At 36.6% G+C, this 72089-nt stretch overlaps 1 long non-coding RNA gene across 1 annotated transcript; it reads left to right on the top strand.

The window, feature by feature from the left end:
• Positions 1-12058: 12058 nt before the first annotated feature.
• Positions 12059-65794, top strand: LOC145669158 (uncharacterized). The gene is made up of 4 exons (XR_014128154.1): positions 12059-12382; positions 29260-29406; positions 34002-34129; positions 65627-65794. It is a non-coding gene; the product is annotated as an uncharacterized LOC145669158 (long non-coding RNA).
• Positions 65795-72089: the final 6295 nt, after the last annotated feature.

Here is a 72089-nt window from a genome sequence, read left to right as displayed (position 1 = left end):
TTCTGATCTGAGTAGTTACTTCGATGATCCTCAATTCGACATGCTGGAACCTGATTTCGACATCCCATGTCGAACTGAGATTACAAGTATCGGAGAATTATGCAACAAATATCTTTATGAAAGACTTTGAACATACTTGTACGTTTAGATATTCAGTTAAAATTATATTTGCACTACTGAGCATGAATTCGACAACCTTGTCGAAATCCGGTACACGTTACAAATAAAGGCTCGTGTTTTCGACAACCCCCCTTTAATGTTACAACACAACCTTTGTCCTCACAAAAGAACACAAAACGCACTGATTGAAACTCCTTTACAACATTAAAGTACTACTATTTGCTTGAATCAAACCTAACTTTAATAAAAATCTTAGGAAAATAACTTGCAGTCTTATGTTTTCCTTAAGATTATGTGTTTTTTCTCGAAGAGTGTGTCACACACACAACAATGTACTTCTTTTCTCCATACATATGACTCATCTACTGTAACCGTGCTTTTGACATGAGAAAAGGCACTTCCATAATGTTGCCACTTCTATGCACGATTGCAGGGATGATATCTTACGCTTATTTCACAACATTTAAGCACAGGTATGTCGAATTCGGGTACCTGTCGAATTCAGGCGCGTTTACCTTATATATATATATATATATATATATATATATATATATATATATATATATATATATATATATATATATATATATATATATATATATATATATATATATATATATATATATATATATATATATATATATGTGTGTGTGTGTGTGTGTGTGTGTGTGTATGCATTATACGACACTATAATTAGGCGTTAAGCCTGTTGTGTTGTTTTCTAAATAAATAAATAAATAGAATTTCCAACCGTGATAACAGAGAAACTAAAAGACACAGAGAAACGAAACTTTGCACGAAGCAACTAGAGAAAGGACATCTGCCCGTGTATAAACATGATCGGATTAACAGTGTTGCCAACCCAAGAGAAAGTTATGTTTTGTAAATTGAATGACCTAAATTGGATATCATCATTAAAAGTAACAATGAAAATAAAGACAAATGATAAACGTAGATCAGTGTTGCAAACTTTTCGAGTAATAACTTGAAACATGTGCTGAATGCAAGCATGCATGTGCTATATGCACAGTTAGCGCACGTTTTGTACACCTTAAATTCAATAGTAATAACAACTGTTTACGCTGACTCTAGGTCTAGAACGGTCCGCGGAACAGTATTGCCGTGAACAGAAAAGTTCAGTTTGGAAAACCTACAATAATTCGGAAAAGGCCACTAGTGCTGTATGGTTTAAAACCTATACATGTACTTTTCGTTTAAATAAAAGCATATTAAATTTCCAATTTGATGTTTTCTGCAAAGGTTATCTGATTTCCCCCTACCTACTCTATATATATGTACTGTATATGGTATATACTCTACTCCTCAGGGCCTTCTTCAGCCCCTTTATAGAATCAAAATTTTACTATGTTGCAACGTTCCAGAATAACTTGGAACATTTAGTTTTGCTCTACAAATCCGTACGAATCCGCCAAGCGGTTACATCGATTGTTACGCTTATAACTGGTGCTAGCCAACGGCTATCGACTAAGTGCCATCTAGAAAGAATCGATGTAACTATTTGATGGATTAGTATAGCTTATCTGTGGTTCTTTATCTGCGACGTTGCCACATAGTGCAATTCGCGTCTCCAGACAAGGACACGAATGGTATACAATTACATATATTTTTCACTTTATTTTGACTTGTGGAATAGTGCTCTTTAATCCGTAGGCGCCATTCTGGAACACAAGATATATATATAGCGAGAGAGAGAGAGAGAGAGAGAGACAGAGAGAGACAGAGAAATGTTCATATATAACACTGTCTTATTATGTTTCCAACTACACAATATCTAAACACGGTTTTGTTTCACAGTTTAATTTTGTAGTATTGTTTTACAATGAAATTATTAGTCTATTACAGAACAAAACTTTTTTGGGGGTGTCCCACTTTTAGTTATTGAAGTTATGGTCAGCCTAGTTGTAAGATAACATTGGAATGAATATCCGCAACCGCTAGACGAGTGACTTTCCAATCGGAAAGAAATGGTGTGAAAAATAAATTCATTTTGCAATCGTATGGATAAAATACGTGGCAGAACATTAACGCGATAATGGCAAATATAAAACTGATTACAGGAAGACAATACGTGCCTTGTGTGGCCCTCCTATGTTTTTATTGTTACTTGTTACTTTCGAACGATGATTCGAATGAACAAATTATGATGAATCGAATGATAATCGATGAATCGATGATGCTACATCGAATTTGAGATTTCAACGAATTTGCATGTTTTGGATATTTCATGAAGCTTACAAGGCGGAAAACGGATTTATTTGGGATTTTAGATTTCTGGGCTTTCGGCATCTAAGGCCATTTAGCCCGTCACGATTTAAGGGATGACGTCCCTCGGCGAGCACACTATTCGGAGAAATGAAAGGAAGAAAGGATTGGGGAAGGAAGGAAGCGGCCTGGGACCTATAAGTTAGGTACCACCCCTGCATCTGCCTGGTGTGAATGAGGAAAACACAGGAAAACCTCATTCAGGATGCGGGCCTGAAAAAGCTTTTACGCTTTTTCGACCGAGTAGCCTCACTGGGAATCAAACCCGGGACCGCTCGCATCGAAGGCGAGAGCGTTAGCGACTACGCTACGCGGGGCCACTAAAACGGATTTACGGATGTCTATCTTTCTGTTCTTTCGTGAATCTGTTTACTCTCCTACAGATCATACCACTCAAGTATCGAGACTGAATTTTAAACTAATGTTTTTGACACAAACAAACGCATCTAATACGGGAATCTCATGATATGTCAGTGAGGTACAGAAGAACCAATTAGTTCGCTAGATAACCCTCTTCATGTCAACTGTCATATCCAAAAACCTAAACTAGAAACCTAAATTGTAATTAGAGAAAACCAACGTTAAACTTCTGAAGAATAAGGTCAAAGTTTTCTTGTAAATGAACAATCAATGTTTAATGGACCACCAAAGTTGATTTGATTCCCAGGTAAACACTTCAATCAAAATCGCCTCCAAACTTCACCACCTACAACATCCATATAAAAACTATCACATGTACAGGTTGAGCCAAAAGTCAGATGACAGCCGTAATACAGGAAAGGCTTGTGAGTCGTGGTTCACATCTGGGGTAGATTCACGCGAGGGGGCCAGCGGGTCCACACTTCCCCTAAAACTCCTGTATGAACCGTACTCCAATCACGTAGCAGCACTGTTTCAAGCAGAATACAGTGCCATTCAGCGCGCTTGCCATTGACTACTGATGATTCATGTTCTTGAAAACACTAGACTGTTGCTATGTCACACCATTAAGTAGGAGCCGTACAGTTGCAACTAATCGGAGAAGTTCAGGGAGTGTGTGTTAAACTGCAACGTAGCACTAACTCCACAGCAAGCGTAAATAAGTGGGCTGGGCCAGGCTAGGAGTAACAGTAACGGGATTATGGTTCAATCATTTCTTTCTGTCGACTTTTCGGGTGAAAAATAACACCGATACAATATTACATAGAAGTAATGTATTGTAGTATTGAACCTCCTCCCAATAAAAGTTTCTGAGTGCACGCCTAGTCCATATTGACCATATTTGATGTTTGGGGAATTTGGCAACCTCAGAAACACAACGACGACTACGCCATGTTGGAGACCGCCACCTTCAATATCACTTTAAAAAAATGAAGGTCAGTGTGGGACGCATGTTTTATGTAGAGTATTTTCACAAGAGTGCAATGGCGCTGACTTTTTTTTTTAATATCATTAACGCTCACTGTGTTTCTTATGTTGATTCCCCATACTATACGCTTGAAATGGTGTATATCACACGCCTCTTCCATTTACCATGCACGACAGCTAGTATTAACTCCACATGCTTCCAGACGAGCAAGGGTAAATAAGTGAGCTGGGCCAGGTTACATAAATTCCAGATCTTCACAGTGTACACCACGGTTTTAAGGTAGATGGCCCCATAGGTAGATGTCCAGTTACGTGAGGTCCAGAAAGCGTGGTGGCCAATTCCCGATACCTGACTCCCGATTCTCCTCGTAGGAAACTGCTGATGCATGTAATTCCGCACACTATGTTTGCAATGGGGAGGGTATCCATCTTCCTAGAAGAACGTTGGGTATAAGTCATCCTCCGACAAAACTGAAGCCGTTCAGTGTGCCGTGAAAAATGGACTAATGATTCTTGTGACAAAAGTACCACACCACACCACACCTTTTTTGCCATAAGCTATCACTGATGTGAGTTTGTGTTACTCCAGTAGTAGTAGTTTTGTTCGTTTGCTTCTTCGTTCATGTAAACATACGCCTCGTCGGAGAACAACATGTTCAAGGGGGAGATAAGGGTTGATTGGTAGTTCCTCTTTCGCTTATTCGGTAAACTTCCTCCGATGATCTAGATTGTTCTCTCTCAGATGCTGATACATCTGGATTTTATATAGATGCCATTTGTTACAGGAAAGTATTCTTCGTATAGACGTTCTAGTCACTCCTCATCCTTAATATAAACAGCACATGGTACATTGGGAGCTTTTGCTGAAGAACGCGAATACAATGACAGTTGTTGCCATATCTGTAGACGATTTTTGACTACCAGAGGTTTCTCGGACTCAGATTCCATCTCTCGGGGTCTGCTGATGAGTTTGTTAACACCACTGAATAAATAGGAAATGACATCCCTATCCGGCTGAAGCACATTAAACTGTGCAGTTCGCATATGCAAGTTGCAACTTTTACATATCAGAATTATCTCCAGACGTTCCTCAGTCGTCAGTAACATTGTTGTCAGAGACACCTGCAAAAGTAAGACAAGTCATAATTAGTTAGCGATTAGTGATAGTTTGAACCGGTCAGAATCATTGTTCGGTCAATGACAGCTGCAAACAAAAACAGCATAATTAGTAAATGTTTAGCGATAGTACAAAACAGTCAGAATCATTGTTCAGTCAATGACACCTGCAAACAAAAAACAGAGTATAATTAGTAAACGGTTAGTGTTAGTGCAAAACGGTCAGAATCATTGTTCAGTCAGTGACACCTGCAAACAAAAATCAGAGCATAATTTTAAACAGTTAGCGATAGTACAAACGATCGTAATCATTGTTCAGTCAATGATACTTATAAACAACAAACAAGGCGTAATTAGTAAACGGTTACATAACACAAAACGATCAAAATCATTGTTTAGTCAGTGATAATTGCAAAATAAATAAAATGGTAATAATTAGTAAACGGTTAGTGATGGTCCAAAAGAATCAGAGTCATTGTTCAGTCAGTGACAGTTGCAAAAAAAAAAAAAAAAAAAAAATGAAATCTTTGAGTTTTACGTCCCACGGTTATGCCGGTTAGGCTAAAGGAGACGGTGATGATGAGAGATGAGTGAAATGGTGGAATGAAGAAAGTGGGAGGAAACGGGAGAACCCCGAGAAAACACACGAGCACGGTGTTTGTCCACCACAAAGTTCACTTGGCGGGGGCTGGGATCGAACCCGGGACCCCAAGCACCAGAGAGGGAAAAAAAGAAAAACAGTTATAATTAGTAAATGGTTAGCGATAGTACAAAACGATCAGAGTCATTGTTCAGTCAGTAACACCTGCAAACGAAAAAGAAAACAAGTCATAATTAGTAAAAGGGTTAGTGATAATACAAAAGAATCAGAATCAATGTTCATTGAGTAACACCTGTAAACAAAATGCAGAGCATAATTAATGTCTGGACAAAAACACTTAGAAAAATTCTGCTGAAAATACTGTACAGAACTGCTAAATTGCTACACAAAATTTAATTTATTTAGCAGTTTGCTACGCAAGGATAATTAAATCTGAGAAAAGCATATATATAAAAGTAGTCCATTTGTACTGTGGTAAAGACAATTTACAAACGATCATTAACAATCATGGCTATTGTTTTCAATTATCTGTTTAATTTCAAACCACACAAGATGTTAAGAAATGATCTTATCTTCTCTGTATAAGTAAGTGTATGTTTCTTGGTCCATTTCCTGGAGCACTTAATTGTCTGTCCATATATTTCCCTTCATCTTCTTCTGAACGTGTGTGAGTGTGTGATTTATCACCGGGTTCCCCACAGACAATATGTCCCCATGTGGTGAACTACTTAGCCGCTAGATGGTTCTCATTGTCCTTGCCCAATGCGTCACCTCCATTGTGTGACTTAATGATAATTGCTGACCCCCTCGGTTCTCCACTCTGATCCTTGGAACCTTATAAAACCTCTTTTCCCCTATGCCACCCCCTTTGGCTCGTTCCGCCTCTGAAACTTATTCTCTCTCTTTCGCTTTTCTCCCGTGGTCCGTGGCAGATTTGGTCACCACAGGGATGTTAGATACGTCACAGGCCATAAACCAAAGCAAAAGGCCAAACTAATTTCTCACTTACTTTTTTTGCTTACTCACGACTCATTTTGGGTATTATTTGCAACATATCTAAAGCAATTTACTCAGAATAAACACAATACAACATGTATGTTAGTCCTTTATATAGTACTTCGCTCCAAGTTACTTAGTAAAGCAACATAAAAAATACTCTTAATGGGGTTTCCTCCCGCGCCAAGAATGTATGGGTCACTGCAAAAGGAAGGACATAAAAAAGTATATTAATTCCACAGTGCTTTTCTTACTCAAAATGTAATTCTATCATATCTCCCCGGTACTTTATTTCAGGTCCATTAATTTTTTAAAAAGTTTAAATAGTTGTAGAGTTTTAGTGATTGCGATAAATAAAAAAAATATTCCTTTCTCCATACACTCCATTATTATTATTATCATTATTATTATTATTATTATTATTATTATTATTATTATTATTATTATTATTATTAGTAGTAGTAGTAGTAGTAGTAGTAGTAGTAGTAGTAGTAGTAGTAGTAGTAGTAGTAGTAGTATAAATGTAAACCACATAGTGCTATAAGACCAGACAATATCCCAGTTACATCATCATAAAAGGATGTAAAGATGGTTTGATACCACCACTTATCTATATATAGGAAGTCCGGTAGAGATGGACCCTCTGGGTGAGACGAACCAGGGACATAATTCGTAAATTATCCACCAGAGTGCAGCGTGAATATTGGTGGAGTGTCATGGCGGATGTTATAAAATAGAGGATCTGCCCATACAACAAAATCGTGAAGCCATACGTCACAGCTTCGCCACACCTACTCTGCCCACTCCGAGCCATTAAGATCACAATATTTCGAGCAAACAATCATGGCGGAAACGTGAGTAGCCAATCAGACGTGCCAGCTGGGACGATGCTCGGTTGTTTTTTGGCTTCATATAGTTATGATGAAGCTATGTATGAGCAGATCCTCTATTTTATAACATCCTTGATGCTAAGACACTGTGTATTTTCTTGAAGTAGAAGTTAACACATTTCTTCGGGAGACGAGATTTTTGGTTTTAGACAAATCAAAACTTTTGTTATTTTTACCACGTTCATTGAAAGTAATATTCAACATTCTTGATGTAGGTTTCTTGGGTTTTGTTTTTTACTAGCGCATTTCATCATAAAAAGAATGTGTCAATAAAAACAATAAAGTTTGCAGCGTTCAAAAACTACAAGTACTCTTCTTATCTCTCCTTCTTGAGATAGATGAGCCACTGCCACTGTGGGGGAGATGAACCACATAGGAAACATGAGAATATTTGTGATTTGTGTGACAGTTTTCAAATATACAAAACAGGATGCAGCGTAAGGTACAATGTAATTAATAGCACTCAACTTTCTTCTTAAAACATGAAACTTATTACTCATGCCATTTAAAATGTTGCTTTTCTAAATTCCATGTTAAAAAGAAAGTTCATTTTTAGATTTTCTATATTTCTATCTTAGTTTAATCAATGTTACGAGATTATATTGTAGCTCTATAATATCTACTTTATTAATATAGAGTATTTAAAGACAAAGCTGTTCCAAGTTTTTCATAATATCCATCACTCCCACAGTGCATGGTCCTTAGAAGCGGTAATCAACTTCGCTTATAAAAATAGAATGGTTGTTTATATCATGCCCGTATTTATATATTGTGTACCTCTATGCTGTAAATAAATTTACCCCCGCCCCGGAACATACTTATACCTCAAACAAGGAAACAAGGTGTGATTTTGTTTGGGGGCATTTTAAAAATAATCCGAAACGACCAATATTAGAATTGAATTCATAGTATCTGGGGTCACTGAGATGAATAGTGACAGTTATAATCCAATTCAACTTCAAGGTTATATTCCACTCACCAGAAATGGGGGCAAGATTTTAAAAGTAATCGAAAACGACATATATTAGTGTTGAGTTCATAGTTTCCGAGGTCGCTGAATTTAAGAGTATCAGTTATCATGATATTCAAGTTCATCCGCACCCTTGGGATGGGAGTGGGAGAGGATGACTTCTTAAAAACAATCAGATAAGTTAGCTAGTTAATAACTACTGTAGCGAGCGGTCCCGGATTCGATTCCCGGTGAAGGCATTTGGTCGAAAAAGTGTAAAGAGCTTTTCCAGGCCAGCCATTCTGAATAAAATTTTCCTGGGTTTTCCTCAATCACACCAGGCAAATGCCGGGGTGGTATCTCACATATAGGTCCCAGGTCGCTTCCTTCCTTCCCTCTCAGCGGATAGTGTGCTCGCCAAGAGACGTAATCCCTCATATCCGTGACGGGCTAAATGGCCTTAGATGCCGAAAGCCCAGAAATCTAAATCCTCCTCCTCCTTGATAACTATTATAATTAGAGCGAATTAAATATATTAACATATTTTGTCGCGCTTGCGCGGGACTCTGTGGGTTGTTAGTTTTAAATATTACTTTATTGTGAATCTTTAAAGAAAAATGCAAAATTTTGCCGCCCTGTGCTTGAGCACAGAATAGCACTTACCTAAATACGGACCTGGTTTATATAAATAAAACAGAACACGGGAAAATTAATTATAAGGTGACTAGATAAATGGTATAGATGGTGAAAACCTAGCGTAAAAGTTAAAAAATATAAGAGATTAAGGAATAACATTTGACCAAATCAAATAAAATAAAATGTTTGTTTGGTGAACATCATGATCATTATCGTAGGTATTCTACCATTGTTGGCAGATCACTAGCCGCAACTGAGAAGCTTCCACCTCTTCATCTTCACGTACATTTTTTGTGTTTTGATATCATCCCTCGATTGAACCCTCCTTCGCTCTCTCCCTCTCTTTCCTACCACTATACCCTCTAGCTTTAGCACATCTCTCATGATAAGGTTCCTTTTTTAGCCAATGTATCAACTAGTTTCTCTTCCTCTTTTTAATAATATCTAGAATTGTGTAAAGATGCTACGAAACTTTCAGACTTTCATTTAAATCAATAGAAAAATGTTTAAAATATTGACGTGTATATTTTGTTGTATAAGGTTGAAGTTAGACCTAAATTTAAATATACATCTGCAGTATGAAATTCCATAGCCAAAGTATACTCGAAGGGCAGGAGGGGGCAGTAAGACCGTTCCCTTTTTTATTTTTTGTTAAGCGATGCTCAAAATATTTGTGAAGTTGAAAAACAATCCTGTGGAGGATCAGGGAGCAAGTTGTCACCAACATTGGGCAGATTTGAGACTTATTCTGGGGGACATTAATTTCATCTCACTTTCCTTTGTAGCAATCGGACACAAATCATCACATTCTCCCCCCTTAAAAAAAAAAAACACATTTCAAATCGGATTATTTAGAGGGACAGTCTCCCTAGTTCCAAGATTGGAGGGGACATGTCCCCCTCATCCCCCAGGATTTGTGCCAGTGCTAGTGGCCAATAATTTTAAACCTCCACAACACTGCAAAATAAATACGTGTTAAATGACTAGACACTAGTAAAAAAAAAAATTTTTAAAAAAATAAAAAAGTTGTCCAACATATATCTGGTTCAAAATATTTTACTAAAAGTACATAGATTCAGAAGATAACAAAGAAAGACATATGTCAACAGATACACACTCAGAAATATTTGCTGGGAAGGGTCCGAAGTATTTGGGGATGCAATACGTTCATGTAATATTGAACCAGACTTATTCAGCTCCCGAGAAGACGACAACAAATATAGCTCTCTTAAGAAATTCAACAAATATTACTCGAGTTACGGAATTTTTAGTGAATCGGAACCCGTGGATCCCTCCCCACATGAGTGTGCCCTTAATTGTAATAGATCTAGGTTTAGTACGAAATTGTTGATATACAAGGTTATTATAAATGATTGAAGCGAATTTCATAAATTCACTGTAGCTCTAGTAATTGAGATATTGTAACAAAACTCAAGAGTAAGAAAAATTCAAAAAGTTTTGTTTGTTGTAGGTGTACTTCAGATTTCTCCCACGAGAGCTCAGCAGTGAGCAGTGAGGCAATATGGCGATAGGCGCCGAGAAAAGCATTTCATGTCATAACCTCCACGCTCTCCTGACCTAACACCATGCGTAGACCTTTGCTTTTTGTGTGGGGTTATGCGAGAGATTCAGTGGTCACACCTCCTCTATCAGCAAACCTGTCAGAAATGTAAATCTGCATGAACAATGCTTTTGAACTGTTTGAGAGGGACATGCTGCGCCGAGTGTGGGAAGAACTTGATTTCGGTTTGATGTCTGTCGAATCTCTAAGGGGGCACATATCGAACATTTGTAATTGTTAACAAAAAAATCCGAGTTTTTCTATGTGTATGAAAAAAATTGTCGCAATATATACAGTAATTCAGATAGAGCTGCGAAATCGCTGCAGTTATTTATGCTGTACTTACTGGTCCACTCAAGTATTAATCTTACAGTGCTTTGTAAGCAGTATGTGCGAGACTTTTAGGAGTATCTGTGTTATTGCAGAAGCATGTGTCACAACTAGGAGAACATAAACAACCACAGATACAGTCTGCTAGTTAACAGCATCTTTTTTTCATTTCTTTTATATTTTTTTCCTTTTTCTTTCTTTCTTTTTTTTATATGAACAGTGCATAAATAAGCAAAAAATAAATATTTCCTAATGAAATAAAAATTTCCAATTAATATTCGTCAGAAGCAACATACATTATAGCACCATAAAATTTCAATTTTCTCGATTTTCTCGAAAACTATACGTACAAGGTGTGATCAAAATGTACGGTGAACATAGTCGCGCAATGCCATCTATCGATGTTGTACCCATTTCAATTGGTAAGCTCGGTAGCCTAAACCTTTGGTACAGTCAGCGTCGAGTTTGAACGAGTTGTGACATGTTAGTTGGCTTCCAGAAGCAGAAGAGTGAAGACGTGTAAAGAGTGTCTGTCGCTCGCCAACATTATGTTTGTTTCAAAGCTGCAAATAAGTGCCAAAGAAGTTCACGAAATGTCAAAATCAGTGTATGGCGACGAAGTGGTGGCATTGAAGACTGTTTACAAGTGGTATGAGCGATTCAAAAGCGACAAGGAGTCGGTTGAAAAGGAGCAACGGTCGAGACGTCTTTTGACGTCAAAAACAAATGAAAGCCTGCAAAAAATGGCACAAATTATCTGTTCAAACAGGCGAATAATTATTCGAGAGCTTTTCGAAGAAATAAATATTTAGCATGAATCCGTGAAAAGCATTTTAACTGCCGATTAAATCGGCAAACAACTTCCTTCTTCACCACGAAAACGCGCGTTGCCACATCGTGCTTTTGATCCGCGAGTTTTTTGGCCGAAAACATATTCTTGTCTGTCCACATTTTCTGTGCTCTCCGTATATAGCACCATGCAACTTCTGGCTCTTCCCAAAAATTAAAATCTGTCTCTTTCAAACAATGAAAGAAGCAATAATACGTGAAATCGACATGTACCACTTCTTTGATATTACAATCGTAAATCGGTGTACCAAGTTTGGTCAGTTTCTGGTAGCAAGTATGCAAGATAAAGTTGAGTGTTTATTTAACAATGGTGGCCTCCAACAATGAAACTAACAACAATATGTGAAATCAGCATGCACCATTTCCTGGATTTTGTAACATTCATTAACCAGACTAGATCCGTTTTTGCTTACTTTTTGAATTATTTATTTTATTTTTTATTGTTTTAATTTTATTAGTTGTATATGTGAACATTGGTGACGGTACGCTATCGCTTGTGTTAGACACAAACTATTTGGACGTTAAGAAACAAAGAAAAGCGTTTTGACATCATTCATGACGTTGGGAGGGTCTTCACGACAGAGCAACCGAACGCCCTTTTAAAAGAGGCCTTCTAGAAATGCTTCCAGTCATGGATTGAATGTTGGGATAAGTGCATGGGTAGCCAACGACAGTATTTTGAAGGAGATTTAATCAAATTACATGTAAGTTTTTTATTTTGTTTCTCTTAAAATTATTCACCGTATGTTTTGATCACACCTCGTAAGAGTTTAACCTAAGTATGTCATTTTGCTCACCTTGATGTATACGCCTACAGAGAAGGATACCTCTTTCGATTCCTAGCGGGATGCTAATGTGGTTTGGACCCCACGTTAAGCTGTAGGAAATGTTGGAAGTGGGAAAAAAAGCAGAGGCGGTATGTTTTATTATAATTATGACTCAACATTCCGGCTATTTAAATATTGTCTTGATCACTGAAAAACCAGAGACGGTATGTCCTCATTACTGAAAACCCAGAGGCGGTATGGCGTACCACCGCATACCGTTTCACTTCGACTACTGGATGTAGGTCCATATATTATATGGCCTCGCTGCTGAAAGAGATGCTAGCTCCAACAAACGAATCGTATTTATTTGTTATCATCTGATATTTGAAGGTACCCTAATTTGCAGTGTTACGATCACGGGAAACTTTCTTGTATATGGAATTTTTTCATTCCATTTATTTCTAAACCCATGTCCCTACAGGCGTTTATCAAAACTACTGCATTTCTCCCTGTCAACTTTTCATTATCTCCTGTTAGATTTACATCAGCAGCATAAGCTATAAACTGATGGGAGCCATTCAGCTCTAAGGCCTGGTTGCTATTTTTTTAACTTTCCTTATAGCGCATTCTAGAACAAAACTGAATAATAATAGAGATCATTAATCTCCTTTTGTCAGGCCATTCTCGACGTGAAAGCTTGTGGACAAATATTTCCCTTCTCGGACTTTACTTTGGGATTCTTTTAAACCTGTGATCGCTAAACCGTTTACTAGTAGTTCGCGGGAACATTTTCAGTAGATCGCGTTACTCTCCGGTTCATATTTACTAGAAGTGTAAATTTATAGGCAATAAACAAAAGATGTAAAAAAATGTATGTAAGATTTACTTTTTATTTTATTATTATTATTATTATTATTATTATTATTATTATTATTATTATTATTATTATTATTATTATTATTATTATTTTCCTAGCTCACAGTAGGATTTGAAAACAGCACTGTAGCTCAGAAGATACATAGGTTTGCGACCACTGATTTAAACACATCTTAATTACTCGAACAAACTTTTCTGGTATTCTAAATTCGGTAAAAATGTTATACAATGTTTTCCTCCTAACAGAGTCGCAGGCAGGGTTGGGTAGTTACGCGTAAAAAAAGGTTTTCTACGTGACGTGTAAAATACGCGTAAAAAACGCGTAATTTACGTAAAATACGTAAAATACGTAAAAAATTACAAACAGGTCTACAAATTAAAAGAAAACGTTCTACGCGCTGAGCTTTAAAAAAATTCTTCCTAAAATTGTATGAAATCTAGCTGGATTTTGCAAAACTTAATCCGTAAGCATAAACTGGGAATTTTGTATTGGCTTTGTAAAGTAGCATTGTATAATACGGTTTGCATGCGTGACTGTTCAAAACCCATTTCATCGTGTTTCATGTTTTAAACCCTCTGTAATCGAGAAAAGTGTTATGTCAGAGAAGCCATGGAAGAAACTATTGTGCAATATAACAACAATGGTAAGCCTTCATGGTCTCCAATTGTGACGACTTTCTGCAATGTCTGAGAAAAAAGCACCACGAACAAGTAGAGGTGTTTCTGTTGGAAAACCTCGGCCCTTCAGGAATAACTAGCTACCAGCAATATCGGGGAAAATGTGGAAATTTTGAAGAACTTATGAAGAAGGGAATTACAACACCACGCACATTGTGGTATTTCTCTACTCGGCAACATAAGGAGTTGTCGGAATTTGCTATGAAGTTACTGAACATCCTAGCATCTTCAGTGCAAATTGAAAAACTTTTTCTCAAATTGGCCCTTTGTCCATAACGTCACAAGAAACCGGCTCAGCTTCGAATGTTCGAAGAAACTACTTCAAATATACTACACCCTCAAATTACAAGACCACTCAAGTTATGAATATTAGTGTGATTAAGAGTATTGTGTTCGAATTGTACTAAACTATAATGGAAATGGCAAGTATTTTTTTTTTTTTTTTAAAGAATTAAAATAATGGCTAAGTTTTAAATGAAATGATATACGCAGTTTTATTGGAACCAAGTGAAATATATTCAGTATTCGAACTAGGAAGAAAGACAAATTGTTTCTTTCCACACACACACACACACAAAAAAGAAAAAGAAAACGAAGAAACAAGTAGTTCAATATTCTGTTGAGTATTTTCATCAGTTTTGTCTATTTATTATGAGCATGAAAAATGTCTACATTAAATGTTCAAATGATAGTCAAGTGCTAAGGGAAGTAATATATTTAGTGTTGTTGGACTTGGAAGAAAAGAGCAAGATAAATGAGTTCATTCCGAAAAATTTAGTATAATGTTCTGTTGGGTGCTTTTATATATTTTCAGTTGTGTGTGTTTAAAATGAGAATCTAATAACTTTTGCATCGAAAATTCATTATGTCCCAGTGCTAAGTGAAGTGGTATATATAGTATCGTTGAGACGTGGAAGAAACACAAATCAGTTTATTCTATAATTTCATTATTTCAATATTCTGATCAGTATTTTTTGTATCAGTTATGTGTGTGTGTGTGTTAGTGTGTAATATGAAGGTGAAATGAGCCTAACAGTCAATCTCTTTTTCTTTTCTAATAGAAGTTTCAAAGTATACTGAAATGTTTCGAATTTTATATTAAAAGCTGCAAAGGTATAACAATAAATTGTTATAATCAAAAGGTTACTTGATACTTTCAAACATATCCGAACCAACACACATTTTTAATGTGTGTGCTTATATGTTGGGTGGTTGTGCTTGGGTGTGCGCTAATAGGTGGAAAGTAGTAGTGGGCCGGCGAGGGGCTATCCAAAATTATCTTTTATTACTATGATTTCGCATGAAATCATTACTTTTAAATATAATGTTTAGAAGATAATAATGTTTTAATGCTTAAATAAGAAAACTAAGCTTACAATATAACCGACTATTCAAAATGATCTAGTTTTAATGAAAGAAATATAGTTTTCTACGTCTGCGTAAAAAACTGGTTTTCTACATGACGTATATTACTAGTAAATTACGCGTAATTTGCGTAAAATACGTAACAAGTAAATTACCTTGCCAACCCTGGTCGCAGGCCTTTCTGAAATCAACAAATAATTCATGCAGCAGAGCATTGTATTCCTTTTCTTTTCGAGCATTTGTCGAATGGTAAATGTCTAGTCGATGGTTAATCGATTTCGCCTAAATCCGCACTTATAATCTCCAATATTTTCATCTGCTTATTTAGTCAATCTTACTAACAGTATGTTTTACAGGATTTTATAGACTGAAAATTTTATCAAAATTACATAACTTGTAATACATAGTTCAAATATTAAAACAAATTGTCCTATCCTATATTTACCTTATGTGTATTCAAGATGTGAAATTTTGTGATTTTCAGGAAAAGGTCGCCTCATTCTTTCACTCATTGTGAGAGAACAGTGGCTTCGAAGTGTTTTATTTATGATCAACAGTTTTTCATAAAATTAAAGAATAGTTTAGATATAAAATGAATTTTAAAAAGTTGTATGGCAATCAGCATGTAACGTCCAATCCTGTTATGGGGTAGTATTTTGTGGGGACAAATTGTAGTTAATTTATGATTGACAAGTTATTTATAATATCATTTCTGCGAAAACTCCAGTATCTGTTGCACATAATTATCAAAATTACAATAATTATCAGAATTTTTGTTCAGCCGCTATTTTGAATGCGCCATATTGGATAAATGGATCACATTCAAATCATGTAATTATCTTTTTTCTGACTCTGATCACCCCAAATAAGGATCAGAAGTCAAACTGAGGGCACCTCTACGGATGACACTGTCCTGTTTCCTAGTAATTTTAACTATCATTACATACCAACTATACATGAAACTTCACATCAGATTCCTGGAATCCTGGATCGATAAATGAAAGATAAACCTCAACAAAAACAAGCCTCATGAGATTAAACGCAAAACCAGAAACAAATACTCATCAATCTTTCACTTTGTTGAACACGTCTTTCTCTTCAACTCCAAGCTAAATACCGGTATCATTTTGGATTGACGACCCTCCTTTGCCACCTCGACTCAACGTCTGCGAGCCCTGCTTCCAATCTTCCCAGTTCACAACATTCACTAGGCCCGACGCCATGTATGCAATATGGGCATACGACCGATACTGAAGTATGTACACCCACCTGTGAGCTTGCAGCACTAGCCCACATGAGATATCTACAGGTGGTTCAAAACAAGGACACCTAAGCTATAAATGGCCCTTATATGACATAAGGATAGTGCTAGTTTATGAGGACCTGGCTGCTCACTGCTGCATGAACTACGATTATCCTCCTTTTAGGAGAATATCAGATGATCTAATCATCCACATATAGCACCGAGAGCAACCAAATTACCGCATTGCAGATTATATAGAATGCCAAAACCTACGTAGCCTACACCTCACGGCAAGTGTGGGAATCTGCGACAGTAGCAGTTCCAGAAGTAAATACGGAAAGCACTGTCTAAGGCATGGGCCTACACCCAAAACTTTACCACAAACGAAAGCCAAAACAAATCAAAGAATTTGGAACACAGTATTTGCGAGAGTGAGATTTGCTCTCTTGAGTTTCAACACCTGTTACTGAGAATGAAATACAACTAAGTGAAGATGAAAAACAACTTGCGTTGTTGAGCAATGAATTAGAAGAAACGTATTTGACATAAACAATATATATACTGAATTTATTAGGAATTCCTGAGAATACACTAAACAGGGGAATGACGTAAGAGTTATTTAACAGACTATGATGACTCCGTTCGTAAAGAAAACAAAGTTACTTCTTCATTGTTGTGTTTAAATTTGCTCTCTTCTCGGCTTTGTCTGTGTTGATCAATCTTTTAGCGTATGACAATAGGGCATGGTAGGTATTTATCGCCTGGCATATTTATAAAAAGTTACAACTATAATATTAAATGAGATGCATGTTAATTATATATCGAATATTCTACACTGAAGAAACAGTTACAGAGAGGTTTTTGTCCTAAGCGAGGTTTCGGCCCGTGAAGTTTCGGCCAAGGGGATCCAAGGGAGGTCTAAGGGGCCGGGTCCCTCTATATTTTTGCTGCCCCCCTAAAATTTTTAAGGTAGATTTGCAAATAAATTATAATATGGTGATGAACTATAATATGGTTGGATCGGGCTCCTCCTAACTTCTACCCTCCCCCTTAGCTAGCTACCGGCCTGTTTTGCACCCAAACCACTAATAAAGTGTGATACTTGCAATCTAAATTATATGAGTACATAGTATGGTCAGGCTTTGGCCTAAACATTACTTGTAAGTTGAAGTATGAAGCAACTAAGTTATGGTGGTAGAATGTTTTAATTTGATTTTTAAGTTGACCATGTTAAAAGCAAACATAATAACATAGGAATTACTTATCTGTTTATTTGTATCCATAACAAATAACGTTAACAGTGAGGAATATACCGAGACCTACAGTTTTGTACTCGACGGTCTCGCACCAGGAATCGAAGCCGGGACCTCATGCACCAAATCCACACATGTTACCCTAGCCATGAGATCAGTGTGGAGGACTGTGAACTCGTACTAAACACGCGTCTACCAAAAATCTCAGGGAACAAGGGTAATTGCTCTTTTTGTCCCATTTTTGCATGCATCCACTTTAGTAATCAAAGATTATCTCTCAATATAAATCTGCAATTTTACAAATAACTTTAAAAAAAAAAGTTTCGTTGCCTTTACAAAGTATGAAAAAAGATCTGTCGAGAAAGAGAGAGTACAAATGACAAAGCAAAGAAACATTCTCTGGTACATTACCTACGCGAAGCCTCAGCATCTGAACCTGAATGGCCAACGCGTTCCGCATGAAAGGAACAATTTTTCTTTCCTAGCTGAGTACAAAGGTTACTCTCCAATATGCGTTCCTCTTTTCACACTGAACGTTATACAACTTCTCCCTTCTGTGTTCGCTATTATCCAAAATACCTGTGACCACATTTTTCAAACTTTTTCCTTTCTTTTGATACTTTTTATTTCCATGTCGTTCTATGGTGTATGTTTTACATAGCAAAGATAAGAAATATTTGAAGTAATTTGTCACTGAGTACCACATTTACACCATACATTCTTCTTTTTCTTCTTTTTAAGCACTTCATATCCAACTGACATATTTTGTAGAATTGTCCTGATTCAATGGGTGGGAAACAGCAACAGGCTATTTCAACCGGCAGCCTACATCATTCGTCACCATTAGCTTTGTAGATAGTAACTATAGTAAAAACTTCTGCTCCCATGCACTATAATAACACATGCATTGTATATAACATAGTGACCGAAGGAAAATGGCTGACCATGGCTGATCCTTCCTTCTGCATCATTTCTTCTTCCTTTAAGAAAAACTGCTATAAGCATTGCCAATAAATAAATAGATCTAAATAAATAAATAAATACACTCAAGATTTTTCTTTGTCAACGATCTTTGTTAACAACATAAGAAGTTATAGAACCTTGGATTAAACGTAGTTGGTTGACTTACGTAAGTGATTCTGTGTAATAAACCAATACAATTACTCATAATATGGGTACGGTGATATTTGCGCACATGTTAAAATTAGTGACACTTGCGTACATGTCAAAGTGTAAATGACTAATTCAGTATCAGTTGCGTATGAACCAACATGTAATTTGGTTATGATTAGAGACCGGATGTTTAGGCATTAAAGACCTGGAAAATAGGCACCTAAAATTTCAAAATAGGCAGTAAAATAGGTACGAAAATGTAACTCGAAGCAATGAAGATAAATACCCAATACAATTAAAAACTGAATTCAAGTCATAGATAATGTTCAAAGAGTATAGAAACATACTTGTTTGTTAATATCTTATTTTACTGTATATATAAAAACGAAGCTTGACATATATTCCATATATATTTAGTTAATATATTCTATACAACACTTTATCACTCCACTTAACAGTCCAAATTTTATACACTTTATCAGTACATACAGCAGTCCAAAATTTTACAGCAATTTATCAGTGCACATAGCACTTCAAACTTTTACGGCATGTTATCACTACAAACAACACTTATATTTCTCGGAAGAGGCAGAATCCTTTCTTGAAATACTAAATTATATATTTTTCCCCAATAAAGTCTTATTTTGAAGAAAATGCATAGAATAGGCAACATTAGGCACTAAAGCAATTATTTAGGCAAGAATGTGCGAAATAGGCAAAATATAATTTAACCATAACTCCCATACGTTATTTTTCATCATATCTTTAATAATAAAGAATAGGCTTTTTGCCTAACATCCAGTTTCTAATTATGATTCTTTGGAGAATGCTAAATCTTAAATAGATACTCATGAAGTGATGGATGAAAGTCTGATGGAAACTACTATGGTAAATGTTTATCCAACTCCTATGAGCGATTTTGAAGCTTTATCCTATCTATGTTTTAATAGTCAGGTTCAAGAGGGTGGAAAATACAAAATTACTTTCGATAAAATAATTATGTAAGGTCATATGGGAAGGATAAGTAAGGTTTAATATCCTAAGGATAATATTACGAAATGACAGGAAAATTGAAGTATGTATTTTATAAGATAAAGTTTATACTTGCCAAAATAATTTTTGCTCACATGAATGAAGCAAATCTCATTAAAGCAGAACATTATTATACCTATTGATACAATTACTGGATGTATAATAATAGTGATATGGTAACGGGAGATATGGTGATACAATAAAGAAAGGTAGATTAACATGGTTGGGATAACTAGAACGTATAGAAACAAATCTACAAGGGAGCTCTTGAAGAAAGGAGAAGCATCAGGATACAGACACTCAGATGGTTAGACGATGCACTGAATGACTTAAAAAAGATAACAGCATGGAGAAGTAAACCAAAGAACAGAGAAAAATGGAAATCTATCCTGAAGGAGATCTAAGTCCTACAAGGACTGTAGCACTAATGGGTAAGGTATTACATTATACCTATTATTACAGATTTTTTTTTAGGCTACTCTGTTACAAAATAGAAAAGTGCATCCCTTAATCACACTAAAATGTCGTGGTACAGTCAGCGACAAGAGTTCTTTCCGTTAGGTAAAATTAATATTGGGAATAACAGTGGTATGTGTGGAACATACAGAAAATTACATTCTTTTTAATTTACTGAAACCTGTAGTCAAATTGTCCTTCCATTCTGAAGTTATGTACGAAACTAATTTCATCAAACGGAAAGAACTTTTGTTGCTGACTGCACAACTTTTTGCTTACCATCCAATATAAATTCATGATGGGCAATGCCTTTCCAATCAAAAAAAAAAAAAAAAACAGCTTTTTGACCAACTTATACGTTCTAATATGTCCAAAATGAAAGTGTGAATTAACCCCCACCCCGGAATATGTTTCACGAGAATTTTCGTTTAAAAAATGTTCGATTTAGGCATAATATGTCGTACTTTGAGGTATGAGCACGAGACGAGTCGAGACAGGATTTTCCTGATAAAATTCGAGTCGAGACACGGCTCTTCCAATAGAAAAATATACATTTTTCGAGTCGAGACATCACTTTTACAGTACATTTTCGAGACGAGACAGCAACAAACCTTGTCTCGTGCGCATCCCTACGTACTTTTTTTCAGGCTTCCCAATCATCCTTTCTGCAGAGAGTTAAAATCAGCAAAAAATAAAATATTGGATTTACCCTCAGCTGGTCTTTTTTTAAGAGTTCAACGATAAATTTTCTCGGGTTTCATACAGTATATCATACATTTTCTTTGACTCTTTTCCGTAATCCCAAATCTTTGGAATTAAAAATGAGTCAAGAATTAGTATGAATTCACTCCCTCTCATGTAATATGGATCCCCACAATTAAGAAAATATAATCCTCGATTATTTCCGCTGCAACTCTTCGGTTTTAGTGTATTATATCGTGCATTTTCCTTAAGCCTTTCCAATCGTTTATTCTACATGGAGCAGAAATCAGTAAAGAATAATATATACTAGAAATTTCTGAAGATTAAATTGCCAAATATCAATGTAAAATCATTTACCTATCAATTTGTAAGTTGATCTACATTTCCTTAGATTAAATTACAAAATTTGCTGGTTTCTTTTTTACAAATTTACAGTAAATTTATAAGAAAATATGATGATTTTATTGATAAAAATGTAATTTTACACTATTTCATATTACTAATTTTACTTTATAACTGTAAATTGATTTACATAGAGGTTTGGCAAACAAATTGCCACCTTTTTTTTTTTTTTTTTTTTTTTTTTTGTAAATTTACCTATGAAATATTTTACAGTGTAGTGGTATTTTCTCCTTCTCCGATGTTTAGAGTTCCACAAAAACTTAAATAAAACTCATTCAGTTTTGATACAATATTATGTATACTGTAATTTGTTTCTCCTTCCGATAATCCATTGTGCTCGTTATTAAAATCAGTTTAGAAGGAGCGGTGAATTTAGTCCCCTTACATGATATGGATTACTCCCCTCCCTCTAATTATAAAAATTCATGTCACAAAAATTTTCGTAAAAATAACCTTTGACTGAAGGAATACGATGTAAATTTTGTTTGAGCTTGAGAATGAACACTTCTGAAAAATATTTCAATCACTCTGCATAGCGTAGTTGGTAACGCTCTTGTGTTTGGTGCGAGCGGTCCCGGATTCGATTCCTGGTGGGGGCACTCGGTCGTTTTTCATGCCAGCCATCCTTAGTATGTTTTTTTCTGTTTTTTTTCTCATTCACACCAGACAAATGACGGGAGGATACCTAACATATAAGTCCCAAGCCGCTTCCGCAAACCCTTCCCTTTCCTCCGATAGTGTGATCTTCAAGGGACGTCATCCCTCATACATGATGGGCTACCATGGCCATAGATGCCGAAAGTCCAGAAATATAATCCCTAAATCGTGAACAGTATTTTTTAAAAATCAGTGAAAAATAAAGATTGTATGTAACCCTTCCCATAAAGATTGTAAAAAGAAATTACACGATAATTTTTATAAAGTTTATTTCACTCTGATACATAAACAGTTTCGCGACATAAGTAAGTTAAATTACATAGCAAGTTGCTTTGTATATAGTTCAAACATAATTTGTATTTAACATAATTTGTAACAATCTCCCTTTAGAGGACTTGGATAATTTCAGTTGTGATTATAGATAAGCAAATGAGTAATTCCCCCCCCCCCCCCGCTGTTTCTTTGGTTTTTGCGTGTTGTCAGTCTGGCAACTCTGCATGAACTGAAGTTAATCGAGTTTGAACAGCTCAAATCTTGGATTACTACAAAAAAAAAAAAAAAAAAAATCATTTTGCTGGACATCAGGAAAATAATGATGAACAACAGACATTTCAAATGCATTAAATAAAACTTGATACATATTTTTTTTAAGAATGGTGTAACAAATAAAATGAATATAATTTTGTTTCGATAATAAAAGAATTTAATTGAGTTACCCATTGAAAAAATTGAGAGATCTTCGTTGCATTTTTTGTAGTATTACTAATATAACATTTCAATAAATATTTATTCGAAACAAAATTTAAATAGGCAGGTACAAATATTTATTTTTGTTAATTCGAACTGATATATACAAGATGTAAATTAAAATGTTTTATGAATCTATAATTATTATATCGGTGGATATTGAAAAAATAAGCACACATTCGGAAATTAAGGGTTATATTACCTTCCTTTAAAAGGTGAACCATAGAAAGCAATTTATGTTTATGGAATGTCTTAAATATATTACAAAAATCAATGTAGATAAAGAACATGGGGGCACTTCATAAAATTCTTTTAAATTCATTCTAGATAGTTTTTCTCCTGGTGCAAGCGCAAATAATTGCTTCGATATATGCCTGCAGATTCATATGCCCCCGATTATAAATAAATATTTCCAGTGCAATTTTAAAAAAGAGAAAAGAAAAATAAATCAAATTTTATAGTATATGGTAGGTATTTTGTTGGAATTTACAGACATATTAATATAGTTTAGAGTTAGTGAGAATGAGGAGACGGATCGTTCATTTCAACAATCAGAGCATCATTACTAGAAGTAAGGCTTCTACCATTCGACTCGATTCGGATTTGTAGAGTTCCTCCGTGGCTAAGAGGTTAGCGTACGCGCCTTTGGCGTGGGAGACCCGGGATCGATTCCCAGCGGGAGTTTATGTGGTTCGGATTCCACGTTAATCAGTAGGTCCCGTCTCATATAGCTTCGCTGCTGAAAAGGACGTTAAACTGAAAATCAACTCAACTCGATTCGGATTTGTGTGTCTGGCCATCCATCTGTTCGACGATGACTCGTAAAACGTTCCCTGTTCCCCGTAACTTGAAATAAGCCTTCCTCCAACATGCATAAATATCCCTATTATTTGATATTGCAATTCACGAAGAATAAGCAGGCTCAAAGGGGGATAAAAATCAATCCCATGTTGTAAGTTTGAACATTTGACATAGAAACAATTTTACAAGATACACAAAAATACTATTCCTTTTCAATTTCTACAAAATGTGTTGTAGTGTTATACAAGGGGATTCCGATGGTATCGATCTACCAATAATGAAAGAGTGAATCCCTACCCCCAAGTATAAAACATACTTTCCACGAAATTTTTATTTGAGAAACAGAAAAGGTATTTGATTTCAAAACATATGCCGAATATTTTATTTGATACTGCCTGTTCATTTCCTGTGGACTGACCTAAGATCATGGGAGAGCAGAGGGTGGATTATACCCCTTCCGCTGATTTTTTAAAAAGTTCCGTTATAACTTTCGCAAAAATTATTCGATTTTGCTAGAATATATGAACTTTTTTTTATTTTCGAGGCTTTCCCACAGTCCTCACTGCTTGGGATTAAAAACTGTTAGCAGTGAGCGGAGAAATTGCCCTCCGGATGTTGGATAGAGCCCCCCTTCAAGTAAAACAATATATGTACCACGATGGCGTAAACGATATTTTAATGCAATATGGACCATATCATTTGAGGCTTCACAATAATCACCACTACTTACTTGAAATGAAATCTTCAATTTCATTATGCCTGCTAGGCCAAAGGAGATGGTGATAATGACAATTGAATGAAATGGTAGAATGAAGAGTGGGAGGGAACGGAAGAAACACCTGAAAACTAACGCACATGGTGTTTGTCTACCAGATAGATTACTTGGAGCGAGCTGGGAACGAACCAAGGACTCCATGCACCAGAAATGAACGCTCTACCACTGGGCCATCGCGCCACACTATTTACTTGGATTCAAAATCAAACGAAAGCAGGAGAGTGAACACTTCTCTACTCCACATTTTCTTCTTCCGATATCTATATTTTAAAAAATCTACGATTTCCTACGTAATAGTTATTCCAATTTTATACGAGATGGTGCAGATATTTATTGAGGCTCTCAAACAATCTGCAATGCTTGGAGTTGAAATAAATAAAAAATGACCAGTCACAGCCTCCCAATACAAACACACATAATGATTTAAAAATATAGATATATCTTATACGCGTACAATAACTTTCGTATACAACAAAATTATTCGATTTTAGTGGAATATGACGTAAATTTTTCAGAGGATTCCCAATCGTCTTTATTGATGTAGCTGAAATTGATGAAACGAGAGGACTCTCTTTTTTAAATAAAATGTGTCCGAGAGAATTTCATGACAGTACGAAGATTTTTGCAAACATAATGTGGTTTTATTTGACATTAGAAACTTACTCGTATAATTTACATAGGTGAATCCAGGAGAGCGCGAAGGGTCGTTCAGCTAGGAGAGAGATAAAACTAAGAATCAATCATCGCCCTATCCCTAACCTCCCCGAAGAGTTCGTCCTGGATTCGCCTCTTATAATTCGGGATTAAAATTAGTGAGAGGGGAAAAAGAAGATCGCTCTTTTCAACAATGCACACCATCACTATGTAGACAGTGACGCCGCTAGAGAGACAATGGGGCGGGCTTTCACCAGGTGGCATCGTCTGGCCCCCAGACATGTATTTTAAGATTGGCCAAATGATGCAAAATTCTTATTTTCGGTATACGCAAAAGTAGTTGCACGCAAAAATTTCTCTGCCACTTCACTTCCTCCCCCTCACCCCGAAGAAATGAAAGCTGATATCGTCACTGATTGTAGAATTATGATGAAGTTCGTACCTTTAGTACCTATCTCCACCACATGAATAGAGTCTTACTTATTCATGATCCCTGGTTCGATTTCATGGAATGGACCCTGGTTCGATTCCCGGCCAGTGATGATTCCAGTTCGTGGTGGACAATATCATGTCCATGGGTTTTCTCAGGGTACTCTTGTTTCTCCCCCATTCCCATTCCAGCAATTCTTTTATCATCATTCCCTTGCTTTAATCATTCATCCCCTTAGCCTAACGGGCACAATCATGGTACTCTCATGTCCAAAATTATTCTCGCATGTCTATAAATATGTTGTTCTACGAATATAATTTGCCGACGAATTCGCCTGGTATTTCTTATAATGTTAGTATAGTCGGTAGAGACATGTATGTGGCAAATTTCATGTCAAAAGAGCAGTAAATAAAAACCATAAAACGAAAACAAAACTTTCTTCTCCATTTAGCAACATTTTGTTTTACTCGTTCTAATTTTCGTATTTATAGTTCTTTTCCTATAAAATTTACCAAATATACATTTCCCGATTATACACATAGTATCAGTATTAAAAGTGTCCTGCAACATCATTATCAAATTATATTCTTACAAGAAGACAGTTATAGATATGCGACAATCATTTTGGACATGAGTGTACGTTAAACTGAAAGATTTCTGCCATATGAATATGTAATATTTCTGTATGTTGTAATTGTTAAGAATGAATTCTGTAATTGTCTTGTATAATTGGAGATTTCCCCTCCTCTCTTTCTCTCTCTTCGAGGTCAATAAATCAATACAATAAATAGAAGTATTTAGTTAAAGCATGTTGTGCCATTAATTATGCAATTGAGCGTACGGATCGTTTACATTCTAAAAACTAGTTTGCAATTCTTCATTTCACTGTTGAAATGGCAACCTCTTTGCTGTTCCAAGCGTTCAGACCAGAATAGTTGTGTATACATTCAATAGTTATACTTGTTTGACTACTGCTCAAAATAAATGGCCGGCGTCCATCTTCCTCTCTGAAATGTTTTTGACTTCTTTTCAAATTTGCGTGTTGATTTGTGTCCGTGTGCTTTGGGTATCCATATCGTTGTAACAAAAGAAAGAAGAAAAAAAGGAAAGCTACTGAGTGATCCAGGTGAAAACAGAAAGCGTCAGCCCAGGTGTTTGGAACGGATGCTCCGCCTCTGCTATTACCCCGCACAGCCCGGACAAAAGAGCCACTAATTCTCCCTAATGGCAAACGACCTTATAACCCCGGTAATCTATCACTAAACGAAAACGGTTGCCGTTTTCTGCCACCGATTTGTGTATATACATATATATACGCTACGTGCCATCACAAGTTAGTTCACCTTCTTTAGCCTGAGCGCTGCAGGTATAGAAAAAAGAGCTCTGAAAGCAAGAGAAAAGGCTGTCCGCAAAGGGAGTTGGTGATTTACGTTCGATTAATGATGGTGTCCGCCATAGAAAAAAATCGGGTAGAGAACTGGTTACAGAGCCAAACGTGCTGCTACTAAAGCTTTTTTCGGGGGTGAGAATCCAAGGAAGATCTATCTACTAGTAATGCCTTTTAGCCTTTCTTCAAGTTGGTCAACGTTCATCTTCCGTTGATTTGTAAATATGAAAGATAATCTTCTGAATTCCGCACAAATCTTTTGATTTTTGCTAAATCGTGTTCTTCCTCGAAATGAAAATCTTTCTCTCAGTTTAACGTCCCAGGATTATGCCGGTTACGCTAAGGGAGATGATTCAAGCAAATGAATATTGATTGAAGAATTGGTGGGATGAGAAAGTGGGAGAAAACGGAGTACATCGAGAAAAGTCTCGGACACGATGTTGTCCACCACAAACTTACTTGTTCGGGGATCGAACCAGGGAAGCGGCGCACCTGAGGTAAGCGCTCTATCGCTAAGCCACCATGCCTGTCTTCCTCAGAATAAGAATTAATATCTTTAAAGGTAATAATCCTTGAAGAGAAGGGATCCGAGTTGAAGTTCCTTACTGATATCGACTTGTACGTAAACTACAAGCCACGAGAAAAATATTGAACATCAACTGGAACACAGTGATAGAACGGGTCATGGGTCACCAAGTCACTTGAGTCACTCGGATGTAGGTCTCTCTTCTTAGATTCTGCCTTACCCCGGAGAGATCTGACAACCCAGGCATTTCCGATTACCCAGAAACAACCGTTAGCCATCGATGAACTGGCCATCACGTTCTCTGGATCTCTTTCAACTGGACTTCTACCTATATAGGACCATCTACCTTAAAGTCATGTTGTACATCGTCAAGATTCGGAATTTACAGCATTCGGTGCTGTGAGTGGAGGATGCATATATTGGTGTGAGTCTTGAGACATTACTAGCAGCTGTGAGTGAGGAACGCAAGAGGCGTTGTGGCAGCCATCATAGCTGCAGAGACTGATTATTTCAAGTGTATGTTATGGGGAATCAACGTAAGAGATACAATGAACTGTGATAACATAAAATGGTCAGCGACGTTACACTCCAGATATAAAACATGCGTCCCATGGCGACCTTTGTACTTTAAAAATTAAAGTGATATTCAGAATGACAGAGTCCAACATGGCGGCAGTCGTGGTACTTGTGTTTGTGATATTGCTAGATCTCCCAAAAATCAAATATGGCCAACACGGACCCCGACTCAGAAGCCTTTCCTGCGGTAGTTGCCATATGACTTTTGGCCCAGGCCTACACTGTGCAACTCATACTTTTTATGTGGATGTTGCAGGTGGTAAAGTTTCAAGGAGATTTCGTCGGAAGTGGTTTTGCCGAAAATTAACTCAATTTTGGCGGTCGATTAAGCACTGATTACTAATTTATATTTGAAGTTCAGAATTATTCACTTTAATCTCATGTCAGAAAAGTTTACGTCGATTTTCTCAATGGCTTTCTGGGTTTCGAGTTTACTTTTTGGGTTTAATAGTCATTATGATGAGGGCTACCCAATGAGTTGTTGGTTCTTAGATAACACATTGGCGTCACGTGACAGCTCTGACTGGTTACTTCTTCCCGAATGTCGACGAAAACGGGGATTTTAAGTAAGATCAATGTATGCTTAATTTGATGAATAAATAATTTGTAATATTGTAACTGTTCAAGTGAACCCTTAAATTGGAAAATGTTTGATCTAACCCAAACGTATACGGCCTTCCTAGTTATGAGCTAATGGGGCGTTTACACTTAGTCGATTTGCGTTCGATTCAGTTGAATTGACGTCACTTTCAACTTAATCGACCGTGTAAACGGGACTTCAACTTAATCGCTTGTTGATCGAAGGCGACTACTTGACTGGCAACTGAATTAAAAGACGTTCTATTTTCTGTGGTTGAAATAATTGAACACATTCATCAATCTGATTCGGCCTAGTTGCTTCGATTTAGTGGCAAATGCAGCGAGTCGATTTAGTCGTGCGACTAAATCGACTAAGTGTAAACGCCCCATAAGTCAGCTATAAATTATTTCTTCTTCTTAAGTATATTTAAATAACAATTATAATTTTATACAGTACATATCCAGTCTTATTTCCATTGTTACTAATAAATAATGATTGTCCTAGAAACAACGAAAGCTTATTTAATTAATTTATTTAACTTTATCAAGTATCTTATTATAGGAAAACCACAGTTAAATTGGAAATAATGCAAGTATAGCGTTCACATAGCATGAGATTTCATTTAAAAGAAATTGGTTTACTCGAAAGAATAAAAACCTTAAGGGAAATGCATCGTGCCGACATGAACAAAAGGATTAATTCTCTAAGGTAAGATTTTCAACTCTTAATACTCACAATACTTAAAAACACAGCGATTAGATTATAATTTATTTTGTACTAGCAGACAGGAACGGCTCTGTAATATACTCACGTGCCTTCCTAATTTATCTGAAGAAAATCATTAAACTAACAATTACGGACATTTGAGTGGCTCGAGCGAACAAAATAATAAGTGCCATTTCTGGTGAAATTGAGTCATTAGGTAAAATGGGATTTGGCAACAAACCACAGAATAGTATGTAGGTAGTTTAATTTCGGAAATACAACTGCAGATCGGAAGGGAAACTTGTTTGGTAAGTGTCATTGCATTGAATTGTATGGGAATTTTGAACCTTCTTTTACAGTTTACACAAAAGAAAAAATGTGACATACCATTATGTTCGCCCGAGCCTCATATTTATTCCTGTATACGAATGAGGAACGACCCAAAGCAAATTTTAGTTATTTTATGTTCGACCTGCAATCCTAATTGATGTCCAGTGCTGTAGTCCTAAAATTTTCAGAGGGTATACGCTGTTTTGTGATCATCTATGATTGTTATAAAAGACATAGAATGCATTTTTTAAACATGAAAACGCATGTATTAATTCAATTAAAATATAAAGGCTACGTTACTGTTTTATAGTCTAAAAGCATGTTATGCCATCTTCTTCATGACACTTCTTACTTAAATCACCACCTCCAAAGACTCCCATCAACCATTCACGGCACCATTCGAACCATTCCATTATCTTCACACCTCCGTCCCATGGCTCCCATGGTCTATGCGTCTTAAAACAACAAATCCATTTATCATAAACAGGCCATAGCAAGAATGACATCCAAAAAGAGCAGTCCACATCCGAGACTTATCTTTCTAATGCGCTCGATAGCAGGTTTTAAATACCGGGTGATCGCAGGGATGATCGGCCCAACGCGCTACAACCCCCAACCTGGAGGACCAGGCTGACTGCAGTTCTAAAGAAGTGGGAAATGGAGGCGCCACATCCCGACGCCGGGTTATCATTGGAGTCATGACCCAATTAGATAAATAAATGAAATAAAAGCTCTGTTGAAGTACATGAGAGATATTGTGATACAGTGTAAAACATAATGCTTGAAGTTACCCTCTGTTCACGTGTTCTGCCTTGGTTCTTTTTAGTGCCCGCTGCTGCTATAAAACAACCCATTAAACACCTGGTTTTATGTAGAATGTTATCACACAGTTCGCATCCCTGCATCTTTCGTTTCCCATGACCTGAAGTTTTTTTTTTTTTTTTCAGTAGGTTTTCTCACCCCAACCTGGCAGTGTTACATAGTTGTAAGTTCCATCGAGTTACTTTCCTAAGTTTCTGTATTATTATTATTATTATTATTATTATTATTATTATTATTATTATTATTATTATTATTATTATTAAAACAAATTGGGTCTATTACAATATCGTTTTAAGCGTATCTTCTTCATGCGCAAACCAGGGAGGTACGACGGCCCAGTAGCAAAATACTCACTTCTGGTCAGCTGAGTCCCTGGTTCGATCGGAACTAATATAAGTTTCAGAAGGGCAACATTGTGTCCATAGGTTCTCTCGAGGCTCCTCCGTTTCCTCCCACATTATCATTCCACCAATTATTTCACAATCATTATCATCCATCTCATTTAGTCACATGGCATAATTTGGGATATAAAACTACGAATTTCAATTCATGTTTCATTTATCTAAGCACAATACGAAACGAAGCCACCAAAGGGATTGTTCCATAGCTCCGGTTTCCAGCATTGATAATCTCACCGTACAAGGTTGGATTTTAAGTTGTTTCATGACTGCCATAGCAAGGGCTGATCCAGGGAGGGGCGATCGACCCCTCCGTCAGAAGAGGAAAATTTCTAATTTTATATATAAATAAAACCCATCCCAGAGTTTGGAGCTCTTAAAAGTAGCAGTATTACAACCCACTGCACCCCCCCCAGAAGTCCGTCCTGGATCCGCCCCCTGTGCCATAGTCTATTTCTTTCTCACTTAGAAACATATTCAGATGAATTTAAGGCAATCTTCATTGTAGCAACTTTGCTTGATCACTATATTTATTGCATTTATTATTATTTCATGTAACTGCTCGGTACTAATAATGCTGCAGCGAGTCCAACACAAGGGACCACAATCCGGTGCAACACCTCATCAATGTACCCTTGACTGTTTAAATGTCTGTTAATGCGTGGAAGACACAAATGGGCACGGAATCTAATGACACCCCACACAACATAACACCAGATGCTGGATGCAAAATGCAAGTGTCACTTAGCCTAGAGACACAGTAGCGCCAGATACGAATGTGGCCATCATGATGGTGCAGACAGAAGCGAAAGTCGTCTGAAAAAAGGATGCCCTGACATTCGTCTCTTAATGCGTGACGTTTGTGACACCATTGTATGCCCCATACTTATATTGTCCTGTCCTGGATAGGTACCAATATGCTTTTCTCGAAGTCTCTTGATAATTTTCCCGAGATGTACATTTCATAATAAGATTAAATAGCTCCTTCTTTGTTGCTATTCCGAGATTCTTAATCACTTCCATTGGTATTTGATCTATTCCTGGGGCTTTATCATGTCGCATTTTCTCCTTTTGCATTGTCAAATTCGCACTGTAAAATTGATAGGACTAATTCATTGTCTTCCTTCTCTATCTCTTCTTCGTTGACTCTGTCTCCTTTGTATAGTTCTTCAATATATTCCTTCCATCTTCTTGTTATCTGCTCCTTTTCTATTAGCGTTGTCCCGTCCTTGTTTATGATAATGTCTGTGAGTTTCTTTTTCTCACCGAACTGTTTTCTAACCTTTCTATATGCCGTTTCTGTATTGCCTTTGACTATATTTTCCTCAATTTCTACGCATAACTTGTTTATACAGTTTTCTCTGGCCTTCTTTACTTTTCTGTTGATTTGATTTCTGCACCTTCTGTATTCCTCTTCTTTGTTTGTTATCTTGAAGTGTCTTCTTTGCCCCATCATTTCCAATATTTCTGCTGTTATTCAGGGTTTATATTGGGTTCTCGTTTCTCTTCCTATGTGCTCGTCGTCAGCTTTTGTAGTCCCTGCTTTCATGGCTTCCTATTTTGAGTCGATGTCATCACCTGCTAAAGCTAGCTTAGACGTCTCTTTGTCGCATTTGCAAATTCCCTTTTCATATTTTCATCTCTTCTTAGCATGATTGTGTTTCATCTTCTGTTTGGTGCTACCACTCTTTTCTTCTTTAGTCGGAGTTCGCTCTTCATCAAACCTAAATTATGGTCTGAGTTAACGTCCGATCCTGGGTAACTCTTACTATTCTTCCAATGGTTTCTAAATGCTTGTCCGACCAGTATATACAGGTAGTCTATTTGGTATCTTTCTTTGTCTAGTGGTCTTGTCCATGTGTATCTTCCTCTTAGTGGTTGTTCGAAGAGAGTATTCGTTACAGTCAGATTATGGCTTTTGCAGAACTATTTGTGTACCTCTCGCATTCCTTTTTCCTAGGCCGAAATTCCCAGTTACATTTTCTTCTTTGCCTTCCAGTCACCCATGATGATTAAATTGTCCTGGTCTTCAATTTTCATCAATATTTCTTCTATTTGCTCATATATTTCTTCTGCTTCCCCATCTGTGTATCATGATGTAGAAACATATACTTGGATTATCGTCATATTCCTCGGTTCGGTTGCTATCTTCAACATTACTATCCCTTCATTGCATCTCCAGTTGCCTATAACTTTCTGTCCTACCTTCTTATTCAAGACAAAACCGACTCCTGCTGTACCGTTCACAGCTCCTGAGTAAATCATTCTGAAGTCCCCGATCCACAAGTCTCCTCCACCAGGCCACCTAACTTCGCTGATTCCCAAGATATCTATCTTCATGCGTTCCATTTCTTTCTTCAGGTTTTCCAGTTTTCCACTGTAACACATTCCAGGTTCCTATCCTGAAGGGGTTTCGTTTGATGACGACCGAGGAGGCTCTACTGTGTTTTTGACCACTACCAGGGACGACTCTCTGTGAGACAGTAGTGTCGTATTCCCTAATATTACATTCTCTCATTTCTCTTTCCATGTTGTTTCCTAGGGACTGAGTAAAGTGGTGGTGTCCCAGGTCCTTCCACTTCACAGTGAAACAGCCATAGAGGACATCCTGTCCCTGCCTGTTTTTGTCCACATCTGAGACTTGCCGATGTCAATCATCTTCAGCCTCAGTGTGGTAATAGTAGAGCTGCTGCCCGCTACCATAATATCTCTCTTCGTCTGGTTATTTATATAAGAAAAGAAAGAATACAAATGAATGAATTATTAAGAAAATGTGCAAATATATTTCTAATTACATTTTTTTTGTGGTGTGGGCCCGGATCCGGTGGACCCCGTACGTGGGTCCGCCCCTGGTAAGAAATCAAATTTGGTTTTCGATGTCTTAGATGCGTTGGGCCCACCTGAAAATATCTTTTCCTTCATCAGACTCCATGACATTCTTTCAGTTACTTTCTTCAGTTGTACTTAAGTCTAAATATTTATTTAATATGATATGATTTCTATGAATGAATATATAATTGTAATTTATAAATAAAATTCATTTTTCAGAATAATACTGATGATGAGATAATGCTGACAATAACAGACTTTAAAAAGCTTATGCAAACCGAGAACGAGCAAACGCCGAATGTCAGTAACATTAATGTTAGATATGGTAAATCGAAACGAAAGACAAGGTAAGAAATTTTCTTACTCACAGGCTTAGAACATTAGAAGTTACTTCAGGATTTTAGATGTAATAGTCAGCGTAAGATTGAACGGAGCCTTTAGTCTGTAGTTACAGAATTATGTCCATTAGGCTAAGAGAAGCGGATGATTAATAAAACTAATGGACAATGAATGGAGTGGAGACAGTGGAAAGAGAAGGAAGAATTCCGAGAGAAACCACGAACACAATCTTATCCATTATAAGCTAACGTCCCCTAGGTTTAAAGAAGAAACTCTTTGCTATCTTACGTACGCGCTCTACTATTGAAGTCAGTGGCTCCCAAGACAAAATATATAAATTAGTTATGTCATAACCACAATTTGTTATGTGAGAGAGTTAGCTTAGTATATCCAAATTGTACATTGTATTTGGACAATTTTATTTATTGATTGATTAGATTTAATTATTTTTTCAATTGTATTAGAAACTTAAGCATGCAGTTCGAGATTACTTTATTGATTCATGTTTAGTGTTTTTATTTATTATTTGCAACGCAATTTGTGGAATTGACATTAAATGTTCTTTAATGTAAAGTACTACTGGCAGTTGTTTCTGAAAAGCTCTTCGTACAATTTAGTTTTATAATTTCATTCTATTTCATTTCCTTCCATTGTTCCTCTTCTCTCCTCTCTTTCCTTTTCGTTCCTTTAATTTCTTTTCCTCTTTATTTTTCGTCTAAATCTTCCCTCTTTCTTCTGTTCTGTCTTCTTTCTTTGATTTCCTTTTATTTCCTTACTTTCCTCCTGCTCTTTTCTTTTCACTTTCAAGTTGATGCAATAGTCAAGCAGTTTTCACTCATCACAAGGAACGACACTTAATTTATATAAGACATGTATTCAATGTTAACAAAATAAATACGCAATTGTTAGAGATATAGTTATCCCTCATTCTCCCAATCATTTATTTGCCCACAAACACGCATAAGGAAATTCCCAGCACCTCAAAATTCCTATTTAACTTTTAATTGTATTTACAATCACTGTGTTTATAGTGACCAAACATGATTTGTAAAATTGATGGATCTGTGTGTCTAAGAGCTGGATACGATGTTGAATGTCTGTACTTATCAAAAGTGAAGCTTATTTTTCATATTCACTGGATATAGATTTATTATTTGCTTGTCCATGTCCCATAATTTTAAGAACTGATATCGTAGTGCATGTACTTACTCCAAGATTCGAAAAAATAATTTTCCAATTACCCCTACGGTTTCCTTCTCTTGCATATAAATTTGAATGCTAGGGAAGGATACCCTAAAACAGTTCCAGTAATAAACAACACCAATCTTGATCACAATGTTGGAAACAAAGTAAAGTAGGAGAAGCACGTAAATACTGATTTTTGCCAAATTGCAACCTCAAACCCATTTTGATCCTTGATGTAACATGGTGATTTCAATATATAGCGTTGAAAAAAGTGCCAAAATTCGTGGTGAAAAAGCCAAGAATCGCCAAAACCCGAGGAAGTTCGCTTTCAGAAGTCCCACATGAAGAAGTTGCTCCTCACATTCTTTGATTATATGAGTATAAATCATACAGAATTTGTTCCAAAAATATAGATGGTCAGGGGGAATTCTGTCTTGAAATCTTGAAGTACCTATGGACACAAATTTGATGGTTCTATTCACAACACCAACACGGTACATATGCCTCTTGATTGACAGTGCGCGAAGCCACCGGTTGCAGCACTTTTGATAATCTTCCCTATATATTTTCCTCATCTTTCTCCTCTCGAGTACTTACATTTCACAAAGTTGAAATTAACTTAGTTTGATTTTCTTGAGAACATTCAACGAGTTCCAACTTCAAGGAAGTTTAAAGATGTTTTGACAAGTTGTACAAGTATTACTTTCATTATGTTGAACCCTAAGAAATGTATTTTGGATAATATGCACGCAAAAGTTCCCTTTTTGCGTATGCGGTTCCAATTTTCTGGTCCTAGTCTGAAAAAGTATAGGACACACTCAATGGCATATTTAGGGGGCTATCCGGCTCAATTCACCCTCCTCCTTCCCAAGAAGTATATTTGTTAGTTTTTCGCATTCCACGTACAACAATAATCCTAATTAACATTTCTAAGGATTTAATTGACATTCCGTTTTCTTATACTCTTTGTTCAGAAATAATACTTTATTTGTCAAATTTCATTCCATGTAAGAATTGTGTTCTTTTCTTCTTTCTTTCGTCCTTTCTACTTTTGTTTCTTTTTCTTGACGATAATTTCTTTTATTTCGCCTATCATACTTTATCGACCGTTGTCAGTTGTGATTCAAGTCGGCCGTAATCAGTAACACCAAAACTAAGGAAGTATGTATCTTAATATAGGTCCTAATCACCATACTGTTCACAAGGAGCTGTTTTTAAAAATGTAAAGTTATTAAACTGTTTGTGAAAAATTATGTAAGAACAAAATGTATGTTGTTTAATAAAATATAATGTAATAAAATTAATAATCTTCTATTGTTCATAACTGTTTTATTCTTTGATTATTTCTTTCAAATTTCGCCTTTTCCTTTAAATGACTTACATTTGAAGGGGGCTCTGAATTTAATTTCAAATGATTTGTTACTTATTTCTTCTAAAATGTGCCGCCACCGAATTTCATAGCTCCCCCCGCGCATTTCCTTCTTCATAATTTAGGTATTATCTTACCTTTCAGTTATTTCTACCCACTCTCACTCAATGTTTTCATCCCTCATACCTGGAAGTGTCATTATAAAAATATTAAAGGATGAATAATGAACTTCATTAAAATTCGTCGGCACCCAAAAGGACAAATATAAGTGCTTATTCACGTGTTGCGCATATACCCCCGGAACAAAATCCTAAATACGCCACTGGATATACTATAGGGTCTATATTGATTGAATTCATTATGAATGAAATATTCGTAAACCATAAATAGTTAGATTCAATCTCCGCGGCGGAGAAGGAGTTTAATCTGATTTATTATCTTCCAAAATCTGTCCCAGGGGATAGACCAAACTCTGAAATGGGTATATCTATCTGAGGAAATCTTAGGGGTAAAAGCAGCCAGAGCTGACTATATTATCTCGTATAATATTGTAATAGTAAGTACCAAGGATCTTATAAAATAGAGGATCTGCCCATACAAGAAAATCGTCAAGCCATACGTCACAGCTTAGCCACACCTACTCTGCCCACTGCGCGCCACTAAGATCGCAGTGTTTCGAGCTAACAATCATGGCGGAAGCGAGAGTAGCCAATCAGACGTGCCAGTTTAGACGATGCTCGGTTGTTTTTTGGCTTTATTGAGTTCATATGATGAAGATACGTATGGGCAGATCCTCCCTTTTATAACATCCTTGATAAATACAGTATAATATTAAGAACATTTGGAAATCTTAGGGGTAAAAGCAGCCAGAGCTGACTATATTATCTCGTATAATATTGTAATAGTAAGTACCAAGGATCTTATAAAATAGAGAATCTGCCCATACAAGAAAATCGTGAGTTCATATGATGAAGATACGTATGGGCAGATCCTCCCTTTTATAACATCCTTGATAAATACAGTATAATATTAACAACATTCGAGCTAACAATCATGGCGGAAGCGAGAGTAGCCAATCAGACGTGCCAGTTCAGACGATGCTCGGTTGTTTTTTGGCTTCATTGAGTTCATATGATGAAGATACGTATGGGCAGATCCTCCCTTTTATAACATCCTTGATAAATACAGTATAATATTAACAACATTTGGATAGATGTATATATTTTTTCGGCAACTCAACTTCATTGTGTGTTTATACGTATGTTATTTCAATGCAACAGTCCAACCGAAGTGTAGTCGTCATTGTTCGTTTAGCGTCTTTCATCACTCTGAATGTACTGTAAATTTGATAATAGACATGGAAAGAATAGCTCAATAACATATCTATCTCTATCGTACGAAGCGTATTCTGTGCTCAAGCTGCTAACATCGCATAACAACAGCAAAAAAGGACGAGAAAAGGTAACAATTTCAGACATGCATAAAAAAAGATCGACAAGAGAAATAAGTGACGTGAAGTTTATTTTATAGTCGATGTACACTTTAATATGACTTTTAATGATTACGAGATGTGAAGTAGTTGCCCATTCATCTTTCTCTGAAAGAGCATTTTCTCACTCTGACGACAATTCGTTGTTTTGTATTGAAGCAAAGGCCTTCAACAACAAGAGAATCATTTCCTTACTTACTTCTGCATACAAGTAACAAAATAAAAGCTGTGATTTCCTATTCTGATTTACAAGACAGCTGCGGCGTGAAGATAAAAATAGAAAACGGTCATTTTCTATAAATAGATTACACACAAAATGCAGGTCCGAGTGTGTTTCCCAGTTTTTTAAATGGTAGATACTAATAAAGCTGAATTGCTGAAAAGATCAGGTAGTTAATAAGGTCCCGGCCGGCTCAGAACATCGCCAAAAAGAAAATGGTAATGACATCCAAAAATCAACTATCGAACAACATCCACTATTTTGTCAGAGAATCAACCGCAAAAAAACTACAAGAAATTCATAAAATTGTAGAAGTGAACACAAGTTATAACTTGTCCATTTCTGAAAGAGAAACAATACCTTGTGGTTCTTTCTCTGCAAATACAGAAGCAATTTTTACGTTTGAATTCATTGTGAAAAAGAGAAATTTCATTGAAAGTGAAAACTATTTCGCCTGCCATCTCATGGGAATATAATAGAAATTTCAATATTTTCAGATTATATTGTTAACGCACACTATTCAGGAAAATCGGGAAAGAAATTTGTATTTTGTATTAGAAATGGTGTTATCTTTGTCAATATACTTGGAACGTTTTTGTTGAGAAAAACCGCTTCCAATGATAAGAAGGCTTCCTACTTCAGCACCCCCTCTTTCTTTCTTTTTCTTTTTTTTTCAATAGAATGCCATTCCATTCTCTTATTTACGTTTCTTTGTGGAAGTTTAGATTCCTTTCCAGCTTCGAGGTTATATTAACTTATATCCGAATCATCGCAATGCGTTCAATTCTCTCATGCTAATGGACAAACACCGTGCTCGTGGGTTTTCTCGGGGTTCTCCCGTTTTGATCCACTTTCTTCATTCCACCATTTAATTCATTTCTCATAATCACCGTCTCCTTTAGCCTAACCGGCATAATCGTGGGTCGTGAAACTGAAAAATTTCATTTCATTTTTTCTCTCATACTAAGAATCGAAGCCGAGACCTCCTTTACCAAAGACATGCATGCTACTCACTACAATGTCACTGTCGTATTTGCGCTCGAGGGTGTACTTATCTCGATTGTATATATGGCGCGTGGTGTGATCTATATATATATATATATATATATAGGTGGTTTCGTTTATGGAATTAACAATCAAAATTTTTTTAAAAAATTCATATATTTAAAAAATATATATACAGATATCACTTATTCATGACTGTACAGGTAAGGGGAAGAAGCCAAATACTTAACATAACGCCCGTAACGCCAGGCGCACTTCTTCATTCTTGTGGTCTACTTAGTCACTGTAATACTGAAGAAAAGTCTTTATGCACTAATTTCCATCGCTTTCTTCTGGGTATAGCCTCTGCTGATAATAGCTCCATCAGGTCTTCGGTGCAGTCGATGCATAAATCATACAGAATTTGTTCCAAAAATATAGATGGTCAGGGGGAGTTCTGTCTTGAAATCTTGAAGTACCTATAGACACAAATTTGATGGTTCTATCTAAACACCAACACGGTACATGTGCCTCTTGATTGACAGTGCGCCAAATCACCGGTATCTGCTTTTTCAGCACTTTTGATAATCTTCCCTATATATTTTCCACATCTTTCTCTTCTTGAGTACTTGCTTTTCACAAATTAGAAATTAACCTAGTTTAATTTTGTTGCGAACATTCAACGAGTTCCAACGTCAAGGGTGTTCAAAGATCTTTTGACAAGTTGAACGAGTATTACGTTCATTATGTTGAACCCTAAGAAATGTATTTTGGATAATATGCACGCAAAAGTTCCCTTTTTGCGTATGCAGTTCCAATTTTCTGGTCCCAGTCTGGAAAAGTATAGGACACACTCTGTGGCATATTTAGGGGGCTATCCTGCTCAATTCCCCCCTCCCAAGAAATATATTTGTTAGTTTTTTGCATTCCACGTACAACAATAATCCTAATTACCATTGCTAAGAATTTCATTGACTTTCTATTTTCTTATACTCTTTGTTCAGAAATAATACTTTATTTGTCAAATTTCATTCCATGTAAGAACCTCGTCCTTTTCTTCTTTCTTTCGTCCTTTCTACTTTTCTGTTTCTTTTTCTTGACGATACTTTCTTTCATTTCGCCTAACATACTTTATCGACCGTTGTCAGTTGTGATTCAAGTCGGCTGTAATCAGTAACACCAAAACTAAGGAAGTATGTATCTTAATATAGGTCCTAATCACCATACTGTTCACAAGGAGCTGTTTTTAAAAATGTAAAGTTATTAAACTGTCTGTGAAAAATTATGTAAGAACAAAATGTTGTATATTGTTTAATAAAATATAATGTAATAATATTAATAATCTTCTATTCTTCATAACTGTTTTATTATTTCTTTCAAATTTCGCCTTCTCCTTTAAATGACTTACATTTCGTTTCCTTGTCGCGGGCTCTGAATTTAATTTCAAACGATTTGTTACTTATTTTCTTCTAAAATGTGCCGCCACCGAATTTCATAGCTCCCCCCGGGCATTTCCTTCTTGATGATTTAGGTATTATCTTACCTTTCAGTTATTTCTGCCCACTCTCACTCAATGTTTTCATCCCTCATACCTCGGCACCCAAAAGGGAAAATATAAGTGCTTATTCACATGTTGCGCATATACCCCCGGAACAAAATCCTAAATACGCCACTGGATATACTATAGGGTCTATATTGATTGAATTCATTACACTGGCTTACAGTGGTTTTGGTGCCGGGTGTTTCTTAGCTGATTTGAAGTAGAATTGGGACGCTGAATCCAAATATGGCGTTAGTTTTCCCCTAACAGCTTTAGTTTTTGAGATATAGGAATTGCAAGACTGACCTGCTACAACGTTGAAAATTGCATAGGTGCTGTTTTACTGTATGTGAAAAGAAAACTATGACATTTAAATCTGTTATTTGGAACACTTTGAAAATAATGAAAACCATATAAACACAAACATCAAGTACATAATAACTCTGTAACTACATTTTATAATAGTTTTTATGAATAAAAAATCAAATAATTTGTTCAAAACGATCTATTCAACACTTCGGAAGCTTCGTTTTCGTGACATCCTTGAATGTTTCTTTGCACAGTCTCTTTTTAGGTTCCAGCAGTAATCTGCCATCATATGGGCATCCCATCTTCCTTGGTAGCGGTCCTCCATTGTTTTAATATCTTGGTGAAATCTTTCACCTTGTTCTTCACTCAGACTGCCTACGTTGTCTGGGAAATGGTCCAAATGGCTGTGCAGGTAATGAATTTTGATACTCATATTACATCCAAGTTTTTGGAATGCATTAAGCATCTGGTTCACTAGCTCAACATAGTTATCAGCTTTATTATTGCCAAGGAAATTCTTGATAACTTCTACAAATGAGGTCCAAGCTCTACGTTCAGTCTCATTCATGGACTCCACGAAAGCCGGATCTTTCATGAGTTGTCTTATTTGGGGACCATCAAATATTCCAGCTTTTAATTTTTCTGTGCTGATCTGAGGTAGCTTGTTTCCCATGTAAGCAAAGCACGGCCCGTCCTTATTTAGCGCCTTTACAAACTGCTTCATCAAACCGAGCTTGAGATGTAGAGGTGGCAAAATGATTTTGTCACACTCAACAATAGGCATGTTAATAATATTTTTCTTACCAACAACCATGTCGTCTCTCTGCGGCCACTCTTTTTTTGACCAATGGTTTGCTTTGTCTCTGCTATCCCACAGACATAGAAAACAAGGATATTTTGTGTAACCACTTTGCTGTCCAAGAAGAAAGTTCACCATCTTTAAATCCACACAAATCACCCACTGGTGGTCCTGATATTTAATTTTTTCCATAACCAAAGCAATTGCTTCATATTCTTCTTTCAGTCGTGTTGAATGAGCGATTGGAATTGAGCCATATTTATTGCCATTGTGTAGAAGGACGCATTTTAAACTTCGCTTGGAGCTATCAATAAACAGGCGCCAATCATCTGGATTGTATTCTGGAAGACCCATGTGTTCTAGGAGACCTCTAACATCGTGACAGAATACGAGATTTGTGTCTTCAGTGAAAAATGGTAAAAACTCCTTTTCCCTTGTTCGGTAGAATGTGATTTTAGTTCTTTGTTCTAGTACGTTTTTCTCCTTCAATCTGGAAGCAAGTAATTCAGACGATTCTTTTGAAAGATTAAGGTCCCTAACTAGATCATTTAGCTCATCTTGATTAAACTGTTGAGGAATTGTTGACATTCCCTCATAATCACTGTCATTTCCATCATCCATGTCACAAGAATGTTCACTACGTTCGTTTTCAGTCTCACAAAGCTCTGGCAAGTGGTGAAACGTTGGGATTGGTATTTCATCGGAATGAACAACTGGACGTCTTGCTGAAGGCAGATCAGGATATGTCCACTTGTTCCGGTTATTTCTATTCATACCCGTAACATTTACCAGGCAGAAATAACAGTCATCAACATGGTTTGTGGGTTCCCTCCAAACCATTGGAACACCAAACTTAAGACTTTTTCTTTTTCCAGTTGTCCACTGTCGCAAGTGTTCAGTACACATTTTACACACAATATGTGGAGCCCACGTTTTATCTTGGTCCCCTAGGCGTACACCAAAATATGCATGATAAGCTTTTTTTACAAAGTCACTGATATGTTTTCTATTGTCTTTAAATGTGTACTCACCACATATGTAGCAAAACACATCAGGATGGTTAACACAACTTCTTCGACTTGAACTCATTTTATGTTCAGGCCACTAACACGGATGTTAAATATAAAGCCTTAGTATACGCGATACAAGTTATGATTTCAGAACAAAACTCACATGTTCCAACATGTCACTCCACCTGCAAGACAACAACTACGATCCACTAGCCAAGTAGAATACCAATGCAATCTAGTGGACGTTCCTGGAACTACTATATGACTAGTTTCCGTTTAGTACCGACAGATAGCAGCACTAATGAGAAAAGAGCGCCGTTCTTCCAAATAGAAATCTCTATAGAGCACAGTAGGATTTATTTGAGTTGCAGAGTTTATAAGATCATATTCAAACTTGTTATTACGATAATATTTGTATTTCTTTTGCTTATTTTGTATACTATTGCAAGAAGCATGCAGAAATAATGGTTACATCATTTATAATTTACATATTTATTTTGGATTGTAATATTTCTTCCACATACATTGTAACGTAAATAACACTACTGGTACAGTAGCCTGTATCTACCAAAGTAGAGCTGATAGAAAAAAACTGCTTACATTATTGGATTCAGCGCCCCACACATAGTTAAAATCAGCTCTAAAATTTTAGGCACCAAGAAAATTTTTTTTTCTGTAGGCCTGTGTTATGAATGAAATATTCGTAAACCATAAATAGTTAGATTCAATCTCCGCGGCGGAGAAGGAGTTTAATCTGATTTATTATCTTCCAAAATCTGTCCCAGGGGATAGACCAAACTCTGAAATGGGTATATCTATCTGAGGAAATCTTAGGGGTAAAAGCAGCCAGAGCTGACTATATTATCTCGTATAATATTGTAATAGTAAGTACCAAGGATCTTATAAAATAGAGGATCTGCCCATACAAGAAAATCGTCAAGCCATACGTCACAGCTTAGCCACACCTACTCTGCCCACTGCGCGCCACTAAGATCGCAGTGTTTCGAGCTAACAATCATGGCGGAAGCGAGAGTAGCCAATCAGACGTGCCAGTTTAGACGATGCTCGGTTGTTTTTTGGCTTTATTGAGTTCATATGATGAAGATACGCATGGGCAGATCCTCCCTTTTATAACATCCTTGATAAATACAGTATAATATTAAGAACATTTGGAAATCTTAGGGGTAAAAGCAGCCAGAGCTGACTATATTATCTCGTATAATATTGTAATAGTAAGTACCAAGGATCTTATAAAATAGAGAATCTGCCCATACAAGAAAATCGTGAGTTCATATGATGAAGATACGTATGGGCAGATCCTCCCTTTTATAACATCCTTGATAAATACAGTATAATATTAACAACATTCGAGCTAACAATCATGGCGGAAGCGAGAGTAGCCAATCAGACGTGCCAGTTCAGACGATGCTCGGTTGTTTTTTGGCTTCATTGAGTTCATATGATGAAGATACGTATGGGCAGATCCTCCCTTTTATAACATCCTTGATAAATACAGTATAATATTAACAACATTTGGATATATGTATATATCTTTTCGGCAACTCAACTTCATTGTGTATTTATACGTATGTTATTTCAATGCAACAGTCCAACCGAAGTGTAGTCGTCATTGTTCGTTTAGCGTCTTTCATCACTCTGAATGTACTGTAAATTTGATAATAGACATGGAAAGAATAGCTCAATAACATTTCTATCTCTATCGTACGAAGCGTATTCTGTGCTCAAGCTGCTAACATCGCATAACAACAGCAAAAAAGGACGAGAAAAGGTAACAATTTCAGACATGCATAAAAAAAGATCGACAAGAGAAATAAGTGACGTGAAGTTTATTTTATAGTCGATGTACACTTTAATATGACTTTTAATGATTACGAGATGTGAAGTAGTTGCCCATTCATCTTTCTCTGAAAGAGCATTTTCTCACTCTGACGACAATTCGTTGTTTTGTATTGAAGCAAAGGCCTTCAACAACAAGAGAATCATTTCCTTACTTACTTCTGCATACAAGTAACAAAATAAAAGCTGTGATTTCCTATTCTGATTTACAAGACAGCTGCGGCGTGAAGATAAAAATAGAAAACGGTCATTTTCTATAAATAGATTACACACAAAATGCAGGTCCGAGTGTGTTTCCCAGTTTTTTAAATGGTAGATACTAATAAAGCTGAATTGCTGAAAAGATCAGGTAGTTAATAAGGTCCCGGCCGGCTCAGAACCTCGCCAAAAAGAAAATGGTAATGACATCCAAAAATCAACTATCGAACAACATCCACTATTTTGTCAGAGAATCAACCGCAAAAAAACTACAAGAAATTCATAAAATTGTAGAAGTGAACACAAGTTATAACTTGTCCATTTCTGAAAGAGAAACAATACCTTGTGGTTCTTTCTCTGCAAATACAGAAGCAATTTTTACGTTTGAATTCATTGTGAAAAAGAGAAATTTCATTGAAAGTGAAAAATATTTCGCCTGCCATCTCATGGGAATATAATAGAAATTTCAATATTTTCAGATTATATTGTTAACGCACACTATTCAGGAAAATCTGGAAAGAAATTTGTATTTTGTATTAGAAATGGTGTTATCTTTGTCAATATACTTGGAACGTTTTTGTTGAGAAAAACCGCTTCCAATGATAAGAAGGCTTCCTACTTCAGCACCCCCTCTTTCTTTCTTTTTCTTTTTTTCAATAGAATGCCATTCCATTCTCTTATTTACGTTTCTTTGTGGAAGTTTAGATTCCTTTCCAGCTTCGAGGTTATATTAACTTATATCCGAATCATCGCAATGCGTTCAATTCTCTCATGCTAATGGACAAACACCGTGCTCGTGGGTTTTCTCGGGGTTCTCCCGTTTTGATCCACTTTCTTCATTCCACCATTTAATTCATTTCTCATAATCACCGTCTCCTTTAGCCTAACCGGCATAATCGTGGGTCGTGAAACTGAAAAATTTCATTTCATTTTTTCTCTCATACTAAGAATCGAAGCCAAGACCTCCTTTACCAAATACATGCATGCTACTCACTACAATGTCACTGTCGTATTTGCGCTCGAGGGTGTGCTTATCTCGATTGTATATATGGCGCGTGGTGATATATATATATATATATATATATATATATATATATATATATATATATATATATATATATATATATATATATATATATATAGGTGGTTTCGTTTATGGAATTAACAATCAAAATTTTTTTAAAAAATTCATATATTTAAAAAATATATATACAGATATCACTTATTCATGACTGTACAGGTAAGGGGAAGAAGCCAAATACTTAACATAACGCCCGTAACGCCAGGCGCACTTCTTCATTCTTGTGGTCTACTTAGTCACTGTAATACTGAAGAAAAGTCTTTATGCACTAATTTCCATCGCTTTCTTCTGGGTATAGCCTCTGCTGATAATAGCTCCATCAGGTCTTCGGTGCAGTCGATGCATAAATCATACAGAATTTGTTCCAAAAATATAGATGGTCAGGGGGAGTTCTGTCTTGAAATCTTGAAGTACCTATAGACACAAATTTGATGGTTCTATCCAAACACCAACACGGTACATGTGCCTCTTGATTGACAGTGCGCCAAATCACCGGTATCTGCTTTTTCAGCACTTTTGATAATCTTCCCTATATATTTTCCACATCTTTCTCTTCTTGAGTACTTGCTTTTCACAAATTAGAAATTAACCTAGTTTAATTTTGTTGCGAACATTCAACGAGTTCCAACGTCAAGGGTGTTCAAAGATCTTTTGACAAGTTGAACGAGTATTACGTTCATTATGTTGAACCCTAAGAAATGTATTTTGGATAATATGCACGCAAAAGTTCCCTTTTTGCGTATGCAGTTCCAATTTTCTGGTCCCAGTCTGGAAAAGTATAGGACACACTCTGTGGCATATTTAGGGGGCTATCCTGCTCAATTCCCCCCTCCCAAGAAATATATTTGTTAGTTTTTTGCATTCCACGTACAACAATAATCCTAATTACCATTGCTAAGAATTTCATTGACTTTCTATTTTCTTATACTCTTTGTTCAGAAATAATACTTTATTTGTCAAATTTCATTCCATGTAAGAACCTCGTCCTTTTCTTCTTTCTTTCGTCCTTTCTACTTTTCTGTTTCTTTTTCTTGACGATACTTTCTTTTATTTCGCCTATCATACTTTATCGACCGTTGTCAGTTGTGATTCAAGTCGGCCGTAATCAGTAACACCAAAACTAAGGAAGTATGTATCTTAATATAGGTCCTAATCACCATACTGTTCACAAGGAGATGTTTTTAAAAATGTAAAGTTATTAAACTGTCTGTGAAAAATTATGTAAGTACAAAATGTTGTATGTTGTTTAATAAAATATAATGTAATAATATTAATAATCTTCTATTCTTCATAACTGTTTTATTATTTCTTTCAAATTTCGCCATTTCCTTTAAATGACTTACATTTCGTTTCCTTGTCGCGGGCTCTGAATTTAATTTCAAACGATTTGTTACTTATTTTCTTCTAAAATGTGCCGCCACCGAATTTCATAGCTCCCCCCGCGCATTTCATTCGTGATAATTTAGGTATTATCTTACCTTTCAGTTATTTCTGCCCACTCTCACTCAATGTTTTCATCCCTTATACCTCGGCACCCAAAAGGGAAAATATAAGTGCTTATTCACATGTTGCGCATATACCCCCGGAACAAAATCCTAAATACGCCACTGGATATACTATAGGGTCTATATTGATTGAATTCATTATGAATGAAATATTCGTAAACCATAAATAGTTAGATTCAATCTCCGCGGCGGAGAAGGAGTTTAATCTGCTTTATTATCTTCCAAAATCTGTCCCAGGGGATAGACCAAACTCTGAAATGGGTATATCTATCTGAGGAAATCTTAGGGGTAAAAGCAGCCAGAGCTGACTATATTATCTCGTATAATATTGTAATAGTAAGTACCAAGGATCTTATAAAATAGAGGATCTGCCCATACAAGAAAATCGTGAAGCCATACGTCAAAGCTTAGCCACACCTACTCTGCCCACTGCGCGCCACTAAGATCGCAGTGTTTCGAGCTAACAATCATGGCGGAAGCGAGAGTAGCCAATCAGACGTGCCAGTTCAGACGATGCTCGGTTGTTTTTTGGCTTCATTGAGTTCATATGATGAAGATACGTATGGGCAGATCCTCCCTTTTATAACATCCTTGATAAATACAGTATAATATTAAGAACATTTGGAAATCTTAGGGGTAAAAGCAGCCAGAGCTGACTATATTATCTCGTATAATATTGTAATAGTAAGTACCAAGGATCTTATAAAATAGAGGATCTGCCCATACAAGAAAATCGTGAGTTCATATGATGAAGATACGTATGGGCAGATCCTCCCTTTTATAACATCCTTGATAAATACAGTATAATATTAACAACATTCGAGCTAACAATCATGGCGGAAGCGAGAGTAGCCAATCAGACGTGCCAGTTCAGACGATGCTCGGTTGTTTTTTGGCTTCATTGAGTTCATATGATGAAGATACGTATGGGCAGATCCTCCCTTTTATAACATCCTTGATAAATACAGTATAATATTAACAACATTTGGATAGATGTATATATCTTTTCGGCAACTCAACTTCATTGTGTATTTATACGTATGTTATTTCAATGCAACAGTCCAACCGAAGTGTAGTCTAGTCATTGTTCGTTTAGCATCTTTCATCACTCTGAATGTACTGTAAATTTGATAATAGACATGGAAAGAATAGCTCAATAACGTTTCTATCTCTATCGTACGAAGCGTATTCTGTGCTCAAGCTGCTAACATCGCATAACAACAGCAAAAAAGGACGAGAAAAGGTAACAATTTCAGACATGCATAAAAAAAGATCGACAAGAGAAATAAGTGACGTGAAGTTTATTTTATAGTCGATGTACACTTTAATATGACTTTTAATGATTACGAGATGTGAAGTAGTTGCCCATTCATCTTTCTCTGAAAGAGCATTTTCTCACTCTGACGACAATTCGTTGTTTTGTATTGAAGCAAAGGCCTTCAACAACAAGAGAATCATTTCCTTACTTACTTCTGCATACAAGTAACAAAATAAAAGCTGTGATTTCCTATTCTGATTTACAAGACAGCTGCGGCGTGAAGATAAAAATAGAAAACGGTCATTTTCTATAAATAGATTACACACAAAATGCAGGTCCGAGTGTGTTTCCCAGTTTTTTAAATGGTAGATACTAATAAAGCTGAATTGCTGAAAAGATCAGGTAGTTAATAAGGTCCCGGCCGGCTCAGAACCTCGCCAAAAAGAAAATGGTAATGACATCCAAAAATCAACTATCGAACAACATCCACTATTTTGTCAGAGAATCAACCGCAAAAAAACTACAAGAAATTCATAAAATTGTAGAAGTGAACACAAGTTATAACTTGTCCATTTCTGAAAGAGAAACAATACCTTGTGGTTCTTTCTCTGCAAATACAGAAGCAATTTTTACGTTTGAATTCATTGTGAAAAAGAGAAATTTCATTGAAAGTGAAAACTATTTCGCCTGCCATCTCATGGGAATATAATAGAAATTTCAATATTTTCAGATTATATTGTTAACGCACACTATTCAGGAAAATCGGGAAAGAAATTTGTATTTTGTATTAGAAATGGTGTTATCTTAGTCAATATACTTTTAACTTTTTTGTTGAGAAAAACCGCTTCCAATGATAAGAAGGCTTCCTACTTCAGCACCCCCCTCTTTCTTTCTTTTTCTTTTTTTTCAATAGAATGCCATTCCATTCTCTTATTTACGTTTCTTTGTGGAAGTTTAGATTCCTTTCCAGCTTCGAGGTTATATTAACTTATATCCGAATCATCGCAATGCGTTCAATTCTCTCATGCTAATGGACAAACACCGTGCTCGTGGGTTTTCTCGGGGTTCTCCCGTTTTGATCCACTTTCTTCATTCCACCATTTAATTCATTTCTCATAATCACCGTCTCCTTTAGCCTAACCGGCATAATCTTGGGTCGTAAAACTGAAAAGTTTTATTTCATTTTTTCTCTCATACTAAGAATCGAAGCCGAGACCTCCTTTACCAAAGACATGCATGCTACTCACTACAATGTCACTGTCGTATTTGCGCTCGAGGGTGTATATATATAGGTGGTTTCGTTTATGGAATTAACAATCAAAATTTTTTTAAAAAATACATATATTTAAAAAATATATATACAGATATCACTTATTCATGACAGTACAGGTAAGGGGAAAAAGCCAAATACTTAACATAACGCCCGTAACGCCAGGCGCACTTCTTAATTCTTGTGGTCTACTTAGTCACTGTAATACTGAAGAAAAGTCTTTATGCACTAATTTCCATCGCTCTCTTCTGGGTATAGCCTCTGCTGATAATAGCTCCATCAGGTCTTCGGTGCAGTCGATGCATAAATCATACAGAATTTGTTCCAAAAATATAGATGGTCAGGGGGAGTTCTGTCTTGAAATCTTGAAGTACCTATAGACACAAATTTGATGGTTCTATCCAAACACCAACACGGTACATGTGCCTCTTGATTGACAGTGCGCCAAATCACCGGTATCTGCTTTTTCAGCACTTTTGATAATCTTCCCTATATATTTTCCACATCTTTCTCTTCTTGAGTACTTGCTTTTCACAAATTAGAAATTAACCTAGTTTAATTTTGTTGCGAACATTCAACGAGTTCCAACGTCAAGGGTGTTCAAAGATCTTTTGACAAGTTGAACGAGTATTACGTTCATTATGTTGAACCCTAAGAAATGTATTTTGGATAATATGCACGCAAAAGTTCCCTTTTTGCGTATGCAGTTCCAATTTTCTGGTCCCAGTCTGGAAAAGTATAGGACACACTCTGTGGCATATTTAGGGGGCTATCCGGCTCAATTCCCCCCTCCCAAGAAATATATTTGTTAGTTTTTTGCATTCCACGTACAACAATAATCCTAATTACCATTGCTAAGAATTTCATTGACTTTCTATTTTCTTATACTCTTTGTTCAGAAATAATACTTTATTTGTCAAATTTCATTCCATGTAAGAACCTCGTCCTTTTCTTCTTTCTTTCGTCCTTTCTACTTTTTTGTTTCTTTTTCTTGACGATACTTTTTTTTATTTCGCCTATCATACTTTATCGACCATTGTCAGTTGTGATTCAAGTCGGCCGTAATCAGTAACACCAAAACTAAGGAAGTATGTATCTTAATATAGGTCCTAATCACCATACTGTTCACAAGGAGCTGTTTTTAAAAATGTAAAGTTATTAAACTGTCTGTGAAAAATTATGTAAGAACAAAATGTTGTATGTTGTTTAATAAAATATAATGTAATAATATTAATAATCTTCTATTCTTCATAACTGTTTTATTATTTCTTTCAAATTTCGCCTTTTCCTTTAAATGACTTACATTTCGTTTCCTTGTCGCGGGCTCTGAATTTAATTTCAAACGATTTGTTACTTATTTTCTTCTAAAATGTGCCGCCACCGAATTTCATAGTACCCCCCGGGCATTTCCTTCTTGATGATTTAGGTATTATCTTACCTTTCAGTTATTTCTGCCCACTCTCACTCAATGTTTTCATCCCTCATACCTCGGCACCCAATAGGAAAAATATAAGTGCTTATTCACATGTTGCGCATATATCCCCGGAACAAAATCCTAAATACGCCACTGGATATACTATAGGGTCTATATTGATTGAATTCATTATGAATGAAATATTCGTAAACCATAAATAGTTAGATTCAATCTCCGCGGCGGAGAAGGAGTTTAATCTGCTTTATTATCTTCCAAAATCTGTCCCAGGCGATAGACCAAACTCTGAAATGGGTATATCTATCTGAGGAAATCTTAGGGGTAAAAGCAGCCAGAGCTGACTATATTATCTCGTATAATATTGTAATAGTAAGTACAAAGGATCTTATAAAATAGAGGATCTGCCCATACAAAAAATCGTCAAGCCATACGTCACAGCTTAGCCACACCTACTCTGCCCACTGCGCGCCACTAAGATCGCAGTGTTTCGAGCTAACAATCATGGCGGAAGCGAGAGTAGCCAATCAGACGTGCCAGTTTAGACGACGCTCGGTTGTTTTTTGGCTTTATTGAGTTCATATGATGAAGATACGTATGGGCAGATCCTCCCTTTTATAACATCCTTGATAAATACAGTATAATATTAAGAACATTTGGAAATCTTAGGGGTAAAAGCAGCCAGAGCTGACTATATTATCTCGTATAATATTGTAATAGTAAGTACCAAGGATCTTATAAAATAGAGGATCTGCCCATACAAGAAAATCGTGAGTTCATATGATGAAGATACGTATGGGCAGATCCTCCCTTTTATAACATCCTTGGTAAATACAGTATAATATTAACAACATTCGAGCTAACAATCATGGCAGAAGCGAGAGTAGCCAATCAGACGTGCCAGTTCAGACTATGCTCGGTTGTTTTTTGGCTTCATTGAGTTCATATGATGAAGATACGTATGGGCAGATCCTCCCTTTTATAACATCCTTGATAAATACAGTATAATATTAACAACATTTGGATAGATGTATATATCTTTTCGGCAACTCAACTTCATTGTGTATTTATACGTATGTTATTTCAATGCAACAGTCCAACCGAAGTGTAGATAGTCATTGTTCGTTTAGCGTCTTTCATCACTCTGAATGTACTGTAGGTTTGATAATAGACATGGAAAGAATAGCTCAATAACACTTCTATCTCTATCGTACGAAGCGTATTCTGTGCTCAAGCTGCTAACATCGCATAACAACAGCAAAAACGGACGAGAAAAGGTAACAATTTCAGACATGCATAAAAAAGATCGACAACGAAAGAGAAATAAGTGACGTGAAGTTTATTTTATAGTCGATGTACATTTTAATATGACTTTTAATGATTACGAGATGTGAAGTAGTTGCCCATTCATCTTTCCCTGAAAGAGCATTTTCTCACTCTGACGACAATTCGTTGTTTTGTATTGAAGCAAAGGCCTTCAACAACAAGAGAATCATTTCCTTACTTACTTCTGCATACAAGTAACAAAATAAAAGCTGTGATTTCCTATTCTGATTTACAAGACAGCTGCGGCGTGAAGATAAAAATAGAAAACGGTCATTTTCTATAAATAGATTACACACAAAATGCAGGTCCGAGTGTGTTTCCCAGTTTTTTAAATGGTAGATACTAATAAAGCTGAATTGCTGAAAAGATCAGGTAGTTAATAAGGTCCCGGCCGGCTCAGAACATCGCCAAAAAGAAAATGGTAATGACATCCAAAAATCAACTATCGAACAACATCCACTATTTTGTCAGAGAATCAACCGCAAAAAAACTACAAGAAATTCATAAAATTGTAGAAGTGAACACAAGTTATAACTTGTCCATTTCTGAAAGAGAAACAATACCTTGTGGTTCTTTCTCTGCAAATACAGAAGCAATTTTTACGTTTGAATTCATTGTGAAAAAGAGAAATTTCATTGAAAGTGAAAACTATTTCGCCTGCCATCTCATGGGAATATAATAGAAATTTCAATATTTTCAGATTATATTGTTAACGCACACTATTCAGGAAAATCGGGAAAGAAATTTGTATTTTGTATTAGAAATGGTGTTATCTTTGTCAATATACTTGGAACGTTTTTGTTGAGAAAAACCGCTTCCAATGATAAGAAGGCTTCCTACTTCAGCACCCCCTCTTTCTTTCTTTTTCTTTTTTTTCAATAGAATGCCATTCCATTCTCTTATTTACGTTTCTTTGTGGAAGTTTAGATTCCTTTTCAGCTTCGAGGTTATATTAACTTACATCCGAATCATCGCAATGCGTTCAATTCTCTCATGCTAATGGACAAACACCGTGCTCGTGGGTTTTCTCGGGGTTCTCCCGTTTTGATCCACTTTCTTCATTCCACCATTTAGTTCATTTCTCATAATCACCGTCTCCTTTAGCCTAACCGGCATAATCTTGGGTCGTAAAACTGAAAGATTTCATTTCATTTTTTCTCTCATACTAAGAATCGAAGCCGAGACCTCCTTTACCAAAGACATGCATGCTACTCACTACAATGTCACTGTCGTATTTGCGCTCGAGGGTGTACTTATCTCGATTGTATATATGGCGCGTGGTGTGATATACATATATATATATATATATATATATATATATATATATATATAGGTGGTTTCGTTTATGGAATTAACAATCAAAAATTTTTTTAAAAATTCATATGTTTAAAAAATATATATACAGGTATCACTTATTCATGACTGTATAGGTAAGGGGAAAAAGCCAAATACTTAACATAACGCCCGTAACGCCAGGCGCACTTCTTCATTCTTGTGGTCTACTTAGTCACTGTAATACTGAAGAAAAGTCTTAATGCACTAATTTCCATCGCTTTCTTCTGGGTATAGCCTCTGCTGATAATAGCTCCATCAGGTCTTCGGTGCAGTCGATGCATAAATCATACAGAATTTGTTCCAAAAATATAGATGGTCAGGGGGAGTTCTGTCTTGAAATCTTGAAGTACCTATAGACACAAATTTGATGGTTCTATCCAAACACCAACACGGTACATGTGCCTCTTGATTGACAGTGCGCCAAATCACCGGTATCTGCTTTTTCAGCACTTTTGATAATCTTCCCTATACAGGGTGTCCGAGAAGTCCTTCCCTGATTACAGAAATTGATAACTCAGGCTAGAAATAACATAGAAATATGAAACTGGTGTTGAATTGTTTACAAACTATAAAAGTTTTGGTCACATCAGTACACTTCCACATGAGCACTCTTGGTAGCACGTAGCACCCTGGTCACATCAGTACACTTCCACATGAGCACCCTTCACCTTTGGACTGCCTCTGGTGAACTCCCTGACCTCCCTGGGGGTTCTGAACCCCAAATGCGTACATTATGGCGATTCACTACTCCACTGACAAAGAATGTCGCTTCGTCGGAAAAGGCAATTCGTCTGAGATAACCTTTATCGTCCTCAATACGTGATAGCATTTCGACCGCAAAGTCATATCGACGTGTACCGTCGTCGGGCAACAAGGCCTGAACGAGTTGCACTTTGTAAACACGAAACAATAAACGTTTGTGTAAAATGTCATGAATAGAGCTTTTTGGCATCTGTAATTCACGTGAAGCCCTGCGCACCGATTTCTTAGGACTTCTCAGAAAAGACTGCCGCACAGCCTCCACCGTGTCTGCTGAGGTTCTTGGTCGACCAGACCTCGGAAGGTCAGCAACCGACCCTGTGTTCTTGAACTTCTCATACCAGGCTTTAATGCTCTTGACATCAGGTGGAGTCCTCCCAAATGTTGTCTGGAACTGTCTCTGCACCGTGGTTGGTGATCGTGTCTCATGGTACCACAGGACACACTGTGCCTTCTCCTGGTTGGTTGGCATGGCTTCTTGGCCTTCTTACTTACGTACTACAAACCTAAAACAAACGAAATTCAGACTTGGTAAAACAGAACAAACCTAACACACACAAAAACTTTTATAGTTTGTAAACAATTCAACACCAGTTTCACATTTCTATCTTATTTCTAGTCTGAGTTATCAATTTCTGTAATCAGGGAAGGACTTCTCGGACACCCTGTATATTTTCTACATCTTTCTCCTCTTGAGTGCTTGAATTTCACAAAATAGAAATTAACCTAGTTTAATTTTGTTGCGAACATTCAACGAGTTCCAACGTCAAGATCTTTTGACAAGTTGAACGAGTATTACGTTCATTATGTTGAACCCTAAGAAATGTATTTTGGATAATATGCACGCAAAAGTTCCCTTTTTGCATATGCGGTTCCAATTTTCTGGTCCTAGTCTGGAAAAGTATAGGACACACTCAGTGGCATATTTAGGGGGCTATCCGGCTCAATTCCCCCCTCCCAAGAAATATATTGTTAGTTTTTTGCATTCCACGTACAACAATAATCCTAATTACCATTGCTAAGAATTTCATTGACTTTCTATTTTCTTATACTCTTTGTTCAGAAATAATACTTTATTTGTCAAATTTCATTCCATGTAAGAACCTCGTCCTTTTCTTCTTTCTTTCGTCCTTTCTACTTTTTTGTTTCTTTTTCTTGACGATACTTTCTTTTATTTCGCCTATCATACTTTATCGACCATTGTCAGTTGTGATTCAAGTCGGCCGTAATCAGTAACACCAAAACTAAGGAAGTATGTATCTTAATATAGGTCCTAATCACCATACTGTTCACAAGGAGATGTTATTAAAATTGTAAAGTTATTAAACTGTCTGTGAAAAATTATGTAAGAACAAAATGTTGTATGTTGTTTCATAAAATATAATGTAATAATATTAATAATCTTCTATTGTTCATAACTGTTTTATTCTTTCATTATTTCCTTCAAATTTCACCTTTTCCTTTAAATGACTTACATTTCGTTTCCTTGTCGCGGGCTCTGAATTTAATTTCAAACGATTTGTTACTTATTTTCTTCTAAAATGTGCTGCCACCGAATTTCATAACTCTCCCCGCGCATTTCTTTCTTGATAATTTAGGTATTATCTTACCTTTCAGTTATTTCTGCCCACTCTCACTCAATGTTTTCATCCCTCATACCTCGGCACCCAAAAGGAAAAATATAAGTGCTTATTCACATGTTGCGCATATACCCCCGGAACAAAATCCTAAATACGCCACTGGATATACTATAGGGTCTATATTGATTGAATTCATTATGAATGAAATATTCGTAAACCATAAATAGTTAGATTCAATCTCCGCGGCGGAGAAGGAGTTTAATCTGCTTTATTATCTTCCAAAATCTGTCCCAGGGGATAGACCAAACTCGGAAATGGGTATACCTATCTGAGGAAATCTTAGGGGTAAAAGCAGCCAGAGCTGACTATATTATCTCGTATAATATTGTAATAGTAAGTACCAAGGATCTTATAAAATAGAGGATCTGCCCATACAAGAAAATCGTGAGTTCATATAATGAAGATACGTATGGGCAGATCCTCCCTTTTATAACATCCTTGATAAATACAGTATAATATTAACAACATTCGAGCTAACAATCATGGCGGAAGCGAGAGTAGCCAATCAGACGTGCCAGTTCAGACGATGCTCGGTTGTTTTTTGGCTTCATTGAGTTCATATGATGAAGATACGTATGGGCAGATCCTCCCTTTTATAACATCTTTGATAAATACAGTATAATATTAACAACATTTGGATAGATGTATATATCTTTCGGCAACTCAACTTCATTGTGTATTTATACGTATGTTATTTCAATGCAACAGTCCAACCGAAGTGTAGTCGTCATTGTTCGTTTAGCGTCTTTCATCACTCTGAATGTACTGTAGGTTTGATAATAGACATGGAAAGAATAGCTCAATAACACTTCTATCTCTATCGTACGAAGCGTATTCTGTGCTCAAGCTGCTAACATCGCATAACAACAGCAAAAACGGACGAGAAAAGGTAACAATTTCAGACATGCATAAAAAAGATCGACAACGAAAGAGAAATAAGTGACGTGAAGTTTATTTTATAGTCGATGTACACTTTAATATGACTTTTAATAATTACGAGATGTGAAGTAGTTGCCCATTCATCTTTCTCTGAAAGAGCATTTTCTCACTCTGACGACAATTCGTTGTTTTGTATTGAAGCAAAGGCCTTCAACAACAAGAGAATCATTTCCTTACTTACTTCTGCATACAAGTAACAAAATAAAAGCTGTGATTTCCTATTCTGATTTACAAGACAGCTGCGGCGTGAAGATAAAAATAGAAAACGGTCATTTTCTATAAATAGATTACACACAAAATGCAGGTCCGAGTGTGTTTCCCAGTTTTTTAAATGGTAGATACTAATAAAGCTGAATTGCTGAAAAGATCAGGTAGTTAATAAGGTCCCGGCCGGCTCAGAACCTCGCCAAAAAGAAAATGGTAATGACATCTAAAAATCAACTATCGACCAACATCCACTATTTTGTCAGAGAATCAACCGCAAAAAAACTACAAGAAATTCATAAAATTGTAGAAGTGAACACAAGTTATAACTTGTCCATTTCTGAAAGAGAAACAATACCTTGTGGTTCTTTCTCTGCAAATACAGAAGCAATTTTTACGTTTGAATTCATTGTGAAAAAGAGAAATTTCACTGAAAATGAAAACTATTTCGCCTGCCATCTCATGGGAACATAATAGAAATTTCAATATTTTCAGATTATATTGTTAACGCACCCTATTCAGGACAATCGGGAAAGAAATTTGTATTTAGTATTAGAAATGATGTTATCTTTGCCAATATGCTTGGAACGTTTTTGTTGAGAAAAACGGCTTCCAATGATAAGAAGGCTTCCTACTTCAGCACCCCCTCTTTCTTTCTTTTTCTTTTTTTCAATAGAATGCCATTCCATTCTCTTATTTACGTTTCTTTGTGGAAGTTTAGATTCCTTTTCAGCTTCGAGGCTATATTAACTTACATCCGAATCATCGCAATGCGTTCAATTCTCTCATACTAATGGACAAACACCGTGCTCGTGGGTTTTCTCGGGGTTCTCCCGTTTTGATCCACTTTCTTCATTCCACCATTTAATTCATTTCTCATAATCACCGTCTCCTTTAGCCTAACCGGCATAATCTTGGGACGTAAACTGAAAGATTTCATTTCATTTTTTCTCTCATACTAAGAATCGAACCCGAGACCTCCTTTGCCAAAGACATGCACGCTAGTCACTACAATGTTATCGTCGCATTTGCGCTCGAGGGTGCACTTATCTCGATTGCGTATATGGCGCGTGGTTTCGTTTATGGAATTAACAATCAAAATTAAAAAAAAAAGTTTCATATATTTAAAAAAATATATACAGATATCACTGATTCATGACTGTACAGGTAAGGGGAAAAAGCCAAATACTTAACATAACACCCGCAACGCCAGGCGCACTTCTTCATTCTTGTGGTCTACTTAGTTATTGTGACACTGAAGAAAAGTCTTTATGCGGTAATTTCCATCACTGTCGTCTGGGTATAGCCTCTGCTGATCCATCAGGTCTTCGGTGCAGCCGATTCTCCTGTATACTAGGAATGGTTGCCGGAAAGAGAAGAAGGAAGCTCTAACTCTTTCTTGAAATTATATAACCCCTTGGCCGGTCTTTGTGCTGCCATCTGCCGGGAAGGCTGAGGAACTCCAGAAAGATATTTAAGAAGATATGAGGCGATGTGGTGGCGCTACCTACCACTACAACTAGCGAGGAAAGCTTTTAATCTTTTTATCGTTATATTATTTCTTCTTTCGAGTTATAACACAAATCCAGCATTTAATGTAGAACGGTGTAAAACCGAGTTTGTAACACCCGAGAAATTTTGGTTTTCCTACTTATTGTACTATAAACCTAATCAGCAAATTCTAGAATTAAACAGAATTGACAATCGTTCACAGCAAATGAGTAAATCTTGAACAGATGAGCACAATTGTGAGAGAATTTTCTGGATTCTCAAAATTCAAAATGAGAGAATAAAATGAACATACTTCAATTAGAGAATTTAAAGAGATACGTACTACTGGGGTTATAAAGAATAGTTTGTTTCTGGGGTATTGTTTACGACCATTTGAAATTCCGTCAATTGCTACGTCACCGAGAGCATACATTACTATTATTATTATTAGCCTATATTTATTTTGCTTACTCTTTTAAACTTATACATACATAATTTGAGGGAGTGTTTTCAGACCTGTCAATTCTTATTCTGATCCATAATAATTTGTGTTTTAGACTTCCGATTATGCTGTGTATAGGAGTCGGAAATCTTATAAAACGGCTTTGTCCGTCAGTCGACAGAGCAAAAGCGGTGAAAGATATCGAAATTTTTTTTTTTTTTTTTTTGGTAATTCATTCAGTGTCTTAAGAAGGGGATCTATTTCCTCTGTTAACCTTTTATTGAAACCAGAAGTAGTTCAAATCAGCTATTTCTAACGTTTATCGTCGAAGAACCAGAATGGTAACATATAGCGAGAGGTCTTTTTTTTTCTTTGCAAATGGTTCAGCATATCAAAATAGTATACTAGGACTATCCACAATATTCTATTAAAACCAGAAGTGGTTCAAATTTATCATTGCTTCCGGTTTCAATAGATTTCCACAAAGCTGAAACAGTAAGAGATATCGATTAGATATGTACACGAAAATCGTGAAATAATATGCATTTGGAAGCTGGAACAAATGAGTAATGAAATTCTGCGTACTCTAATCTTTACTTAATGGGACCACTGCTAATGAAATTCTTATTTATCTCTTCGTAAAATAATAATTTATCAATTATTTTGAAATTCACTAATAAAATTAAAGTATTTTTTAAAATCAATTCTCACTTGTACTAAATACTATTTAGGTCCGCAATCAGATGGGGGATAGGGGCCTCCTAAACTTTTCATGGCCCCTTCAGACCTCAATACAAAATGCACAATAGTGTTGCCACGAGACGAGACTTTAGGCTGTCTCGTCTCGTCTCGTGTAAAGCATGTCTCGTCTCGTGTCTCGTCTCGAAAAAATGTGCTCGTCCCGTCTCGTGTCTCGTCTCGAGAGGTTCTGTTCCGTCTCGCCTCGTCTCGTCTCGTTTGTCTCGTTTTGTCTCGTTTTGTCTCGTCTTGTCTCGTAAAAAATATAGCAGCATACCATGGAACGAAAGTAAAATGTAGCAGACTGCACCATGCTAATCAAGATACAACTAAGTTACAAGTATTACCCAGAACACACAAGACTAAAAATGTCACGGTAGCTACACAGTGAAGCCTTCACCTCTGGTGTATGTGGTAGTCGGTTCGATCTCGGTTAGTGCAATGTGAGCTTTGTGGTGGACAAACGTCGAATGTGTGTGGGGGCCGCGGTAGGTCAGTGGTAGAGCGTTCACTTCTGGTGCTTGGAGTCTCGGGTTCGATCCCAGCCCCCGCCAAGTGAACTTTGTGGTGGACAAACACCGTGTGCGTGGGTTTTCTCGGGGTTCTCCCGTTTTCTCCCACTTTCTTCATTCCACCATTTCATTCATTACTCATCATCACCGTCTCCTTTAGCCTAACCGGCATAACCGTGGAACGTAAAACTCAAAGATTTCATTTCATTTCATTTCATTTTTCGTATGTGTGTGTTTTCTCGAAGTTGTCTAGTATCCTACCACTTTCTTCATTCCACTAATTTTCCCATCAACATCCATTCGGGGTGGGCCAAAGTTGCCTAAAGGTCTTAAAAATAAATTCAAATAAGCTCACGAGGCAAGGAAAAATAGTTTACAAGATAATATATCTCTGCTGTTAGTTATGAGGCTTCTCGACCCTGGCTTTTTTTTTTTTTTTAACATTCTGAAACATTGTAATTTGTTTCACCAGTTTCAATACACGAATATACAGTAAATTTCTCATAGGTACGTCGAAGATGAAGACACTAATGTCAAATAATGTTTACACTACAAGCAAAATTCGATGTAAAGGTGTCACCATCCCCGATATTATCGTATACTACACTGGTATACAAAATTTTGCTTATTATTATTTCTTGATGAATTTTTATGTATTTTGACCCCCTGAACACGAATCTGCCACTTATTTTTATGTAGTGTCAATATTTTCAATGATATAAGCATGTTTTCTTTATCTCCTATACTGATTTATGCAGAGTAATTTGCGTCCTTTTACTTCGATACTCGCTAGGTGGTATCGCATTTGTTATTAAAGATAATTGTTCGGAGTACGAAACAGAGAATATAGATTCTAAAGATACATAGCAGAAATGTAAATTGATTAAATAGAGTTATTCAAGTGTGAAGCTGATTTTGGAGAAAACAAAATATAAGGAACATCAATGGGACGTGTGTGGGGATTTCAAAATTACTGGTTTTCTTCTTGGGTTGCAAAGTGGTTATACTAAATATTCCTGCTTTCTATGTCTGTGGAACAGTCGGACAACTAACCAGCATTATGATCAAACCACGTGGCCTGACAGAACGGAGCTTATTCCAGGAACACATAATGTGATAAATGAAGCATTAGTGCACAGGGAGAATATTCTCATGCCAAAATTACATATGAAGCTGGGATTGGCAAAACAATTTGTGAAAGCTCTGGGTCGCAATTCACCTGCCCTACAATGTATCAAACAAATGTTTCCAGCTTTATCAGAGGCAAAAGTTCTGGCTGGCATTTTCACAGGGCCTCAGATTCATGTCATGCTTAATAGTGGTCCACTTAAACAAAAAATGACGGAGTTAGAAAGAAACGCTTGGGGGGCCTTTCATAAATTGGTGACGGGATTTCTTGTGCAGAACCGAAGTGAAGCATTTGAACACCAAGTTAAGACACTCATTGATCAATATCGAGCATTGGGATGTAGAATGTCTTTAAAATTACATATGCTACATTCGTACTTGGATTTCTTTAGGGAGAATTAAGGAGATGTTAGCGAAGAGCAGGGGAACGTTTCCATAAGGGCATTGAGGTAATGAAAAGCAGATACCAAGAAGGGTGGGACTGTGCAATGATGGGTGATTATATTTGGGGGTTAGTAAATGACGAAGTGAACGTTTCCTACAAAAGAAAAAGAACCACTAACTTTCACTTTTGACTACGGAATTCCAGTACTTGATGAACACTTTCCTCCAACCTCAAGTACTTTTGTATATAATTTTTATAAGAAATGTAATATTCATATATTTTAGTATTTATGTATTGTTATGTAGATTTTTGTTACCCAGAAAGTTGATGTCCAAAATGTGTTATGTTTGTAATTCCATGTTCCTATAAGACACAATTGTATAATATATTACTGTTTGAGTAAAATCTAATATGCTTATAGCATTACAAATTTTGATATTACGGGAAAGTAACTGTCATACTCGTGTTCAGCGGGTGCAAATCATTATGAAACCGACGAAAGACCAACATAAGCACAACCTTGATCAAAATTTGTACACCAGTGCAGCCCACTTGCTTTATAGTGTCTGTATATATATATATATATATATATATATATATATATATATATATATATATATATAGAGAGAGAGAGAGAGAGAGAGAGAGATGGAAAGGTATATAGATAAATAGAGAGATAGATATGTGTGTACACTTTGATTTCATATATTCCAGCCTTTAGGTTTCCATACCAATCCAAAAACTACTTTCCATTTTAGCATATTTAGATTTGTTACAATTCTTCTTTTTTTTTTTAATAAAAAAAGCTCGGAACCAAATAATTTTATTGAGTAATGGAAAGTATTTGATTGAAATGTTATATGTTACTGCACAGTAAGCTCTACTTAAAGTGCCATAGTAATGGTAGCTGAAAGACACATCGGACCAAAGAATGCTTGGGGCCAGTCTTCACCTCCATGGTACAAATCTGTTCCCATAACCGCGGGGTGTGTGCTACTATGTGGTGGTTGCCCCGTTTGTGTAACAAACTCATGACAGTACACCCAGATTAGCTAGTGTTCTAAAAAAATGTTGATTTTTGGTTGGCCATTTTGGATTAAAGTTTCTTATATTGTCGTGATCTATTCGCAATCATACAACGTACATCTTCATACCAAGCCGAGCGGTCTGTGGCGATAGACCATCGGCTTGAAGGCCCCGGGTTGAGTCCCGGGAGGGTCATGTGTATGGATTTTAACAGCATTTGATTTTTCGTATTGTGTCAGGGGGCGAAATCGTACGGGATAAAAGGATTTCAGTCTGAAAAAATTGGAGAGAATATCCTCCCCAGGATACTTTCATGGGAGTAAGAAATTAGTAAAAATATAGGATATACATTTTATAGCAGGTTTAAAATTATGGGTATCCTATTTCTTTTCTGTTAATTATGTTCTTCAATGTTCAAATTTTGATCATTCTCATGATATTTTCTGCTTTCAACGGAATTCCATGAATATTATACCAAATGTTCTTTACACTCTGTAAGAAACCATTTCTGAAGATAATTTAGGTGCTAATGAATATTATTCACTAGGAAAGGGAAGTATTCCCTTCCTCTCAACATGGAAGCAGAGGGCAATTTCGCACTCTGGTCAGATCAAACATTTGCGCGTAACAAAACGAAGGTCCCCCTGTAAAACCTCTTCACTTAAAGTGTTATTGTTAGTATCATAAATTTGCTGAAAGCAAACAATTTGAAGGGATCGTCGATAATATCTTTGCTTTTTTTTTTTTTTTGTCCTTCGACCGCCTTCCAAACAAAGAGGTGAATTTTACAACATGACCGCTGTATAATAAGCGAGCGATTGGTAAAATGGCAAAAGTGTGTTTTTATGTGTATGTGTGTGTGTGAGAGAGAGAGAGAGAGAAGACAAAATTTTAGTTGCAAGATGACATACTTCAATTGCCGTTTTCGGTTCATATAGCAAAAATAATACCGCCACCAGAGAATAAAGACAAGTGTAGTGTGTTCTGTTCTCTTCCTCAGCCAGAACTTTCAACTACAGCCTGTAATGAGTGTAGACCTTATCCAGTTTTCAAATTGAATAGATGGTCGTGGTAGGTCGGTTTCTTGACCTTGTAAAAATCTTCCCTGTCTTTGATTTTGTTTGTCATCATTCCAGCCAGAAATGAAAAAATGAGAATTCCTCAGTTTACAGCAAGGGGAATTGGGGACAAGACATTAAGGATGATATTCCTGGAAGCTCATGTATCACGATTGTTTCATTCAATAGACAGAGGACACTTTTCTATGAAGGCTTTCAACATGTTTTCACACAAACATGTCTTCTCCTTTTGCAATCTATATGACTATTGGCAATTTCAATCTTGGCCATTTCCGCCAGCGTTTTCATTTTCGAGACACGAGACGAGACGAGACATTTGAAGAGACGTCCCGTCTCGTCTCGTTTTCGAGACGGGACAAGTAGTCTGTCTTGTCTCGTGTCTCGTCTAAAAGGTTCTGGCTCGTCTCGTGTCTCGTCTCGTTTACGACACGAGACGAGACACGGGAAATGTCTCGTCTCGTGGCACCACTAATGCACAATTTACGTATTTGTAAGGGAATTTTTGTGACTTGCCCCGCCCCCTAACACATTCATGGCCCCTCAAACCTTTGTGGCTGGTTTAGGGCCTAATATTATTTAGAACTTGTGATAACAATATTTCATTATGCTGTGGAAATCAATATACATTATGTCCCAAAAGTAGCTATACTCGTACAGTACCGTATTGATCAGCTCATATCATTTCTTATTGTTATCCATCGGGTAGACTTAGTTTCTTTACTATTTGTTTTGAATGTGTTTTTACTTATATCTTAAGCTAGGAAGAAGCAAATAAACCCATAAACTAGAATGTAAGTTATCAATGCAGAGGTGTATACCTAATTTTGGGCCACCCTGTATGTTGGAAGTGATAGTGTACTGAAAGAATTTGTTGTGACTAATATTAATAGTTGGTCTAATTTAAATTTAGTTATTAGTATGATCTTAGTTTTCTTTTATTTGCCTGATACTAACTTGTTTTGTTCATATACTGTGAGGTGTTTTTTTTTAACACCCAGGTGGAGCGAATCTCAAGATTTGATAATCAAAAGACCTAACTTCGATTTGTGTTGGGAAATGTTAATTCCGTTATATAACATCTGTTACAACGGGAGGTGATAACTGATTTTATCCACACGACTGTATTTTCCTGATGATGTACCTTTCTTTCATTTAATAAAGTAATAGACATATGATTTGAGTTCTTAATGTATTATAATATTATTTGCCTCTTGGTTGGTTGACTGATTAGAGCTTACTGGCGTGTGTTTCAGCAGTGAAGCTAAATGAGGCTAGGACCTACAGCTTAACGAGAGATCCGAATGACATGAGATTCCACCAGAAATGGCGTGGGCCAATGAAAACTTGACCCATTGACCTAGTACCCACCATGACCCACGACCCATGGTGATGCACCATGGCACACGACCCACCATGACCCACTCTGACCTACCATCCATCAAAACCCATCGTTATTAACTTTATGCCCTTATCTTCAGTGACTAAATTATCACTAACTGGAGTTTGAATTTCTACAATCAATTGCTCGAGCACCACTCTGTTATAATACCGGTTGATCTGACCTTTACGATATAAAATGGTAAATTGTTTGTCATGGGCCAAATTAGGATGGATTTCAATTTAATTATCGTATATAATTATTTCCTTGTTGAATTACAGGACTTTTCAGTGAAAAGTAGGATGAAAGTCTCAAATCAAGGTAAAGTAAGCTAACGAGAAAAAAAAAGTAAAATTCGACTGTATTTTGAAAGCCAACAAGTAAGTCCTATCGCTATTATTAGAATTACAAATATCAATATCCAGAAGTTCTTTTTTCACTTTGATATACTCATCTCAGGTAGGTAAATAGAAACAAACAAAAAAGGAAGAGAAATGGAAGCCTTGAAAGTAATACGTAGACAAATTCAGCAATGTTCAGACGATGCTGTGTACAATGCACTGAGCAGAGTGGGTCGGTAGGTCAGAGTGGGTCACGTACTATTGACCCACGAACCACTCACAAATCTTGACCCACGACACACTGACCCACTCCATCTCTGGGTTCCACCAGGGAACCAGAGTCTCCCATGCTAAAGACGTATATGCTTACCATACAACTACAACGAAGCTCATATTATTTGTCTGTGTATGGAAGAATGTTGTCATATAAATGTATATGCTTTATGTGTCAATTCTTTTTGCAGAAAACAGCCTTCCAGTACCAAAGTAAAAAAAGAAAGAAAGAAAGAAAGAAAGAAAAAGAGAAAAGAAAAATTGACCTTCCCAATTCCTACAGGTCTAACAACAAGAAAATAAGTGTATCCATAGGTCTACCAACAAGCATTTTCCATATTTATGAATTACAATAACATGTGCAATATACAAGAATTTTAGGAAAACCAACAATGGATTAACAGATTGCGATTTTGGCCAATAATTAGTTTTTTTTTATCAGGGGCCACAAAATTTTTAAACGGCCCCTAAATCGAGTTTTCGTATTTTCTTCGGGATAAACATCATACTGAGTTAAGTGAGAGTTTGGGTATGGCTACACGATATGTAGTTCTCCAGATATAAGACCTACTAGAACATTTTTGATTGCAATATATTGGATCTTTTGATAAAATAAAAGGAGCATACTGCTTGCGCATTGCCACTAAATAACGGAATCTACCTCTCTCGAACCCTTATGTAGAGATTCTTTTCAGCATTGAATCCCCTATGAGAAACTACAATATTTCAGCTTTTGCAAGGGTTCCGCGCTTTATTGAAAATATATATATTGCACGAAAATTATAAGTAAGGAAAGAGTAATTTAAGAATAATACAAAATGTATTTCACGGCTCTGGAACATAACACATTACAACATGTACAGAAGATGACCAAAATGATGGAAACACCTAAAATTGAAAGCATGTCAGATGTTTTGAGTTGGTAACGATCAAGTGTTGACCGCAGCGAAGGGCAAATTGGTGGTAGTTTGTTAGGGCAAACTAGTTACTACGTGAGAATCTGTAGAATGGGAGTATGTAATAAACTCAGCAGAGAACTACCTCTCTGATTTCCAAAGGGAGCAAATGGTTGTCGCTGAGTTAAGTGGTACGGGCGTGATGAAAGTATCAAATGTATTGGATGTGTCTCGGGAGGCAGTGTAGAAGGTAATGAAGCCGTACAAAACTCACGGCTAAACTACGTCAACGAATAGGAACAGTTGACGAAAGAAAACTCTCTGTGACGTGCGATTGCGATGCAAGTAACACAGAAACTTAAGCAGTACTTTCCACAATTTGCCTTGGGTTATACATAACATTGGCATATGAGTTCGGATTATATGGACAAACTACTGATAAGTCATGCTCTTATTGGAATTGCGTAGTGGGGCGGAGCTCCATCTTGCATGAACAGCAATTCCCTTCCATTTTCCCATTCTTGAAAAACGTGTTTGAAGCATCTCCAAGTATCATTCAGCATTCGTGGTGTTGCGTAGCACGTATGGACCATGAATCTGGTAGACGTCATTCCACACAAGACATTTACCTTTGGTCTTGATTGCATTTTTGTTTCAACCGTTACATTTAAATCGAAATGTGACCAATAATGACAATTGTGACGGTTCACAAAACCTCCGACCTGAACCAGCGCTTCATCAGATCACAGGATATTGTCGCACAAATCTGGATAATCATCTCCCTAACCAAGCATAATCTTACAAAATTCCATTTACCTGTCGCAGTCCTCACCAAAAAGGCTTCCAAGGTGACAAATGTAACTCACTTTTTAATGGTCATTACCGTGTGATATGACAATATCATTTCCGTAGCAGCTTGCCTGGTGAACTTTGAAGGGCTACCTCCAAACATGTCCTGAACAACATGCACATTGTCTTCCGATTTGGATGTTGAGGGCCTTCCGGATCGACTAGCATCTAACACTACCATTTGCCATTAGTTTCTTACGACAGTTTTTTATTGTCTTAGGGTTAAGTATTACATTCCTATATCGCTCTTGCTTCCACCATCTCTGCATTTGCATCACCGACTTCCAAGCCTCATACCTGGTGGCAATCTTAGCTCTGTCTTCTACGCTGTGTGCACCAGGCATTTTGTGGTTTTCACTGGATCAACTTCTGAAATCATAAATGGTAAACCTTACATTAGTAAACAGTATTACACGCTAGCTACAGCTGATACTAATTTCTATGATAATCTAAATTAAAAATTGATATTGAATTTACAACTACCCTATAGAAATGATAGAAATCCATAATCACTTACGATTTCAATAGTCCTATTAGTTGAGAAAACATCACGTCATTAGTAAATCTTAAATATATTAAAAATCGGTTGCTTGGCAATACTAATATTAGTGAGTGAGGAATGGAAGGTGCGAGGAAATTAAATATTTCAGTTTAACGTCCCCTTTAGGCCAAGAGAGACGATGATAAATGCAAGTGAATGATGATGGAATAATTGGTGGAATGAGAAAGTGGGAGGAAATTTTAAGTACCGAACAAAGCCCACGGACACAATGTTGTCCAACACAAAGTTACTTGGCCGGGAATCGAACATGGGACAAGTGATCTAGCACTGAGCCACCATGCCCCCTCCCATTGCAGGGAAGAGACAGGAAAGGGCGTGTAATTTAAATTCGTAATGTCACCTCCAGATTCTGGTAAGAGCATCATACTTTTAGCGTGGGAAGTGATTGGCATGAAGAAATGCGAAGAATTGTTGACGAGGAGAGAGCGACAAGGTAATTCCATTGTTGAGCTGTTAAAAAAGATATTACATTTCAAGCATTTTAAACCAATCTCCTTAAGGAGGTATATACTAGGGATGGGCGGAACCGGTTCCTGATGAAACCGGTTTCCAGCTCTGAACGGATCCTGTTCCGGAACCGGGTCTTCGGATCCAGGTCTGGAACCGGTTCCGGAACCGATTCTGAAAACCGAATCTTCAAGAACCGGTTCCTCCGTAACCGGAAGTTTGTGGCCATCCCTAGTATACACAAGACACTGGTAGTTAAAAAACTAGGAAGATTGAATTTTCATACTTTGACTTTTGACTGTTGCAAGGAACCTAATCTACTTATTTGACTTTTTTTTTTATTATTCTTCATTACATGTACATAACTAACCTACTTTATACCAAGGAAATTGGGAAAGAAGAAAGGAAGGAAGCGGCATGGGATCACTATGTGAGGTACCATCCCGCATTTGCCTGGTGGTAGTGAGGTAAACCCAGGGAACTTCACTCAGTTTTTACACTTTTTCGGCCGAGTGTCCCTCCACCGGAAATCGAACCCATTACCTTTCGCAGCAAAGCGGAGAGAGCGTTAGCGACCACGCTACGCAGGGTCACAATGTTCATCTTTAAGTAAGGAGCACGGAGCCTTACTGACTAAGTTCTCGTTTCTAGTGCGAGGATCCCTCGCTCGACCCCAGGCTATGTAAATTTCCTGTGGACAACAACGTATCAGTAGATATTCTCTGGGTTCTCCAATTTCTTTCCTCTCAATTATTTCCTAGTAATTCATTTTAATTAATAATTCGTCTCCTATAGCCTACAAAGCATAAACGTGGGACTGAAACTAGAAATTTCATTTCATTTCATTTCATATATATTAGAATCCTCATCATAAAAAATGATACCAGAATCTTCCTTCTGCTTAACATACTTGTGCTGAATTGCCAGCAGTAAAAGTAGTAGTAGTAATATTTTAAAGTAAGACGTGATGGTCATTAGCATTTCTTTTGTATATAAAACTTTCTAATGAACAGAAAGCCCTTCTTAATTGTCTTCGTTAATTATCTCTTGAAAGAAAGAAGTTTTACAACTCGCTTAATCCCTCCACCAAAAGGCATTTTGTCTGTCTTCTAGCTGTCATGTTTCTTTCACTTTTCTCTTGTCTTTCTTAATTTCATCCTTTTCTCTCAATTTTGTTTCATCTTTATCCCTTTTCCCTCAGTGGTTCAGTATTCGCATAACTTTTTCTGAAACCACTATATACAGATATGTAATTTATTATGTCACCAATATTCAGTGGCGTAGTAAGATTTCGGCAAGGGCAAGCATAGAGTGAAAATTGAAGCATATGCACAAATGCGAGGAATATCAACAAAATAAATTCAGATTATGAAAGTACTGCATTACTGATCTGCTGTGACCACCACCAAGGGCGCCGATTTTTCTGTAAATTTGGGGGGCCCATTCAGATGCAGAAAGCATTTATGAGGATTTTGAGACAAATTGCATTGAAATTATGCCAAATATTGTATATTCATAGATATAATGCTGGGGGACCACATGAACTTTATGGGCCCGCGTCCGAGCCCCCAAGCCCCCTTTTGGCCACCACGACGTTGCACACGCACGTATATTCGTTGGTCCTGTAGCATGGATCAACGCCTTTTGCGCATGTTCAAAGAGTGTCTCCTCATAATCTCGAATGCTTGTATGTTTAAGAAATTCGAGAATTATACCCGAATATGATTCAGTATGTGCGTTCTGTAAATTCCTTTTCATCAATGCAAAGAATCCTTGAGATTTACTGAAAATCCTCGTTAGTTTTGTAAAATATATGAAGAACATAAACTGCAAAGGGTAGTTCAACGGTAAAGAGGGAGTGCAATTCTATAAAGAAATGAAATTAAATATTTTAATGTTACAAAAAAGGAAATGAAATTATTATATTTTAGTTTAATGTGCCATAGATACGCCCTTTAAGCAAAAGGACACAAATAATTAATGAAAGTGAATGCTTTGAAATTGAAGTTTTGCGTTCTTCCACCGGGAATCGAACCCGGAACAATGTGCACCAAAGGCGCACGTGGTAGCCAATAGACCACCGGAAAGGGTTTCAGTGTTATGTCCCACAGTTATACAGTGTAGGCTAAAGGGGACGATGATAAATGACAAAGAAGGGAATAGTGATGTGAAGAAAATAGGTGAAAGCAGGAAAAATCCGAGAAAACCCCCACGCATATGGTACTCATCCATCACAAAGCTCACTTGGCGAGAGTTGAGATCAAACCAGAGATCGTAATTCTTTGAGGATCTTCACTTCGATCCTTATCACTTAGATACTCCCATTTTTCGTAAAAATATCGATAACAACAAAAAACATGAGAATAAAGGAAATATGACTTAAGTAATTCTTACAAAAATGCAATCAATGATGCCAACCTGAAACCTTAAAAAAATCCCATCTCAAAAAATAGAAACTCCCATTTTGCTCTTAAATTTCACAAGTAGGGATGCGCACGAGACAAGATTTGAGGCTGTCTCGTCTGGAAAGTGTGTTGTAAAAGTGATGTCTCGACTCGAATTTTGTCACGAAAATTCTGTCTCGACTCGTCTCGTGCGCATCCCTATTCCCAAGCGCTAAAAAAATCAAAATTTATAAAATATGAAAATTAAAACTACTGTGTGTCACTTCCTTCCTTCAATATTTGTGAAAACTATAAATAGTTAATGAAAACA

Source organism: Thermobia domestica, chromosome 13 (assembly GCF_964235325.1).
Source record: "Thermobia domestica chromosome 13, izTheDome1.hap1.1, whole genome shotgun sequence".
Taxonomy (NCBI): Eukaryota; Metazoa; Arthropoda; class Insecta; order Zygentoma; family Lepismatidae; genus Thermobia; species Thermobia domestica.
Note: the sequence above shows the minus strand (reverse complement) of the source record. Positions and strands in the feature narration are given on the sequence as shown.